The 71,886-nt window shown below is 43.5% G+C and overlaps 2 protein-coding genes across 2 annotated transcripts; one reads left to right on the top strand and one right to left on the bottom strand.

Annotated features, from left to right (window-relative positions):
* Positions 1-15,891: 15,891 nt before the first annotated feature.
* Positions 15,892-23,840, top strand: IL12A (interleukin 12A). Its single transcript, XM_033202913.1, has 7 exons — positions 15,892-16,327; positions 17,326-17,471; positions 20,158-20,271; positions 20,593-20,634; positions 20,710-20,751; positions 20,843-20,986; positions 22,551-23,840. The coding sequence occupies exons 1-7, from the start codon at positions 16,210-16,212 to the stop codon at positions 22,704-22,706; spliced, it is 762 nt and encodes a 253-aa protein (XP_033058804.1). The 5' UTR covers positions 15,892-16,209; the 3' UTR covers positions 22,707-23,840.
* A 10,433-nt stretch (positions 23,841-34,273) lies between these two features.
* On the bottom strand, positions 34,274-68,892 carry LOC117084538. The gene is made up of 4 exons (XM_033213281.1): positions 68,752-68,892; positions 67,231-67,547; positions 38,252-38,354; positions 34,274-34,658 (listed from the first exon to the last, which is right to left on the bottom strand). The coding sequence occupies exons 1-4, from the start codon at positions 68,890-68,892 to the stop codon at positions 34,578-34,580; spliced, it is 642 nt and encodes a 213-aa protein (XP_033069172.1). The 3' UTR covers positions 34,274-34,577.
* Positions 68,893-71,886: the final 2,994 nt, after the last annotated feature.

Below are 71,886 nucleotides of genomic sequence, written 5' to 3'. Positions count from 1 at the left end.
GATAGTCTGACCATGCTACCAAAACAGTCTCGGAGGATCATTTTTACCTTGCAAAACTCTGGGTTCTCTTTAGAGTCCTTTTCATTCCTAAAACCTTTGCTGATCTCCTTCCATCCCCTTTAAAAAACAAACTTATTTATTCAGCACTTACTGTGAGTCAGCAATTGGTGCTAAGTGCTTTATTTAGATTATCTCATTCAGTCTTCATGACACTCTTATCTTTAGCCTTATTCTACCCATTTTACAGATGAGGAAAGATAAATAAAATTCTCCAAGGTTACACAATGAGTAAGGGGACAGTATTGGGCATTCAGGTGTCTTGAAAACTTTTCAATTCTTATATGTTTTCTATGACATTTATTTTTTGCCTTATTCTTGTCCTGTATCTCTGTTGCTCAAAATTTAGGAAATTTTCACTCATTAGTCTTCAAATTTTTTTTCTGAAGTTTACTCCTTCTACTGTCTTTCTGGGACTCTGATGGTATAAATTTAGAATTTTTGGTGTTCTCCCACAGGAGAGAGAGTGCTTCTCCCCTTCCCACCTCTGCCAAGTCCTTTTTTTTGTTGTTCAGATTGGATAATTCCTATTGATCTTTTTTCAAACGTACTGATTCTTTGTTATCTTCATTCTGCTACTCAGACTATCTGAAAAGGTTTTTATTTTGGTTATTGTATTTTTTAGTTTTAAATTTTCCATCTGGTTCTTTTTATATTTTCTATTATTTGCTGAGACTTTTTACCTTTCCATTCATTTAAAGACTGTGCTTATTTTGTGATGCATTTATATAACATTTAAAGGCTATAATTTCAAAATTTTGTCACCTTAGTGTTAGCATCTGTTGTCTATCTTTTCTCATGGAAGTCGACATTTTCCCTGGCACTTTGTACACTAAGCAGTTTTGGATTGTGTTCTTGCCATTCTGAATGTTACATTATGAGACTCAGAGTCTTGTTTAAATCCTATGGAGAATTTTGATATTTTTGTTTTAGCAGGCAACTGACCTAGTTGGGTTCAGATCAAAAGCCTGACCAGTTTCTGTGGGTTATAGTTTTAATGACAGTTCAGTTTACAAAGCCTTTGCAAAGCTACTTGGATCTGTCTCATGTGCCACCCCATCCCATAGTTCTCTTCTCATAGTGTCTGGTATTCTATCTACGGTCAGAGGTACACAAGTGCAGGTCAAGGGTGAGCCCTGGGGTTCAGAAACAACTCTATGGGATGGGCTTTCTGAGCCTTTCTCTCTCCAAGATCTCCCTGATTATCTCCAATTCACTATGGCTTCCCTTTTCATTCTGGGTATTTAGTTACCCTACTCTTCTGTGTACTTCCCAACATATGTTGTATGCATCCCCAACCACAAAATATGCACTCAATATGAAACAGCCAATTTAAGTGCCATCTCTACACCTGGACCAAGAACAGTCAGCAAAGGGATGCCCTGAGCTGACTGGCTTACACCAACTAGGGCACTCCTCAGGGGCTCAGGATGGGTTAACCATTTGACAAAATCTAGGCTCTGTGAAGAACGAGGACATGACTGTTGGGTAGACAACGAGTAGCATCTATGCACTACTTTTTTCCTCCTTTTCTTCCCTAAACCACTAAATGGCATCATCACCCTCCCAATCACTCAGGCTTAAAGCCTCAGAGCTTCTTTTGCGTTTGTGCATTTCATCCCCACTCACACACTGTAAATATCCAGTCCAATGCCGAGCCTAAAAATACCTCCTGATCAAAGCCCCTCTCTTTGATCCTGTCTGTCTAGCCAATCTTTTATTTATGCCTAGTGTTTCTAAACTAAACTTGTGGGAGTGATTTATATCCTACTGCTCAAGGTCATTGCCAAGGTCTGATTTTCACCAAAAAAATTTGTAACATCCGACATAAATGGGTTCAAGCCTGCTCTCTGGTCCTTGCCCTCAGATTCTCCCCTCTAACAGTCAGCTTCCAAAAGCAGAGGGCAACTGGTTATCAAACAAATGAAAGTCCTGAGCATTATAATCAAGGCTTCTCCATATCTACCCTACTTGTCCAAAAGTTGGATCTTTCAGGCCTACCAACAACCTCTAGGAAAGATGGATTTAGTGGAGATCAAGTTCTATAAAAACTCTTGGACAGTAAGATTTGATGAGCTGTACATGTGGAGGTGCTGGGAGGGTGCATGACTATAGAGGGCATGGAAGCTCCATGCCCCACTAAACCTTACCCTATCCATCCCTTCACCTGGCTGTTCACCTGTATCCTTTGTCATATCCTTTATAATAAACCAGTAAATATAATGAAGCATTTCCCTGGGTTCTGTGAGCTGATCCAGCAAATTATGGAACCCAAGGAGCGGGTGATGGGAACCTCAATTTGTAGCCAGTCAGTTTGAAGTAGGGGTGGCCTGGGCTTGTGTTTGGCACCTGGAGTGGGGGCAATCTTATTGGACTCAGCCCTAGACCTGTAGGATCTGACACTGTCTCCAGGTAGATAGCCTCAGAATTGAATTATAGCATACCCAGTTGGCATCTGTTGGAGAATTGCTTGGTTTTGGCAGGGGAGTAGGGGGAATCATAAACGTGGTCCCAGAAGTGTTCTCTGTTGACTGTGGGAGGAAAAAGGAAAACAGTATGTTTTCTTTCCTCTATTGTAAAGTCTTGTAAATAATGTTGCAGTGAACATTCTTGTACATAATCATTGTCCAAATCTCTGATTAATGCCTGAAACTGGAGCCCTAGAAGTGGAATTAGTCGATGAAAATGTATGCTAATTTTACAGAATTTTGATAAGTACTCCAAAACTGCTTTTCAAAAAGGTCGTACTAATTTATATTCTCCTACCCTCAAGCAGCCCTCTCACCCCATTATATTTTAAGAGGGCAGCAAAAATATGCTGGGTTCATATCCCAGCTTTACTATCTTAGGAAAGTTATTTAACCTTGCCAATGTCCAGTTTCCTTGTCTATAATACAGGGGTAGTTATATTATCCATCTCACAGGGTTCCTATGAGAATTTAATAAAGCAATAATGTAAAATTGTCCACATTAACATTATAACATATATAGTCAATAAATGTTAGCAACTGTTACCAGTAACCAGTAATATCAGTCTTCCCCACATCACTCCTGGCCAGGGTAATATTTGGGTGCAAAATCCCCTAAACACAGTTGGAAAAAGTCCCAAGTTTCCCTGTTTAATAAAACTGTTTAATAGCTGAAGTCACTCAACTACTCTATCCACACAAAAGATCTCAGTATTCTAAAAATGATAGCCTGTTTGGTTACCACTGGAAGCAAAAAGGCTCTTCAGAAAGGTGTTTTCTGCCCTCTACATATTATTTTAACAGTGGCATATATTTCTTTATTATTCCAAGAGAAACAAATTTATTTAAGGGGAAATGGCTTCAACCTGGAAAATAAGTTTTTTTTCAGAAAAAGGTGAAGTCCACATAAATAGTTTCATTATTAATCATCATAAGCAGACCTCACAGGCATCAATCTGCCACAGTCTGGTCCTCAGCACCCCAAAAGAGTTCTATGTTATAAGCCTTTTAAAACTGTCCTTGAGAAGTTTAACTAAGAAAAGCCATTCCAATTAATTTGGAAGTCTTTCTGGAATTTTGTGTAAATTCAGTCAATTTTTTGTTTGGTTGTTCCCACAATTTTTGGTTGAGATGATCCCAAGATAAACAGAATCACTTGTAAAAAGCTGTTTGTCAGATGGATGCCCTGAAACAATTGCATGAAATTGGTTTAGCTCTATTTAAATACAAAGTAGATTATTTTATATTGCTTTATGAGCATACATTTGCTTAATCTTTTTATAAACTACATATTTATTAGGCGTGGGAACATTAGTATTCAGCTTCTGGAGAGAAACCACTCAAAACTGTTCAGTGTCCATTGCCTAAAAGGATATTACTACCAGGGGGATAAATATACAGAATTTGTTCTTCTAAACTCTTCGGAGTTTTTTGATATTGGGTAACTTTGTATCTTTAAACACTGGGGCATTTCATGATGTGAAAACAACAGGGGAAATGAAATTGTAGGATATTATAAGTGGTCCTAGCTGCTGCTTTCATCTGGAGTTTCTTCTCTGGGAATCTACTAAATAAAAAAAGCTTCAGTCTGACACTGAATGAAGCATTTGGGAACAGAAAACTGATTCAACAGATTTGCACCCGTCAGAAATACAAATATATCCAGTGTTTTCCTGTCCTATTTTCCTTCTCTTTACTCTAAGTTCAGTGTCATCAGATCTGTAAATTTCCCATGCGGGTCACCAAATTAGCCAAGATATGTGATAATAAACAGTTGGGCTTAGACTGTCTTCTCAGCCAATTTTTTCTGCCTGAAAGGATAAGAAACTAGTCCCGTGAGATGGATTAGGGAAAAATTCTATCTTAGAGTTGCCTAGAACCTGAATAAGAAAAAGGTACTCCTTCCTTCATTCTGCAGTAAGAATCACAGTTTGACAAACAAGGCACAGGCTAGACTTTGCCCCAGACTACCTCTTTGGTCTGTACTATGCAATCCTACATTTTATTTTCACATACGTTTTGCTTAATTCTTGCAGTAACACAGGAAAAGCACTAGGGACAAGTGGTAAAATACAACTTCAGATCTAAGCTCTGGAAATCCAAACATTTTTTGTTGCTGTTTGTTTTTTGTTTTTTTTTAAGACGGAGTCTCACTCTGTCTCCCAGGCTGGAGTGCAGTGGTGTGATCTTTGCTCACGGCAAGCTCCGCATCCCTGGTTCAAGCCATTCTCCTGCTTCAGCCTCCCAAGTAGCTGGGACTACAGGCACCCACCACCATGCTCGGCTAATTTTTTGTATTTTTAATAGAGGCAGGGTTTCACCGTGTTAGCCAGAATGGTTTCGATCTCCTGACCTCGTGATCTGCCCACCTCAGTCTCCCAAAGTGCTAGGATTACAGGCATGAGCCACCGGGCCTGGCCAATCAAAACATTGTATTATGAATCTCCATGTGCCTAGCTCTATGCAAGATGTGCAGGGTACACAAATGAAGAATACTTCCATGGGTTCCTGAAAGATGCTATGGTATAAAGGGCTCTTGTTTTTGTTTGTCATATTTGTCATTGTTTGTTACAGATTTGGAGGGAGAGGGGAAAGAAAGATGCCATCTAGCCTTCTCAACAATAAAAACTTGTTTGAAGGTCTACCTTTCTGTTAAGAAAATAGCTTCAAGACTCAGACCACATGGATTCAAATCCCAGCACTGCTATTTACTAGCGATATGACTTTCAGTGACTGACTTAGAGTCTCTGTTCCTTGGTTTCCTTAGCCATAAAAATGGGGATGATAATTGCAATACCTATGCCACAGGTTATTATTATTATTATTATTATTATTAGTCTATGTCCCTCACAGTCTTAGTCCCTAAGACCCTCACAGATGGACAGTCTATGTCCATCTAGTACAAAGGGCAGTATATTATGTCTGAAAGGAGGATATCATTGGTTGTCATAATCACTCTGAGGGCTCAACTTTGCAACTGGAACTGTGAGCAGACCCAGAGCAGGCCAAGAGTTAGAGAGGCAAAACAAAAAGTGACTGCTAAGAGATTGAGAAATGAAGCAGAGCTAGAGGTAGTCTCATAGTGCTCGGTAAATAAACATTGGAGTTCAGAGTCCACCAAAGCAGAGGGACCATGGTAATCACCTCCTGCTTCTAGCAGGAACTAATAGAATTACATCCTAAAAATAACACTATAAATCAGCCTTCATAAGCATTGCAACTCAGGTTCAAATCAGCTTTTTTCCTGATTGGTTTAAAGTGCTCTGCTTCATTCTGACTGCCTGACAGAAACTAACATCATCGAGAGCCTCTACAGTTTTTCTTATGGAATGTCCAGAATTCAATTTAAAATTACAGGCATACAAAGACAGGAACAAGATATTAAAAAAAAATACACAATAGAAACAGACACACAGATTATCCAGATGCTAAAATTGTTAGATACAGAATATAAAATGACACTGATTAACATGTTTAAGAAAACAGATGACAAATGGAGAATTTCAGCAGGAAACTGAAATCTATGTGTTTTTTTAAAAAGGTGAAAATTATAAAACTGTAAAATACAATAACTGAAATTAAAACTTCAATAAATAAATTTGACAATAGTTTGAACACAGGTGAAGAAAGTATTAGTGACCTAGAAGATGGGTTGGTAGAAAATATCCCTATGGAAGTACCCAAGTATTTTTAAAAAGAAAAAAATATGTAGGCAATACCATAAAAACAGGAAAAGATCTGACGTGTAATTAGAGCTCCAGAAGGGTAGGAAAGTGAAATTGAGTTGGGAGCAATAGGTGTAACATTTGAAGAGGTAATGACAAAGAATTTTCCAAAGCTGAATTAAAGGTATCAAGCTATAGATTCAATAAATGCTACAAATCTCAGGCAGGATAAATACAAAAAAAAAATACACATAGAAATGTAATAAGTAAATTACTAGAGGGGAAAAACAGACAAAAAGAAAATTCTGAAAGCAGTCAGATAATCATTCCAAACAAATTACCTCAAAGAAGCAACAGTAAGACTGACGGCTAACTTCTTAACAGAAACAATGGAAGCCAGAAGGCATTGTGACATCATCTTTAAAGTGATGAAAGAAAATAACTGCCAAACAAAAATATATTTCAAAAACTAAGGCAAAGTAAAAATATTTTCAGACAAACAAAAGGTGAGGGAATTTGTTGTCAGCAGGCTTTTGCTTTTAAATAGTCTAAAGGCATTTGTTCTTGAGGCAGAAGAAACATTATCACTGATGGAAAAGCATATACAAGTGAAATGAGTGAAAAACACTGTTGGGAGGCTGAGGTAGGAAAATCACTTGAGCCCAGGAATTTGAGACCAGACTTGGCAACATAGTGAGATCCTATATCTACAATTTTTTTTTTTACTTATCCAGACATGATGGCACACACCTGTAGTCCCAACTGTCAGGAGGCTAAAGGTGGGAGGATAGCTTGAGCCCAGGAGTTCCAGGCTATAGTGAGCTATGATCATACCATTGCACTCCATCCTGGGTAACAGAGTGAAAAGTCTCTAAAAAGAAAAGGAAAAGAAAAAGAAAAAAAGAGATAAACACTGGAAGCTAAACATGAATAATGACTGTATAAAACAATAAAAATGGCTGTTTGGGCAGTTTAAAAAGCTAGTGCCAGCAGCCTGATTTGCAAGTCTCATGTTGAGAAATTTTCATATCATAAAGAGAAAAAAAAGATGACCTTGACTAGGAATACTCTTTTTTCTTCCACATTAGGAGCCCAAATATCATCATAGTATCACTAACACTCACCAAAGAGGGCATGTGATGAACTCTTGAGGGATTATTTAAAGCCCTGTTAGTCACTGTTTAGAGATCACTGCCATGAAAGGAAACTGGCAGCCTGCTCAGGGCAATGATGCTTGTGTTACAGTGCTCTACCTTCTGTCTCACTGTGTACACAGCATCTCAATAGCTCCTCCCAACAACCCCACCAGGCAGGTGTATTTCTCCCTATTTTATAGAAGTTTAGAAACATTAAGGAAATGACCAAGATCACACAGCTAGAAAGGGATGGAAACTGATTTTAGCCTGAACTGCAAAGCCCATAGTCTTTCCACTTTACAAGGCCACAGGGCAGAAAAATTCTAGCCAGTCAAATTATATTAGTACATATAATAGAGTTAAAATGGTATTCTAAATTTAAATGTGCATAGTACACATGCAGAATACTTACAAAACAGAGTGAGAAGACAAATGGGTGGGTGGGTGGATGGATGGATGGATGGATGGATGGATGGATGGATGGGTGGGTGGGTGGATGGATGGATGGATGGATGGATGGATGGGTGGGTGGATGGATGGATGGGTGGATGGATGGATGGATGAATAGATGGATGGATGAAAATATAGATGAAAAGATGGATGGATAGATAGAGTCAGACACAAAGCCCTTGACTTGAGAGTAGAGAGTTAATCCACTTACAGACTCAATGTTTGATGTTCACATGGTATATCCTGCAAGAATGCTGCTACATAGAGGAAATTCTCTGCTAAAAGCTGTCAGAATGGCTGCAGCAGATGTCTTAGCAGTTAAAATACAAATAAAAACAAAACAAAAATAGATATAATACATTTGTATGGTAAATAATTCAAAAAGTACAGAGCATATTCAATAAAAGTCAGGTTTTCCTCCTACTTCAAAGACTCAATCTACTTCTTTAGAGGCAATGGTCACTACTCTTATAAGCATAGATTTATATCTGTACTACACCTGTATCTACGTGTGTCTGTACATTAATGTACTTTTTCTCTGTACAAATAGAAGCATATTATAACTCGTCTGAACCTTGATTTTGCATGACTTTTCAAGTAATGAAGATTTTTCCTGTCATATATATAAATCTGCCTCAATCTTTTTAATAGTTGCATAATAGTCCCTTGAAAAGATGAGTCATGTTTTATTTAAACAGTTTCCTGCTAATGAGACCTTTGAAGCATTTCAAGTTTTTTGATACTAAAAATGATACTTTTAATGGAAATAAGTCTTTGTGCATACATGCAAATAGTTTTATAGGATAAATTACTAGAAGTAGATTTGCTGAACAAGTGTATGTGCATTTTTAATTTTGATAGCTATTGCCAACTATCCCTCCAAATAGATTTCACTCGATTACACATGTCCACGTACGCTTACACACTTTACAAACTATCAAACTTTTAGCTTTGCAAACTACAGGTTAAAAATTATATCTATTATTTTTATTTGCATTTCTTCAATTATCAGTGCAGCTGAGTATTTTTCATATGTTTATAAGTAACTTGTGTATCTTTTTCTCTGAACAGTCTGTTCATATCCTATGCACAGTTTTGAATTGAATTATTGGCCTTTTTCTTATTGACTTTTGCATTTACATACTGACATTAGGTCTTGGTTTGTTACACGTTCATGTAAATGTTTTTTCTGGGTTATGATTTCTCTTTAAAAGTTGTCTATAATATTCCTAGCAGAAGTGTTTGATTTTTATAGTCAAATTTATCCTTTTTTTTTTCTTTATAATGTCTGGGCATCAGATGATCTTAATTATTCATGAGACTACAATGCCTGGGTGTTGTATCATATTCAGAGAAGTTGTTAAACTGTCTCAAGATGCAGAAAAGTTTGCAAAAGTATTCATAAAATCTTTCTTCTGGAGCATCAATAAGTAATAAATGACACCTTTCTGGATTTTTTTTTCTTGAAGCCTGTTGTCAAGATTTTTGAAGTCTTTCAAAAACAGTATAGATAGCTCACCTATAGACACTGTCTTGTGACTATTTAGGACTCCCCTCCACTGCTATTGAGAAGTTGCCACTTAATATTTCAAAGAGAGCAAAGAAGTAGATTTGGAAGAAACTGTATGTGTGTCTTAATCCAAAATTAATAACCATACTTCACTATCACTCACTGTAGAATGATATCTGATATTGATGACATTCTACCACTTTACAAAATTCTTACCTCTTCACTGTGTAATTGATCTGTATGACAAAACTAGCACAACAAAAGATTACCATCTCCATTTTGCTGATATGAAAATTAGGAAAGGCAGTGGATTGTCCCGGCTTACATAGGTACCAAGTAGCAGAAAGAGGCTAGAACTTAGGTCTTTTGATTGTAGGCCCAAAGTTCCTTTAGTGCTGTAGCCTTTCTGGCTCATCTTACTCGCTATTTCTCCCCCTCCTGCTCAGATATTTCAGCAAAGAAGAAAGAGCTCCACAGAACCAGGCTCCTCAGCATGTAATACTAGGGGCTGGTGTTCAGCAAGGAACACTTAGCTCTGCTTCTTACCCTGACTGGCCACCTTTCAGGATTGAAGCTCAGGACTGGAGCCCAGATTGATGCCATGTGGGCACCAGCTGATTTATGCTCAAGTTGAAAGACATTTACAGACAACAACTGTAGGAAAACTGACAGCAGAGACCTTGCTATTTTATGAAGGAAACTCATGTTTACAGTGCTGACCTACACATGCAAATTTACAGTCTAAACTGATCACAAGCCTCTTTGGGATCTCACTTCATCTGAGGATGAGCTGCCACCCTAAATTATGGCACCAAAGATATAGTCCCAAATCTTCTGCTCAGGGCCTATGACTCTGACCTTGTCTACTTGTCAGGGAGAATAACGATGAAGGCAGGCATACCGAGCTATCTACTCACATCAGCCAGGGTTTCTCTTCCATCACTACTGATATTTTGAATCACAGAATTCTTTGTTTGGGGGGTTGGATGGCGGGTGAGGGGCTATCCTGTGTACTGTAGGATGTTCAGCAGCATTTAGCAACATTCTTCTACCCACTAGATGCCAGTGGCAACCCCCTTCCTCCAATTATGACAACTCAAAATGTCTCCATACATTGCCAAGTGTCCCCTGGAGAGCAAGATCTCCAACAGAGAACCACAGAAATAGACCTTTAATACATGCTGTCAAGTTTTTGCAAAGACCCTTGTCTCTCAGTGATGAAGGATGCCTGACTGACTCATAGCTCAAACCGATGGGAAGGGAATAACTAACAATAAAAGATATCTGAATTCCCAGCACTTTGGGAGGCCGAGGCGGGCGGATCACGAGGTCAGGAGATCGAGACCAGCCTGGGTAACACGGTGAAACCCTGTCTCTACTAAAAATACAATAAAATTAGTCGGATGTGGTGGCAGGTGCTTGTAGTCCCAGCTACTCAGGAGGCTGAGGCAGGAGAATGGCATGAACCCGGGAGGCAGAGCTTGCAGTGAGCCAAGATTGAGCCACTACATTCCAACCTGGGTGACATAGCGAGACTCCGTCTCAAAAAAAAAAAAAAAAAAAAAGAGAAAACTACCTGAATTTGAAGTTTGCAAACAACTACCTTGAGTCACCTGCTTTCAAAGAGTGTCTATCTATCTTTTGAACAAAGGACTTCTGATGAAGAGGATAGAATGGACCCTATTCTTTAATCCATGACATTATTTGTCCTCATCAAATACAAATATCTAAATGTATTTATAAATTTTCATTATCACTAGTCCTCATTCTCATTCCCCTCACTCCCCAGTGGGATCTATCCTAATGTCTTTAACATATATCCTTTTGTTTGTGTCTTTGTATAATGTATACTATTTTGAGTATATCATTCTCATTTAAGTCAATAGAGTTCCACAATCACTTACTCACAATTCTTAAACTTACACAGCTCTGGACACCAGAAGTTTTCTCTTAATTTATTTAACAGCGAAATCTGACTGAAGCAACAAGGGGTTACCTGGGGGTCTTCAGCCACTCAATGGAACTATTCCTACATTTTGCTGCAGAACTATTGTGCTTGATTATGTGATGCCACCTCTTCCTTTTCTAAATTCCAAGTATTTTGAATTCCAAAAACAAATATAAGCCCCCCATTTTTTTCTTTTTCTTTCTTTCCTTTTACTTTTCTTTTAATTGAGACAGGGTCTCACTCTGTTCCCCAGGTTAGATAGAGTGCAGTGGCACAATCATGGCTCACTCAGCCTCGACCTCCCGGGCTCAAGTGATCCTCCCACCTCAGCCTCCTTGGTAGCTGGGACTACAGGCATTGCCACCATGCCTGACTAATTTTTGTATTTTTTGTAGAGATGAGGTCTCCCTATGTTGCCCAGGCTGGTCTCAAACTCCTGGATTCAAGCAATCTACTTTCCTTGGCTTCCCAAAGTGCTTGGATTATAGGCATGAGCCACTGTGCCCAGCCCCGAAGGGTTTTAATTGTCTACTTATACATTAGAGAGGGAGATCTTACTCTGTTTTCCTGTTTTTACTCAGTATTATGTTTTTAATACATATCCATGTTACAGCATGTACACTTAGTCTTTTACTTCTAACTGCTGTAGAATACTCCATGAAGTGGAGCCCTACATTCCGCTCACTCACTCCCCCAGTAATGAGCAGCTACATTGCCTCCAGTTCCCCATCACTACTACAAACAATGACTTCATGAACATCCTCATACATGTTTCTTTGTGGACCTGTATGAGAATCTCCATGGGATATACACCCAGGGTTAACAGCTGGGTCATGGGTGTGAATATACTTAATCTGGCTAAGGAATGCCAGAATACCCTTCAAAACAGCCATGTCAATCTACTGGCATGGTGTGGTATAATAGATCCTGTAGTCCCCCATTTTCCCAACACTTACCAGTATCCAGTGTTCTCCACTTGTCAGTCTAAGAGATGTAAAGAGATATCTCATTCTTGTTTTCATTTGCATTTTCAGATATAACTGAGCCTCCAGGTATGCTCATTAGTCTTTGGGGTTTCTTCTCTTTAAATTGCTTATGCATGAGCTTTACCCATTTTTCACTAGTGTTTCTGTCTTTTTCTTGCTGACTTACAAGAGTTCCTTGTTTTTAGACGTTGAAAAGATTGGTTTTAGACACTGAAAAATATCTTCTCCCAACCTGTCAGCTGTCTGTTCATTTGGTTCATGCATAGCAGAAATGTGTACAACAGAAATCTTAATTTTTATGTAATCCAATTGATCAGTATTTTGCCATATGGTTTGGAGCTTTAGAAGTTTTAAAAAAGTCCTCCCCACTTCTAAGTTTAAAAAAGTCCTTCCCACTTCTAAGTGTCCTAAGATATAAAGGACAAAGATAGTCCTCTATATTTTCTTCTACTACTGTAACAATTTTACTTTTCACATTTGGTCTTTAATTCACTTCCAAATGGATTCACCTTTGTTGTTCTAGATTGGAGTCCAGTTTTATTTTTCATCATACATTATACATGTTCTCTTTTTCAAAAAATTTTTTGTAGGGAGTTTTTGCCTAGGCTGGCCTTGAACTACTTACCTCAAGCAATTCTCCTGCCTTGACCTCCCAAAGTGCTGGGATTACAGGTGTGAGCCATTATGCCCAGTCCTTTGAGTATTTTCTACTAAATATTGCACGTTTTCCTCATTAATCAGGGAATCATATGTATTACCTTATACTTAATACCCAAATATACAAATCTATCTATAATTTCTCTACTCTGTTTCAATGGTCCATACGCCTGATCTGTTGCCAATATCACAACTTAATTTCTATGGCTTTAAATTATGTCTACATGTGATAGGGTTAGTCCCCCTTTTCATTATTCCTTTAGTATTTTAACTTAAGGCCAGGCACAGTGGCTCACACCTGTAGTCTCAGCACTTTGGGAGGCCAAGGTGGGTGGATCACTTGAGCCCAAGAGTTTGAGACCAGCCTAGGCAATAAAACTAGATTCTGTCTCTACAAAATATAAAAATTAAAATTAGCTGGATATGATGGTGTTGCCTGTGGTCCAAGCTACTCAGGAGGCTGAAGTGGGAGGATCACTTTAGCCCAGGAGGTCAAGGCTGCAGTGAGCTGTGACTATGCCACTACTACACTCCAGCCTGGGTGATACAGCAAAACCATGTCTCCCCAAAATTTTTTTTAACTTACTCATAGATTTTGTTATTACATCTGTATTTTAGAGTAGGTTTATTATTACGTTTCTGAGAAAATCTGTTTGTAGCTTGCATTGGAATTACATTGAGCATGTGAATTAATGATAAGAGACTTAAGCTTTCTATATAGAGAAACCTTCCACCCAAGGGTATAGAATTATTTAATTAAATCACACTATATTCTTGACTGAACTTTAAAATTTTTCTCCAAACACTATTCTGCAGTTATCCCAGCTCATGTAATAATCATAATAACTCTATACTGTAGGTACTTTTATTATCATCATTTAACAGATGAGGAAACTGAGCCGAGAGGTAAATAACTTGCCTAAGAACACACAGCAAGTAAGTAGCAGAACCTGGATTAACATAGTTTAGTCCATACTCTTAGCCATTGTATTGCCTCTGTATCTACAGTCAGTTACTTTATAGTTTGGCTGCTTCTATGCATGTCCTCTTGTTTTTATTATATTTTCTGATGGATTGTTGCAGAAATTGGTTGTTTTTTTAAAGTTAGTATGTGTATTGTGTGATGTTGTTAAATTATCTTCTTAGTTCTAATAGTCTATTAATTTTTTCTTTTTGTATATCAACTGTAAAAAGTGACAGTTTTACCTTTTCTTTTCCAATGTTTAAATCTCTCATTTCCTTTTCTTTCCTTATAGTGCTGGCCGAGACCTCCATGACAATGCTACACACTGTAAAGTGGTGATTGTGAGCAAAGACTATCGCTTACAGAAAAATCATGTATTCCTAGAAGAAGGTTTTCGTTTTATCTTAGCTAGAGTACATGGAGCGTATCAAGAAACTGTTTCACAAAAATATAAGTTAGAAACTGTGTCTGGTAGCCAAGAATCCATTTTTAACACTGGCCCTGTGCTCATCTAAGCAATGGAAATTATTTTCCTATAGGAGATGGCCCTTCCAGGGGAGAAACGGCTCAGTTGTGATACACTTATCTTCATCCTGACTTGAAGTACATTTAACTCCACACTAAACCTCTGTAGCCACAACACAGCTCTGCGCCTGTCATTTGCTTCACACAAACTGCTAAACGCAATTGTTTCTGACAATGGATTACTCTGTATCCCCAGGGGAATTCACAGACAGCAGCATTAGAAGGGGCCTTAGAGATCAATCATCTCTCTTACACACACCTAAAACTCCCTACAGCGGTGCTTCATCAGCTTCAAGCAACGGTGCTTCATCAGCTTCGAGAAACGGTGCTTCATCAGCTTCGAGAGTGGATGAGCCAACCAGAAGGCAGCTCCAATTATTAGGCCCTGGGGCCTGGGTATAGTCAGGCCCTTTGGAAGCTCCAAGGCAGAGACCAAACACATCCTCCCATTACCCACGGCTAGGGTGACTAATGCCTGTGGGAAAAACAACTGAACTAAAAAGTCCCACAGGAACCTCAAACCCAGCACATCCTTCTCACCTTCTCCTCCAAAGTCAGTCCTCTTATACAGTAATCCCTGTAAAGCGAGAACAATCTCCATTCCCCATTCTCAGGGCCTTCCTGTCCCTCTCACCTAAGGAGCTACCAAGCCTTGGCCCACAGGCCCTCTGAGAGTCCCTCCTGACCACCCTGTGTTCTCCATACTGAATAAGGACTTGGTCACACCTTGTCAACTCTTCCCTCTGCTCCACTCCTGACCCCTGGATCCATCCTTCACAATGTGGCTGAAGGGATCCTCCCATCGTGCAAATTCTGCCACATCTCCATGCCTAAAACCCAGGAAGACTCCCCACTACTCCCAGCACAGAAGGTACACTCCTTAGTATGGCATCACCTGCCCTCATGGCACGGCCCCATCCAGCTCTCCAGCCTCACAACCTGCAAGGACACCTAGACCCCCACCTCCCTCAACCCTTCATGACTGCGCTTCTGATCCCTGTTTCCCCTGGCTAAACCCTGCGTGCCCTCCCGCTGGAAGCGGTCTAATGCCTACTTGTTTTTAACACTCAGGTTGGGGCCCCAGCTCCCAGGAGTCTTTGCTGACTCCTGGACCCCGTTGCCCCGGCTGAGCGTGGGTTCTTTCTCTAGGTCTTTCCTCCCAGGACTCTGTGCATTCATCCCATCGTTAAACTGGATTCTCTACAAGAGTAATAATTGCATAGTCAGTCAGTTCTCATCCCTTTTCAGGTTTCAGAAAAGACCTGTGAACAAAAGGCATTGAGTCTGATTTAGTGTGGCAATGCCCCAAGAGTCCTGTTCTCCCTGGGTGTCCTGCACCTGGTGCAACGTCGGCCTGGCATCTAGTGAGCCATCTGAAGGAACGATGATGAGTGAATGATTTGCCTACCCCTTCCAGTAGTAGGCTGGAGGTCGTGGTTAGGGCCCATCCCTATGCAGGACATGGAAAGTGGGAGGCACTCCTCTTGCTACGTCGGCAGGGGGCGCTGCACAGCTGCGGGGCGGGGTGGCTGAGACAAGGGGCGTCCGGCTAAGGCCGGGGACCCAGGGTGGTGGGCGGGGTGTCTCGCCCGCCTGTGGACCCCGCGAAGTAACTGCGAACATTTCGCTTTCATTTTGGGCCGAGCTGGAGGCGGCGGGGCCGTCCCGGAACGGCTGCGGCCGGGCACCCCGGGAGTTAATCCGAAAGCGCCGCAAGCCCCGCGGGCAGGCGGGACCGCACGTGTCACCGAAAAGCTGATGTAGAGAGAGACAGAGAAAGAGACAGAAAGCAAGAGACCAGTGTCCCGGGAAAGTCCTGCCGCGCCTCGAGACAATTATAAAAATGTGGCCCCCTGGGTCAGCCTCGCAGCCACCGCCCTCACCTGCCACGGCCACAGATCTGCATCCAGCGGCTCGCCCAGTGTCCCTGCAGTGCCAGCTCAGCATGTGTCCAGCGCGCAGTGAGTACCCAGCCAGCCAGGGCTCTGGTTTGCTCGGGTGCGGAGGGGCGGCTGCTTGGGAAGAGGGGGTGGAAACTCAAGTCTGCCTAAGGAGAGACTGGAACCGCAGCAGCCCTCTCCTGCAAAGAAGAATAAGAATAGGGGTCTCACCATGTGCTAGATAGGGCATGTCTCTTTTCATCTCGAAACAGCCTGATGAGCTATCATTATGCCCACTTCGTAGAGGAGAAACTGGGGCCCAGCGTGGGAGATTTCCTGCCTTCCTGCCTAGGGTCCCTCAGCTACAAACAGAAGGCAGATCCAGATCCTAGCTAGTTCTAAAGTCAGGATTGGCAGGGTGCAATGGTTCACGCCTGTAATCCCAGCACTTTGGGAGACCAAGGCGGGCAGATCACCCGAGGTCAGGAGTTCAAGACCAGCCTGACCAACATGGTGAAACCCCGTCTCTACTAAAAATACACAAATTAGCCGAGTGTGGTGGTGGGTGCCTGTAATCCCATCTACTCGGGAGTCTAAGGCCGGGAAAATTGCTTGAACCCGGAAGTGAAGGTTGCAGTGAGCCTAGATTGTGCGGCTGCACTCCAGCCTGGGCCACAGAGTGAGACTCCGTCTTAAAAAAACAAATAAGTCAGGCTTTCTCACTCTACTGTTTTTAAAACACTGGGTCCCAAGTCTGACTCAGCCACTTCACCACCTGGTCTGGTTTCCCTCATCAAAAACATGAAGGCTTTCTCTGGGTGATTTTTGGGTTCGACACCCTTGTCCAAGCTCATCCCTAAACCCTCATAAGGAGCTGGCTTCTAGTCTTAGAATAGAGTGGCGCTTTGTAATAACTTGAGTCATCTCTCAGATGTTGAGGGAAAAGTGTTGGAAATGGGTGGAGGGAGGTGGGTGCCAAGCAGAAATGGATGGGTGAAGGTGGCCAGAATGGAGGGAAGGTGGTGCAGGCAGGCCATCCAGGCTGAAGTTCCTCCACCTGCTCCTCACTTCCCTTCCAGGCCTCCTCCTTGTGGCCACCCTGGTCCTCCTGGACTACCTCAGTTTGGCCAGAAACCTCTCCGTGGCCACCCCAGGCCCAGAAATGTTCCCATGCCTTCACCACTCCCAAAACCTGCTGAAGGCCGCCAGCAACACGCTCCAGAAGGTGAGCTCTTCCTGTCCTCTCCGCTGTGCACGTGCACCCTCCCTGAGGAAGAGGCCTCTCATCCTACCCTCTGGTACCTGATGGAACTGCAGAGAAATTGTGGAGGTTCATTAGTAGCTGTCAACAGCAGGAGAGGGAACTTTACAAATGGCCCAAGTGTTAAAGACAATTTCCTAGTGAAATTGTGTCTCCAGGGAAAGCAAGAGTAATAATAAATTATAATGATGTTGGTTTTGGCTATGTCTACACAGAGTAAAGTGGATATTTGCAGTGTTCCTGTAGCCTGCCAACAGAGATAGAATTGTGTCAGGTCCACATGGTTTCTCTGCATCACTGATCAAACCCGGAAATAGTTACTTGCATGCATACTCTTTGTTGGGGGGCAGGGGTACAAAGATGAAATAGCCTTGTCCCTCCTGCTGCCCACCAGCTTCTACTTGGTGACACAGTTCCTTCTTAGAGCAACACTTCTCAGGGAGGACTATGACAGTGCACATGCCGCCTTCATTTTCTAGGGAAGAGTTACCTAATTTTATTTACAGCTTCGTTCTTTTAGGTTTCATATTTTAACGTAAAAACCATTGCCGTTAAAAACTGCTCCAGTAGCTATTGCTGCAAAGGCTAAAGGTTAGTGTTTTAAAAGATGTCCTCTGCCTTTTTGATCTCTAGGAAATTTTTCTTGAGTATTTTCTAGCTTGTTGCCTTATGAATATCTTAAAATAAGCTCAATGCCACCAAGCCTTCCAAAAGGGCTCTTTTCCCCTTTCAGTCCTTCATAATGTGCTGTGCATTGCTCCTCACAATTGAATGAATATTCATTAGACAGGGGGCTCAAGTAAGAACTGCTTTGTTTCCTGAAGAAAGGTTCAAAATGGATAACTTGTAGGTGCTCCTATTCATATGGATGTTTTTTGTGCAAAAGCTGACGCCTCTACTCCCAGATACAGTCAAAAGATTATAGAAATCAATTTAATGTTTTGTACATCATTTGTCAAATTTGCTGCAGTAGGAAACAAAGGAGGTAGATGCAAGTGATTCACTGGCCATATCCAGCCCATAGTTTTGTAGAGTTTGGGCTATATGTTTATTTTTTAGTTTGATGCTATTCAAAAACTGAACATTTCAATTGAGATTTCAAATTTCTAGCTTCTCTTGAAAAGACCTGAAGAACAACACTGGACTCACACTTCCAAATCTAACTCTTTAGAACCTGCTCAGAATAGTGGCATTGCCCAGGTCTATTTAAATACCTCTAGGAATAGTGTATTCATTTCTACTGCTGCTGTCACAAATGTAGTGGGTTTAAATGACACAAATTTATTATCTTACAGCTCTAGGCATCAGAAGTCCAAAATGGGTCCTACTGGGCTAAAATCAATGTGTCAGCAGAGCTGTAGCCCTTTCTGGAGGCTCTTGGGGAGAATCTGTTGCCTTGCTTTGTCAGGTCTAAAGGCTGTCCACATTCCTTGACTTGTGGCCCCTTCCATTGTTCATACCAGCAATGTCTGGTTGAGTCTTTCTCATGCTGCTCCCTCTGGACTGACCTTCTACCCGCTTCTACTTTTGAGGACACTGCTTACACTGGATTCACCCAGATACTCCAGGATCATCTCTCTACTCTTAGATCAGCTGCTTAGCAAATTGAATGTCATCTACACTTTCATTCCTCTTTGGCAGGTCACATAGCACATTACCAGGTTCCAGGGATTGGGAGGTGGATGTGTTTGGAGGCGGAGCATTGGTCTAGCTACCACAGAAAGGGATTTTACTACTTGTGTCCAAACTTATTCTGAATTTTCAGGCCTTGCTTCTTGGCTCATGCTGTTACCTCTGTCTGAGATTTCCCTCCTCCATTGACAACATTTTACCCCTCTTAATGCAGGTGTCCCATCTCTAGGAAGCTTCGCTTCCCTTCCTGCCCCTCCTCAGAAGCTTCATGCCCTTTTCACCATGTCTCACCTACTGACGCCTCCTGGTCCATCTGGGCACTTGTCTGTCTCAGCAGCTAAACTTGCAATCCAGAAGGGTATACATGGTCCTCTTCTCTGTCATGTTTTTAGTACCTAATGGAGCGCCTGGCACCCATCAGCCTGTTGAATGGAAAAATGATTGTAATCTTCAATCATACAGTCCTTTACTTCCTAAGATACATTTCATAATTTTACCCAACGGTGCTTTCCAACACACTAAGATAACATCTCTGTGTATGTGTGTGCATGTGTGCACTGCAAATTAAATCTCGCTTGTCTTAAGGGTTTGCATGTTTGTTATATCCATCAAGCTGTGACCTTAAGAGTTCCCCCTTTAGAAGTTATACTTGAAATAGGTATTCATAGAATACAGTCACTTTAGCAAAAGAAGAAACAGTTTTCACCAGAAGCAAGTGTCACAGTGAGGTGTGGAGGCTGGTTAGCACAGGCTGATGACATGATGTATTGTGTTTACATAATGAAAAAATATGTCATCCAGAGAAACATGCCCCAAGCATAGGGAGAGGAGGGTGAGAGACAGAATGTAAGGAATCTGTTTCCTTTTGTGTTATGAAGAACCAGAATTTCCTGCAGGTCAAAGCGACAGAGGTCAAGGACAGCCAGCCGGAGCCTGCCTGGCACCCTGGCGTACCAGCCTTGTGGGGTGCCAGGTGCCTTATCAATGTTATAAACTGTTTCTCTTTCATTTTTCATAGGCCAGACAAATTCTAGAATTTTACCCTTGCACTTCTGAAGAGATTGATCATGAAGATATCACAAAAGATAAAACCAGCACAGTGGAGGCCTGTTTACCATTGGAATTAGTCAAGGTATAGAGGATTTTCCTCCCAAAGCTTGCAGTGTGGTTAAAAGCTGTGCATCAAATCTCACCTGCTTCTAAAAATTCATGTTTCTGGTATCCATCATTTTGGGACTTTAACTGGTCCTACTTCAGAAGTTAGATTTGGGAGAAAAATTATAAAAAAGATGGGTTTTTTGCAATAATATGAATATACTTAACACTTAAAAATAGTTAAGATGGTAAATATTATGATATGTGTTTTTACCATAATAAAAAAAGTTTGACCTGAAAAGTCAGAAAGATTTATACTAAGAATTAATAATTTGATATATGATATTTTTCCCTCTAGAATGAGAGTTGCCTAAATTCCAGAGAGACCTCTTTCACAACTGTAAGTCAAAACATGAAAAGTTTCAGCCTGTATGATGAATTCATATCACTGATGTCTGTTTATTTTTTCTTCTAGAATGGGAGTTGCCTGGCCTCCAGAAAGACCTCTTTTATGATGGTAAGACACACAGCTCTTTCCTCAAATGCAATGAAGGAAATGTTTTTAGCCCATCTCAAAGGATACTTCCCCTTCTTGTCATGTCACCCAGGCCCTGTGCCTTAGTAGTATTTATGAAGACTTGAAGATGTACCAGGTGGAGTTCAAGACCATGAATGCAAAGCTTCTGATGGATCCTAAGAGGCAGATCTTTCTAGATCAAAACATGCTGGGCGTTATTGATGAGCTGATGCAGGTAAGACTTCATTCTATCAGTGAGAGCACCTTTTTCATGCTAAAGATACCTAGCCAGGGTCCTCAATAAAGAGGTATAAAATCAGGTCTTCCTGGATTGGTGGAGGCCTTTCAAAGGCCTGACAGACTTACATTTTCAAGGAGACAGCCTTGAGGGTGCCCCCTATAGGGAGCACAAATGTGAGCAGATGACATTATGAAAAGCAGACTCCAAAGTATTCACTCTGTGGTATCCCCCACACTCTGCAAATGTTTTTATGCATTTTCTTATGTCAGCCTCAAAACAACCATATGGGATCTGCACAAAGGAGGGAACCAAATCTTAGGAGAGTTAAACCACTTATCTGAGGCTCTGCCTCTTAAAATCCTTCAAGAGGATTTCACTACACTTACCTTCTCACTCACCTCTAAAGGCTCCAGGATGTGCTCCAGGTTGTGCATACAAAGGGCCAGCTTGCATATCTGCAAATATTGCTGGGAAAACAAGCAAGATTGGTGCCTGATTATGACCCATTGTGAACCAAAATGTGAACCAAATAAAAGAATGACCTATCATCTGGGGCATCTATAATGTTATTCATAGGCAAGAACTTGCTTTGTAATGTTCTGAATCACCATAACACAGATGCTAATATAAAACAAGTATTTACATAAGCGAGGGTGATTGCTTTGGTGAGTAGGACATGGGATAAAAATATGGTGGCAGAAATCATTGTCTGAAAAGTAATTGATTTACTTTTATTCTTTTCGTGTGTGTGTGTGTGTGTGTGTGTGTGTGTGTGTGTGTATGTGCCAGATTACTTGTTTGAAAGGCAATGAGCTTTATCCAAGTATCAAAGAACGTTACCATCTAGAGAGCTGTAGTTGCTGTTTCATTTTTAGGACCAAGAGTTGGGTGATTTGGGTGCTAGAATCAATTCTACCAGTAACCAGACAACTATTCCCAAGCCACTTAACCCCTCTGTGCCTCAGTTTCCTCTGGTATAAAATGGGGTGACTTTATTCTAGGTTTCTTTTAGACTTTTTGTGAGGAAGATATGAAAGTATTTATTCATCAAGGGTGCAAATTATATTGTGTTATCAAATCAAAGTGCTAAACTTGGGAAATTCATGGCCAGGTTTATCTGACACAAATGGCATGTCTTCAGTAAACAGGCCTGTTACTAATAGCGAGTTCTGATCGATAGCAATCCATCACCTCCCTGTGCTAAACAGAAGTGGGCTTTTTAATGTAACATATACAGAATTAATTAGATATTGCAGCAGATGTCATTTTAAAGAAACTGTTTCTTTCTAAGACACAACTCCCACTGATGATTTTTTTCTAAGTAGTTTTAAGGGTCTTTTCTGAGCTCATTGAAGATGGCTGTGCTTGGAAAATGAGTATTTCTTTTCTCAGGTTCTGCCTGGTAATCTTGCTGAGAGTAGATGTGGGTTGGGTTTAGGAGTGGCATAAGGGACTGAGTTGCAAGCTCTGAGACATGTACTGGCTTCACTCATTTTTATGAATGAATATTTGAATTTTGGAATACGATGTAAGTCACGCTTACTGTTCATTCTCCTAGGCCCTGAATTTCAACAGTGAGACTGTGCCACAAAAATCTTCCCTTGAAGAACCGGATTTTTACAAAACTAAAATCAAGCTCTGCATACTTCTTCATGCTTTCAGAATTCGGGCAGTGACTATTGATAGAGTGATGAGCTATCTGAATGCTTCCTAAAAAGCGAGGTCCCTCCAAACCGTTGTCATTTTTGTAAAAATTTGAAATGAAGAAAGTTTGCTAGGATGTGGATTAAGAACTAGGGAGGGGGAAAGAAGGATGGGACTATTACATCCACATGATACCTCTGATCAAGTATTTTTGACATTTACCATGGATAAATTGCTTTTCAGTTTTCATGAATGAATTGCTAAGAAGGGAAAATGTCCATCCTGAAGGCGTTTTACATTCACTTTAATAGAAGGGCAAGAATTTATAAGCTATTTCTGTACCAAAGTGTTTGTAGAAACAAACATGTAAGCATAATTTATTTTAAATTATTTATTTATATAACTTTGTGATCATGAAATTATCTGAACTAACATATTTATTTATGTTATATTTATTAAATTATCAAGTGGATTTGAAAAATATTTTTTAAGTGTTCTAAAAATAAAATTATTGAATTAAAGTGATTCTCCCATTTTTCTAATGTACTTTTAGTGTTAAAATACACATTGTGGGAAAATTGAAAACTCTGATGAGACTTCAACAAAATTACTCTGGAAAGAATGCCACAATATTCTTCTTCTTCCTTTCCTAGTTCCTTTCATCTCATTTTAAAGGGATCCTAGTAAGACAAGATATGCTTTACTACTAAGACAGCCAAGTGAGTCGTGGTTTTTGAGGATTTATTATTTTTGTTCAACATGAGTCTAAAAGTGTGCTATACATTAGACAAATACATCATAATATTCTTTAACCAGAAAAAAATGTCACTAAGAGGCCTTCTAGCCTAATTATTCTAATTTTTGTGACCCGTTGGGCTCTGAGAGAAAAGTTATCCCTAATTTACAACCAGAAAATCTCTCCATTTGTCTAAAATTGTATAGAACTTTTACCTGAACCACATGGATGATTGCCTTACTTTGGCTTAAGAGATGTGCTCTTAATGAGCTAAATGTTAAATTTCATCTTTCCAATTCTCTAAACCAGGGGTCCCCAATCCCCAGGCCATAGACTGATACTGCTCCGTGGCCTGTTGGGAAGTGGGCCCTACAGCAGGAGGTGAGTGGCAGGTGAGCAAGCATTACCGCCTGAACTCTGCCTCCTCTCAGATCAGTGGCAGCATTAGATTCTCATAGGAGCATGAACCCTATTGTGAACTGCACATGCAAGGGATCTAGGTTGCGTGCTCCTTATAAGAATCTAAGTCATGCCTAATAACCGAGGTGGAACAGTTTTGTCCCAAAACTATCCTTGCCCCCTGCCCCCTGGGTGTGTGGAAAAACTGTCTTCCATAAAACCAGCCCCTGCTGCCAAAAAGGTGGGGACCACTGCTGTAAACCATGTAAATCTTTAGGCTTCATGACTTAGTCCACTTCGTACTGCTATAACAGAATATCTGAGACTGGGCCATTCGTAAAGAACAGGGATTTATTTTTTTACTGCTCTGGAGGTTGGAAAGTCCAGGAACAACGGGCCAGCATCAGTGGCCTTTGTGCCATGTCATCATATGGCAGAAGGTGAGAGAGAGAGAGCAAAGGGGTGCTGAACGTGTCCCTTTATAAGGAACCCACTCCCATGATGACAGCATTAATCCATTCATAAAGGCAGAGTCCTTATTGCCTAATCACCTCGTAAAGGTCTCACATCTTTATTCTGTTACAATGGCAATTAAATTTCAATGTGAGGCTAGTCGCACTGAATCATGCCTCAAATCCCAGCACTTTGGGAGGCCGAGGCAGATGGATCACCTGAGGTCGGGAGTTTGAGAGCAGCCTAGCCAACATAGTGAAACTCCATCTCTATTGAAATACAAAAATTAGCCAGGCATGGTGATGAACATCTGTAATCCCAGCTACTCGGGAGGCTGAGGCAGGAGAATCTCTTGAACCTAGGAGGAGGAGCTTGCAGTGAGCCGAGATCGCACCACTGCACTCCAGCCTGGGCAACAGAGCGAGACTCCGTCTCAAAAAAAGAAAAAGAAAAAAATTCAATGTGAGTTTGGGAGAGGACACACCACATTCAAACCATAGCAATTCACCTGACACAATACAACGCAATGTTAAGGCTTTGATAATCCATTCTTCCTTAATAGAAAAAGGACCTAAAACATAAAATATTTTGAGTGACCCATTTCCTCAGTTACTCCTCCCAACTGAATCCCAATCTTTATCCCTGTAAATGTGTTATCTCCTTCCCAGGTCCTCCTGCATGACAAATTTCTCATTTTTCAGATTCTTGCTCTATTAGACATTTAATAAAATAGAAACCATCAGAAGCTAGATCCCATCACCTATCTCCTTCTCTTGAGTGATTCCTCCACAATCTTGAATGGTCCACAAGTGCTTCACAGACACGGGTTTCTTTCAAGTGTCGAGTCTGGGGTCTCAGCAGCTTTGACAGTGAGGAAAGACGAACGGGCTGTAGAGTTGCGGCCACCCGTTACTTGGAGTGGTGACTACTGGTTGTCTGGGCCCAGAAATCAGGAGGAACAAGCAAACTGTCTCTTCCATGAACTGGGTTTATACACAAGAACATGTGTGTTTCTTCTGTTCTAGAAATTAACATGGGATATGCTTCAAAAACATGATGGGACACAGAAACAGCTTCACGATTCATTCCATTCTTTATTACATGGTTAGTTTTTCACTTTTTTTTTAAGCCTGTGCCTGCAGTTTACAAGTTATGTAATATGCTTGCAACCAAATCATTCTAATGCTCCCCATTGGTTTCCTCTTCTGAAAAAGGAAGGTAATACTAGGACCTACCTCAAAGGATCAGAGAAAGGGTAAAATGGAACAGCTCATGCAAAGGGCTAGTGTTGCACCTGGCACATAGTAAGTCCACAATAAATGTAAGCACATTTTGAAGTGTATTACTAGTCTTTGGGCTAGGGACCTGTACCAAATTGGTTACCTCCTCTTTGCTGCTATTTCCTCATTGATGAAATTCAGAAAACTGTGGGACCCAATTAACTGTGTTATTGTGAAGATTACATGACACAACACAGTGCTAGCACCTAGTTATTACTCAACATAAATTTGTTAAAGCTCTCACAAGACATCAGAAAACCCACTGATGCGCTGTTCCCCCACACGGCACTCAGCATATTAAGTGTGGTCAGCATAAGCAGCTGCCTGGCGTGAAGTATGAGGGCAAAAGGCAGGGTCTCTGCCTTCCAAGAACAAAGGGTGGCGAGCACAGTAACTTTTTTTGGGGGGGGGGACCAAGTTTCATTTGTCACCCAGACCAGAGTGCAGTGACGTGATCTCGCCTCACTGCAACCTCCATCCCCTAGGTTCAAGCGATTCTCCTGCCTCCACCTCCTGAGTAGCTGGGATGACAGGCACCCGCCACATGCCTAGATAATTTTTATATTTTTAGAGACGGGGTTTCACCATGTTGGCTAAGCTGGTCTCAAACTCCTGGCCTCAGGTGATCCACCCACCTCAGCCTCCCAAAGTGCTGGGATTACGGTGTGAGCCACTGAGCCTAGCCAGGAGTAAAGTAACTTATCAAAACCAAGGACTCCCCGCTCAAAAAAAATACTCCCCAGTCAATTGGAGATTCGTTTGATTAGCAAACTACTTTATTCAAAAGAAACTAAACCTTGAAAGTGTATCTAACACCTCAGAATGGCTACATCAGAGAATTAACATGAAAAATACTGAGTTGTCAGCTGCCCCATTGAAGGTCCAGGACTTTGATGAGACAGAACAGCTCTAGGACATGGTCTGGCCAGACATCCAAAGGTGAGTATTGAAAAACTCAAGAGATGTAAAAGACCCTTAGACACCCAAAGGAGGATAAGAAACTACAGACAAAAAGAAAAGAACACCAGCTTTGTTGGGGACCAGCACCCACAGCCATCATAAGTCCTCTTCCCCACGTCACACTGGGCCATTTGGTTATTATCCTTATTTGAGGACTAAACATTTTGGGCCAGGCGCGGTGGCTCACACCTGTAATCCCAGCACTCTGGGAGGCCAAGGCGGGCAGATTACGAGGTCAAGAGATCAAGACTATCCTGGCCAACATGATGAAACCCCGTCTCTACTAAAAATACAAAAATTAGTTGGGCATGGTGGTGTGTGCCTGTAGTCCCAGCTACTCAGGAGGCTGAGGCAGGAGAATTGCTTGAACCCAGGAGGTGGAGGTTTCAGTGAGCCGATATCGTACCACTGCACTCCAGTCTGGTGACAGAGTGAGATTCCGTCTAAAAAAAAATAAAAAATTAAAAAACACTTTTGGTTCTGGAAGCATAATTCGGCTTCCTAGTTCAAAGCAAATTGCATTACAATATGATAAGTAAGAAAAAAATCTGGCCTCATTTTCCAAAAATTGAATTAATGTACTTGAAATATTTTATTTAAAAAAGTGAAGTAGGATGTGTATAAACGTTGTGAAATGTATGTGGTGAGAACAAGCACAAAAACTTTAGTTATACTTATGGATCTTTCAATTTTACATTAAAATATGAGTATGAATTAAATCTATGTAATATCAAAAACAGTATATTTATGGACTCTGTTTTAGACAAAAAAAAAAGTAGTAGCAACTGCTCAATTGTGCTTCCTATATGCCAGGCATGTTCCTAAGAGTTTACCATAAATAAACATAATCATCCTAATAACCCTTTTTATGGATGTGGAAAGTGAAGAAGATTATTTAAGTTGGCCGGGCGTAGTGGCTCACGCCTGTAAACCCAGCACTTTGGAAGGCCGAGACAGAGGATTGCTTGAGCCCAGGAGTTCAAGATCAGCCTGGGCAACATGGCAAAATCCCCATCTTTACAAAAAATAAAAATAATAAACAATAAGATTATGTCAGCTCACATCATTAACATCTTAAGTGGTGGGGTCTCAGCCTGTGCCAGCAGCTACGCTCATGTTAAAGTCACTGTAAGTCAAGGGAACACGTTTCCCACAACCGTATAAATATCATCCCAATTATTTATGTATCTCCCCTCTCCCTCTTGCTAAACTGTGAGAACTTCAAATTTAGGCAATGTAGTATTACCCACATATTTATGTTCCCAGCCCCAGGAACTTAAAAATGATACAGAGACAAAGGGAATGTTCATGAGCCCCCATGATTCTCATGTCTTTTCCTAATCTAGATAGAAATAAAGAAGTCTCAACTGGGTGCAGCGGCTCATGCCTGAAATCCCAGCACTTTGGGAGGCCGAGGCGGGCAGATCACCTGAGGTCAGGAGTTTGAGACCAGCCTGGCCAACATGGTGAAACGCTGTCTCTACTAAAAGTACAAAAAGTAGCTGTGTGTGGTGGTGTGCACCTGTAGTCCCAGCTACTCAGGAGGCTGAGGCAGAGAATTGCTTGAACCCAGGAGGCAGAGGTTGCAGTGAGCTGAGATCATGCCACTGCACTCCAGCCTGGGTGACAGAGCAAGACTTCACCTCAGAATAAAGAAATAAATAAATAAGAATAAAATTAAAAAGAGAAGTCTCTAGTCTTTGAAAGAAACTTATTCACAATTACGAAAACAAAGAGTTAAAAATTGAAAATGCATATGCTTACTTAGTTCAAAATAATTATACATGTTCATAATGGAGAAAAATCTGAATTCATAAACCTTTTGATTTAGTTAACATAATTTAAATGCCTATGGTCTGAGTATATGCCTATGCTTCAGAAACAATGTGCCAATAAATATACCACACCTATGAACGGGAAAGTGTTTTACTTCCCATTAGGTTGCAGATGTCTTAGAAACACACTCCTGCACCACAGCTTCAAGAACTCCAAATAATGACCTGATCTGGTTTCCAAGCTGCCCTGCCAGGAACAAGTCAGAGGCCCTGCAGGGCTCCTCGGTAAGCCGTTGAAATCCCTTTCCCTTCAATGACCCCACCACAGCAGCTCCACTTTTGAATATTTTCAGGTAAGATTTCCTTTCACAAAAGGTTTTCATGGGTAAGGAAAAATGAAAACTTGCTGAATTACTGTAAGCCCCTCTCTGCAGTTGTTTTTATAACGGAACCACCTGTTGATTCCCAGGCTTGCTCGAAAAGAAAACACTGCTATGAATGCGTAGAGCATCTTCCTTTCTGAAAAGGAAACTTGTGCTAGAGGTTAGAGCAAACAGCAAGAATGGGATTGCAAAGAATAAAGGTGGCTGACTAACTCTAGACTTCCTAACCGAAGACTTACATCAGGATTGGGACAAATTAGGTCTAAATCTACAGTGGGCTCCAGGGTGGAAATGGAGGTCTCAGTTAAGAAGCAGGAGAAAGCTCAAAACTCAGAGCCTGGAATTCAACCCCAGGGCCTCCGCGTTAGCATCAGTGGCTGCAGAGCCATCATCAGGACTTCTCAAACCCTGGCATGCAGGCAGAGAGGCTGAGAACACCTGTCACCTAAAAACACATGATTCTAGCAGTGAATCCCTGGGATCAAGCTCTTCAGCAAGCCGTGTGCTGGTTCACCCCAAGGAGGACTTCCAGAAAACGGGCAGTGGGCTAGGTTGACTGTTGGAAACCACCAGTCTCATGGGAACACATTAAAAATTCAGCAACTGCTGTGTTCTCTTCAGAGAACGGAGTGAAGCGTGCTTTCTCATGAAAAAGCAGCAGGAGGAAACTTTTCCCCTAAAGGAATACAGCAAAAGGACCAAACGAGAACCATTATGAGCAGAAAAATCCCTGGTCAAGAGAAATGCACAGATGAGGAAGTAATAGGAATCTGCCTGGTTTTAAATAAAAAGACATCTTCCCATCCTTGGAAGGGAGGAAACCATAATTATTCCTGTGGCGAAAGGACTGTGGGGACAATGCAGGTTGTCCTGAACCTGCGTGAACACCTGGTGAACTAGTTTACCCTGCCTGGCACTCACTTAGCCTGGGCCCAGGAGCCAGAGAGCTGGGATCAAAACCAACTGTTGCCAAAGAGCCAAAGGAATGACAACCAAGGAATAGGATGCTTTAAAACAGGACATGTTAGTAAATAATACAAAGAAGAGCAGTGTCAAAAAGCAGATTTCCTTTTCTTCCCATCATCCAGGATTTATGAATTTATGGATCCAATAATGTAAAATATATCCAGAATATTAATCACCCACCACACTCATGATGCTGAGGTAGTGACAATATCTACACAGACCAAAAACCTATTTCACCAACTAACAAGAGCCAACGAGACCCATTATTTCCTGAGGCACGTCTTTTTCAAGAAAAGAAGATTATTCCCTTGGTTCTGTGAAAGCTATCTCTGAGTAGCACTCTTCCCCACGAAAAGTAAATGACTCCACCGTGAAAGTCCCAGAAAAGTAGTGTTTGGCCAGCTGAACTTCTCCAGGGGATGAGGAGCTCACATTTCAGCTTGCATCCCAGATTGCTAGGTGGGAGAGAATTGCATTTGTTTCTAATCTCTTGAGGCTTCAGCACCCCAAGACTAGAGAGCAGAAAACCTCAGTGGTCCTCCAGGCAAAGTGGGTCTGGGGGTTCAGAATGCTCGCTCACCATGTCTGAAAAGCATGCAGACAGATCATAATGCTTTGACTTCTGATATAACCTTCTGGGGTGTTTACATACTTTTTTTTTTTGGAGACAGAGCCTCGCTCTGTCGTCAGTTTGGAGTGCGGTGGCATGATATAGACTCACTGCAACCTCCGACTCCCTGGTTCAAGCGATTCTCCTACCTCAGCCTCCTGAGTAGCTGGGATTACAGGCACGCACCACCATGCCCAGCTAATTTTTGTATTTTTAGTAGAGACGGGGTTTTACCACATTGGCCAGGATGGTCTTGATCTCCTGACCTCGTGGTCTGCCTGCCTCAGGCTCCCAAAGTGCTAGGATTATAGGCATGAGCCACCGCGCCTGGCCAGGAATAAAAAATCTAAATCGAATGTTAAAACCTCTCTCTGAATTACTGAGGATTCTTAGAAAAAAACACTATATTTGTTGTGGTAACAACATATAATAATCAAAGTCTTGAATTGATTTGAGCTCAATTATAACAATGTGCTACATCCATACACACACACAGAAAGAGAAGTGGTTGAAAACCAAGACAAGGAACCCTGTGGTTTTCCGGATCAAGACCAGGAACCACCTCCTCCAGCCCTCCCTGAGCTCTGCTTTCTCCCTTCCCCTCTTTGCCGGTTGAACATTGCTGGCGCCACCCAGTGGCCCCCATGACCCCTGCTTCAATGACACAGACGGCCCAGAAGGCTCAATGCTACCAGCCCTGTCTTAAGTACCAGGGTGACATGACCGCTCCCTTACTGAGCCAGACCACCTGCCTGGATCTTGACATGCATGGTCTCCTTTCATTCTCACCACAGCCCAGGACATAGGAGGGTCCCATTTCACAGATGGGAACAGAGAGGCTTCAAGTTAGGTTGAGACTTTGCTTACAGTCCCAAAGCTAGGGCAGCACTGGGACTAGGCTTCCAACCCTTCCTCTGACTCAGCTGCACACACCATCCTTACTAAGAGGAGAGCAGCCCCTTGCTTGTTTTTGCAGTTGCATTAACTCCCTGAACCCAAGCTTATAAATAACCAAGCAACATGTTCTATAGCTATTTCCAAAGACACAGCTTGATTCCAAACAAATAACTAGGTTGATTTTCTGCTCACCTTCCATCACATCTTAGACTTCAAGAAAGATGATGTCTTTCAAGCACTTACATAAATTCTGGGCTGTGGCAAGCCTCTGATCATTTTCTTGCCACTTCTTCAGCATCCTAAACTTGCAGATGGTAACATCTTCTGCCCTCTCCCAGATATCATCAGTTTTGATAACCTCCAGCTCCAGATTGGTAGTGGCAGGTTTTTTGTTTTGTTTTATTTGCAATAGCACGGTCTCGGCTCACTGCAACCTCTGCCTCCCGGGTTCAAGCGATTCTCCTTCCTCAACCTCACGAGTAGCTGGGATTACAGGTGCCCACCACCATGCCCAGCTAATTTTTGTATTTTTAGTAGAGACAGGGTTTCACCATACTGGCCAGGCTGGTCTCGAACTCCTGACCTTATGATCCGCCCACCTCAGCCTCCTAAAGTGCTGGGATTACAGAAGGGAGCCACCGCGCCCGGCTGGCAGTGGCAGTTTTTACCCCCTCTTTCCTCAGGTCACCAGCAAAGGTAATCAACTGAGTAACTGTTAAGGGAATTTAGTCGTTGCTTCATCTAAACACAGATGATGAATTCAAGAGTTCCTCTGAACACTTCAATCATTAAGAGATACTTACAATGGAAATATACTCTCCTTATTTAAAAAAAAATGTAGCATTGTTACTTTAATCACTTTTAAAATAGATTTAAATGCTCCCCAATCACTGTTTTCCAACCAATCTTAAGGACTAAACGGTACTATTTCATATAATATTACAGTGTTAGAGTATAATGTTCATTCACAGTGATAATTCCAATAATAAGACTGTTTTGAAGGCAGCACAACTTAGGTTGGAATTTTGAAAAATTCAGACACCAAAAATAATTCAAGTGGCTTAAAAAGAAATACAGCTTTGGTCTTACCCATCTGTCTTTATCAGAATGTTAGCAGCACATTGAGACATTTAGTGACCTCAGTGACCACTAAAGAGAAAAGCAAGAGATCTGAATTCTCATCTCCATTATGCCATTTCCTGGTTTTAGGGAGAAATACACATTAAAAAAAAAAACCTCATGGGATGGTATATCTGTTTTGTATCTGATTTGTAATAGCTGCTAATTTCTTAGGAAGTGTCATACACTTAGGAGGTGTGATTTTTGTGAAATACACATTTGGTCTTCCTTATCTTTTTCTGGCATAAAACTCCTGAAATCCGTAGACTCTAAGGAGTGTTTGCAGTGTATATGCTAATTATATACCAAAATTACATATTAGCATATAAAGGATTGTATGCTAATTATTAGATAGAATACATAATATAGCCTGTAACTATAGATGTAATTATATATTATTATAATTAAATAACATAATAATGTATGCTATATAATTAGCATATAAACCTTTATATGTTAATGAGGTGACTGGTAGCTGAGGGCCCCTGGATAACTTCAGGATGGCAGCAGGTCACAGTAAAAACCAAGGCTGGATTAGAAGGTTAGGATTTTCAGCTCCACCCCATGCAGAGAGGGAGGAGGGGCTGAAAATTGACTTGATCACCAATGGCCAGTAATGAAATCAATCATGCCTACAAATTAAAGCTTCTACAAAACCAAAAGGACTGGGTTCAGAGAAGTTCCAGGTTTGCAAATACATCCACATGCAGGGAGTGTGTGCACCCCAACTCCACAGGGACAGGAGCTCCAGTGCTGGGACCATTCCAGATAGCTCCCTAAGTATCTTGTCATCTGGCTGTTCATCTGTATCCTTTATTATACATCTAACTAATAAACCAGTAAATGTAAGTAAAGTGCTGCCCTGAGCTCTGTGAGCCACTGTAACAAATTAATCGAACCCCTGGGGAGAGTCTTGGGAGCCCCAATTTGTAGCCGGTGGATCAGAAGTTCTGGCAGTTCAGTCTTATAACTGGCTCTGAAGTGGGGGACAGTCTTGTGGGACTGAGCCCATAACCTGTGGGATCTGACAGTATCTCCAGAGAGCTAGTGTCAGAATTGAGTTGAATTAGAGGACACCCAGCTGGTGGGCACTGCAGAATCTGCAGAAAAATTGCTTGCTTGGTTGGCATGTGAGGAGTGAGGAGTAGCGTGTGATGAGTGAGGGTAGGAAAAAACACTTTGGTTTGGTTTTTGTACTCTATCTCCTATATCATGTAGGAGGGCATATATGTCTACCAACTCAAATCATTGGCCCCATAAAAATATTAGCCCTCTCATTGAGCTAGTTTTCCTACTTTCACCTTTTTAAAGTGGTCGTGCTATAGTACAGCACAGTTGACTGCCGCAGAGTTTCAGTTAAGGACCCTCCAGGCGTTTCAAATACTGGCGGTAAAGCTAGAAAGAGGTGAGAAGTGACAGGAATCCTTCCCACTCTCCCACTAGGATGCAACACCCAAGCTCATCTTCACCACCTACTTTTTTTTTTTTTGAGATGGAGTCTCGCTCTGTTGCCCAAGCTGGAGTGCAGTGGTGCAATCTCGACCCACTGTAAGCTCCACCTCCTGGGTTCACACCATTCTCCTGCCGTAGCCTCCTGAGTAGCTGGGACTACAGGCATCCGCCACCAAGCCCAGCTAATTTTTGTATTTTTGGTAGAGATGGGTTTTCACCACATTAACCAGGGTGATCTCAATCTCCTGACCCCAGTGATTCGCCCACCTCTGCCTCCCAAAGTGCTGGGATTACACGCCTGAGACACCATGCCCAGCCCCACCATCCACTTATTAACTTGCATTTAACATGTCTACTTGGACTCTTCCCCACTCCACAGGTTTCCTCTCTGACCACTTTCTAGATTGAAAAATGGGCTCCAAGGGATGGCTCTGCCATCTAGTGGCTTCCCGATGTCTGGCAGATTGCTCCCAGTTTTCTAAATCTCTGCCCCATGAAAGTTGCCCAGAGAGCCTATGAAAAACCTAAGTTCTCAGGGCCATCTCAAAACCTGTATCAGATTCTAAACCCAACTTATTAACAAGATCTCAAAGTGACTCTGTTAGGGTTGAGGCCTGACCATCTTTTATTAAAGCAGTACAGTGAAATACTGAATAAGAAACTACCAGGAAAGTGGCTTGATATCTCACAGAACATTGCAAAAAATACACAAAGAAAGCAAATCTATTAATTTGTTGATTTTGATAACACATTGTCATCACCAAAAAGGTTGGAAAGCCTTCATCTTTCCAAGCTGGATGTGGCTCCAGAAAGGCTGATCCAGCAGCATGGGCATTGGATGAATGTCAATGGGGAGGCCAGGGAAAATGAGAATTCCATCAGAGGGAAGGAGCAGAAGAGGGGGATCAAACTCAGTTAATCTTGTTACTAGCAGTTGCCACTTGTGCTGCTTTTTGAAAGGGTTCAATTCTGATCATATTGAACTCAGTCACCTGTCAAGTTGTAAGAACAATCAATTAGAAAAAGTGGTATGAGATTTGAACTAATGAAATCAATTTGCGAAAACATGCAAAACTCTAGGGTCTTGGCAATCTCTCTAAATTTCCAATATGAGTTTGAGGTCGGGCACGGTGGCTCACACCTGTAATCTTAGCATTTTGGGAGGCCGAGGTGGGCAGATTACCTGAGGTAAGGAGTTCGAGACTAGCCTGGCCAACATGGTGAAACCCCATCTCTACTAAAAGTACAAAAAATTAGCCGGGCGTGGTGGCGGGCACCTCTGTAATCCCAGCTCCTGGGGAAACTGAGGCAGCAGAATCTCTTGAACCCGCGAGGCGGAGGTTGCAGTGATCACACCATTGCAGATCACACCATTGCACCCCAGCCTGGGCAACAAGAGTGAAATTCTGTTTAAAAAGAAAAACCTATAATTACTGTAAATAAAACACTGCTATACTGCTATCAAAGGTATATGGAGAAGGAAGTATAAAAATAAACACTTTATTTTGAGTACCAAGTAAATAATAAGAAAGAATGAATAAGACCAACTATTTGATAGCACAACAAGGTAACCACAGTCAATAATAACTTAATGGTACATGTTAAAGTAACTTGAAGAATGTAATTGGACTGTTTGTAACTCGATGGATAAATGCTTGAGGGGAAGGACACCCCATTCTCCATGAGGTGCTTGTTTCACATTGCATTTCTGTATCATAACATCTCATGTATCCCATAAATACATACACCTACTATGTACCAAAAAAATTAAATTTTGTTTTTTTTTGAGATGTGGTCTTTCTCCGTCGCCAGGCTGGAGTGCAGTGGAGCAATCTTGGCTCATTGCAACATGCGCCTCTTGGGTTCAAGACATTCTCCTGCCTCAGCCTCCCAAGTAGCTGCGACTACAGATGCGCGCCACCACGCCCAGCTAATTTTTATATTTTTAGTAGAGACGGGGTTTCACCATGTTGGCCAGGATGGTCTAGATCTCTTGACCTCGTGATCCGCCTGCCTCAGCCTCCCAAAGTGCTGGGATTACAGGCGTGAACCACTGCACCTGGCCACAAAATTAAATATTAAAAAAACACTTTTACTTTAAATGTATTCATAGAAATTCCAGCAAAAAAAAAAAAATCTACAATATCATTCAGCACATTGGAAAACACAGTACTGCGGAAGATCCCTCTGGACACTAACTTTATTGTGATGCAATACGACATTCCTCATTTGAAATGCAGCCCCCTTTCTGACGGGTGCTGCATCTCACGCAGCGCTTCCGCCGTGCGCTTTAGTGAAGATGCCTTAATAGTGATGCATAGTCTCAATTAGATATTGCCTTAGGCCTGAAAAAAGAGCAGAGACCAGAAGCATCTTACAATGCAAAATATTATTAAAATAGATTCTAAACAAATAAACCAGAGGTGGTATAAAGCAGTTTTTTAAACAGCCAAGAAAGTCAGTATAGAAGAATATCTGTTATTCTGGTTGCTACCAGTTAAATATCTCTATTACTGTGGCATCTGCAGTGATGAAAAAGTAGTCACATCTTTCAGGTTCATTTATTTGAAGATGGCAATGAATACCATGAAGAACAACCCAATTCCTGACATACAGAGTCCAAACGACCTCTTTACAGGGCTGTAATTTTAGCTTTTAATAAACTGGCCTGTGTTAAACTGGCTAATTGAATGGGATAGCATCTAGAGCAAAAGTCAGCCACATCCATAGGAGAGGCTTATGCTTAAACTGAGAATTCCAAACATGACTGAGCTCCAAAACAGTTTTCTTTTGAGAGACAAAGACATGATAGGAGACAGACATCAATGGATGACCTGTGCACAGCACTCATTCTGTGTCAGCATTGGTTGTTACCACATCATCTGTCCACATATAACCTGATGGATATAATAGAAACAAGTTGAGAAACGATTCAAAAGTTATTTAAGTGATAAGTAGATGTACAGAAAACAGATCCATGATATCCCGATGTCATTACATTTATGGAGCAAAATAAAAATTCCACATGACAGAAGAAATAGAATTTCTTGTAGGCAACATATAGTTTTTTAAGAGAGAGAAGAAATGAAAGAGTTGGTTAAAACTCCTTTAATGTTCAACTACTAAAATCATTTGTTTTCTTTCTTGCTCTTTCTTTTTTCTTTGTTTCTTTCTTTCTTTCTTTCTTCTTTCTTTCTTCTTTTCTTTTGAGACAGGATCTCACTCTGTCATTCAGGCTGGAGTGCACTGACACCATCATGGCTCACTGCAGCCATCATGGCTAACGACAGCCTTGACCTCCCAGGCTGAAGCTATCCTCCCACCTCAGCCTCCCAAGCAGCTGAGACCACAGGCACATGCCACCATGCCTGGCTAATTTTTAAATATTTTTATAGAAATGGGGTCTCGCCCAGGTGCGGTGGCTCATGCCTATAATCCCAGCACTTTCGGAGGCTGAGGCAGGCAGATCACGAGGTCAGGAGTTGAGACCAGCCTAACCAACATGGTGAAACCCTGTCTCTACTAAAAATACAAAAAAAATTAGCCAGGCGTGGTGGTGCAAGCCTATAATCCCAGCTACTCAGGAGGCTGAGGCAGGAGAATGGCTTGAACCTGGGAGGCGGAGGTTGCAGTGAGTGGAGATAGCACCACTGCACTCCAGCCTGGGCAACAGAGAGAGACTCCGTTTCAAAAAAAAAAAAAAAGAAAGAAAGAAAAAGAAAAAAAGAAATGGGGTCTCACTTTGTTACCCAGGTTGGTATCAAGCTCCTGGCACCAAGGATCCACCCACTTCTACCTCCAAAAGCATTGGGATTACATGAGCCACCATGCCTGGCCTGTGTGCTTTTCAGAATATCATAGTCAACACTGAATTGTGTGTGATGCTGACAAAGAGGTGACGTATCATAACTGAAAATGTAAAAGATGCAGAAATAATATCTACTGCAAACTTGTATCAATGGCAGAAGAAACCTCAGTATCATTTGTAGATGATGACACTAAGACCCTGAACTCCCACATGGAGCCAATGATTTTCAGTGGTCTCACTTCCATCCCATTGCTACTGCACCTCTTTAGGTTTGAAAACGTGTTTATTATACATGTGTCTGTTATTCTAAAAAACTTCCTTGAAATAGAATAAGAAATCAAACTCAAAACAGCTGCAGAAGATGGAGGGGATCTGGTGTTTTTCTCCATCTCCTTCTCCCAGAGGAGGTCCCCACGACCTGTAGCTCTCTCCAGCTTCTCCCAGGAGAGAGGAGGATATTAAAGGAGTGGTTGCAAAAGGGCTCCCCAGCACCAACATTAAACAGGGGAAAGGCGGTCCCATGCCAACACGGTAATCATACACAGCAGGAGCAAGCCGGTAAAGACCAAGCAGGCAGGGTCTGGCAAAGCAGTCGGGCCATCAGGCAGGGTGCAGATCCACCCCCATGATACAGAAGAGACGCTGTCACAAGACCCCACATTCACATGAAGACAGCTGAGATGCAGACTTCTGCCCCTTTGAACCAAACCAAGCAAAGCCAAACCAAACCCACTCCCGGCTGAGCACGCCCACTGTCTGAAGCAGCCCCACACTCACCGTGAGCCCCACTGAGCTCCAGGGATTTGGGCTGCGGGTGTCTGTGGAACTCCAGCAGGCACCTCTGCTCCAGCAGCTGGGGCTTTGCTTCACTTCATCAACTCTTCAAATGTGATAGAGATGAGACAATTATTATATTTGCTTTCTCGCCCTTCTCTACCCTCAGCTCCACCCACCCCACCCTGAAAACTAGAGTTTTTACTGAAGATAAAACTTAATATTCTTTGTTTTCTACCCATACGATTTCCTCAGAATCCATTTTGATCAAATGCAACCAGTGGATAAATTAAAATCCACTGGTTGCACCAGATACATTTCAATATAACTTCCCAATTTTAAACCTTTACTATCAACAAATTCAATTTTCTTTAGAAAAGGAGATATTTAAAATTTTACTTAGACAGGGCACAGTGGCTCATACCTATAATCTGAGGGGATTTGGAAGGTCAAAACGAGTACATTCCTTGAGCCCAGGAGTTCAAGACCAGCTTGGGCAAAATAGTGAGACTCCATGTCTAAAAATATATATATATTTTAATTAGACAGGCAAGGTGGCACAGGCCTGTGGTCCCAGCTACACAGGAGGCTGAGGTTAGAAGGATCGTTTGGGAAGTTGAGGCTGTAGTAAGCCATGATCACGGTATTGCACTTCAACCTAGGTGACAGAGCAAGGCTCTGTCTTGAGAAAAAGTGTATTAATTAATAAAATACAATATCAATATACGATATAATGACAGTTTAGAGGGTCAGTGATTGCTTGGGTGGTAACTGAAACCATGACCTGGGACATCTCACTTTCAAGTCACACACGTGCTTTTCTTTTGCTTCCAGTCCCTCCTTCCTCCACCCTGGTTTTCTACCTCATTGAGGCTTCCAGTCCCTAAACTCTGTTTTTCTAAAGACTTATTTTTCAGCTCTCTCTGTTTCAGTATTTCATGTTATCAAACTGCAACACATGCTTACCACCTACTGACCATGGTTTCATTGGAGCTTTCCAACCTCCTCATAATTTTTGCTTGCTTGAATCACTCTCCAACCTGGAACTGGAGAACATTTACAAAACCAAGCTAATAGTTTAGCTGTCTCCCCTCCATGAATACCACCTTCCCCCAGAAAACCCTCTTATCAGTATATTATGGACAGAGAACCTCAGAGGAGCTACTCCATTTGCCCAAGTCCTCCCCTAGGAAGGGGTGGAACCGGAATTTGAACCCCACTACATGCACTGGCCCTTGCCTCCCACCTCCTCGGCTCCTCTCCAGGTTCGACAGCAAGTCTGGTGGAAATACAGGAACAAAGGACTTAACTGCACTGGGCATTGCCATCGCCACTTGATTGCCTTAACCTGACTCCTCTCTCATTCCATTCCTAGTCCTAGAAACTTTGAAAGGATCACCTGAGTCTCTGACAATCACCAGGGCTGATAGAGTTCAGAAAATGCCCTCCCATGATGCCACTTCTGCAAAATCCTCCAAAACTGCTTCTTTGGAATAAACTACAAGGTTAGCAAACAATGGTTTTCTCAGAAATAGAGTTATAAAATGTGAGAACACAATACACTATTTTGAAACATTGAAAATACCATATCTGGCCCGACATGGTGGCTCACTCCTGTAATCCTAGCACTTTGGGAAGCCAAGGCGGGCAGATCACTTGAGGTCAGGAGTTCGAGACCAGCCTGGCCAATAAGGTGAGACCCTGTCTCTACTAAAAATACAAAAATTAGCCAAGCATAGTGGCGCATACTTGTAGTCCCAGCTATTCGGGAGGCTGAGACAGGAGAATCGCTTGAACCCAGGAGGTGGAGGTTGCAGTGAACCAAGATTGTGCCATTGCACTCCAGCCTGGGCATCACAGTACGACTCTGTCAAAAAAAAAAAGAAGAGAGAGAGAGAGAGAAAAGAGAAAGAAAGAAAGAGAGAGAGAGAGAAGAAAGAAAGAAAGAAAGAAAGAAAGAAAGAAAGAAAGAAAGAGAGAGAGAGAGAAGAAAGAAAGAAAGAGAGAGAGAGAGAGAAAGAGAGAAAGAAAGAGAAAGGAAGTAAGGAAGGAAGGAAGGAAGGAAGGAAGGAAGGAAAGAAGGAAGGAAGCCTACCATATCTAAGGATATACATCTCTGCTGCTAATTCAAGTTGGTTTTTAGAATATGTGTTTCTGGGCCAGGCGTGGTGACTTACGCCTGTAATCCCAGCATTTTGGGAGGCTGAAGCTGGCAGATCACTTGAGGTCAGGAGTTTGAGACCAGCCTGGCCAGCACAGTGAAACTCCATTTCTACTAAACATACAAAAATAAGCCAGGCATGGTGGTGCATGCCTGTAATCCCAGCTACTCAGGAGGCTGAGGCAGAAGAATCACTTGAACCCAGGAGGTGGAGGTTGCAGTAAGCCAAGATCGTGCCACTGCACTCCAGCCTAGGCCACAGAGCAAGACTGTGTCTCAAAAAAAAAAAAAAAAAAAAAAAAAAAGAATGTGTATTTCTAGGGTAATTACAGCTTCTGATTCACTCATCACTCTGTATTTATTTCCATTCTAAAATAAATTCTTGCAAACAAGAGGCTTCTCCATTGTCATTAATTTCTTAGGTGAGATCTTTGAAATATCCTACAAGTAGAAACAGACTCTGGTTTTGAAATTTGCCAGGAATAACTGTCAGAACTGTAAGAGTCCAAGCAGTGCATGTGGCACCTTACAATTATCTTCACATTATTCTAGAAAGCCACAGCAATGAAATAACTTTCACAGAGTCCAAAGAGACATGCCACAGAGGCCAAGGCACCTGTCATCTGACTTTAAGCTCCTGGATCTCCAAACCTCTTCCTGCACAAACTCCAAAAGAACACGGTACCCCATGTGGCACCAGCAACCTTCTTCTAAAAGATTTCAGAAAATTAAATAAGCACTAGCATCATATCTGTAAGCTAACTACATGCCCTTCATGCAAATACAATCTAACTTTATTTTTTTGAGGCAGCATCTCCATCTGTCACCTTGGCTGGAGTGATGTGGCTCACTGCAGCCTCAGCTTCCTGGGCTCAAGCTATCCTCTCTCTTCAGCCTCCCAAATTGTTGGGACTACAGGCGCACGCCACCACACCCAGCTAATTTTTAATTTTTTATAGAGACAGGGTCTTGCTAATTGCCCAGGCTGGTCTTGAACTCCTGGGCTCAAGCAATCCTCCCACCTTGGCCTCCCAAATTTCTGGGATTACAGGCATAAACCACCACACTCAACCCTCAATCTAACTTTTCTACTCTACAGGCTTCCGTTCTACTCAGTTACTTTCTACTTAGCACTTTAGATGTTTTTATCCTCATTTTTACAACTATCCCTTGATATTTTCTATGTATTGTTCAAAGGCCATATAGAGGTTAACGTAACCATTCATCCAGGCTCCCTTGATAAAGCTGAACTTTAAATTTAGCTTTTCTGAATTTCTGAAAGCTAAGTCCAAGAAATCTTCTACATAGGAATAAAATAATCAACCCAAGAAGAAAGGTGTAAAGCATCAGCCAGGAAGGACATCCAGCCTTTCCCAAGTCATTGTCGCTGTTGTTCCTGGGGGAACCTCCCTCCACATTAGCTGAATATGGTCAGCTATTCTAGCTTCCCAGGAAGTGTGCATGAGGCCTTTCTAACTAACCTAACGTACTTGTTAAAAACATAAACTCATTAAATATACTACTTATTCTGAATTTGTGTTAATTACTCAAACTATAGCTCATTAATAAAGACAGTTTATTATAGACCTAATCCTTATTTTTCAACTGCTGTCAACCCCACATTTCAAATCTGAAAGTGTGATGTGTAGTCACCATTGCATCTGTCTACTTTGCTACGTTCAGTTCACCCTCCACGTCTACCCTTATTCTAACTGGACTTATAATAGGCACAGATGAGAAAGGAGATTCAATGACCTCCATGCTGAATTACACAAAAGTTTAGAAAAATGGTTTAAACATTGCAGCTTTGTTCTATATTCTAGGAATCTCGTTCCATTATGAATATCCAAACAACCTCCCCTCAGGCCATAATGCTTTGCACCTAACAGCTGCTTAAATATATATATTTGTGCAACAAAACCCAAAATGAACCCAATTTTCATTTTTTTCCTTCCTTCCTTTCTTTCTTTCTTTCTTTCTTTCTTTCTTTCTTTCTTTCTTTCTTTCTTTCTTTCTTTCTTTTGAGACAGAGTCTCACTCTGTCACCCAGGATGAAGTGCAGTGGCACAATCTCAGCTTACTGCAGCCTCTTCCTCCCGGGTTCAAGCAATTCTTGTGCCTCAGCCTCCCAGGTAGCTGGGACTAGAGGTGCACACCACCACTCCTGGCTAATTTTTGTATTTTTAGTAGAGAAGAGGTTTCACCATTTTGTCCAGGCTGGTCTTGAAATCCTGACCTCAGGTGATGCGCCTGCCTCGGCCTCCCAAAGTGCTAGGATTATAGGCATGAGCCACTGCGCCTCACCCCAATTTTCTAAATCTAAAAAATTGCTCTGAAATTAGCTAACCTGTCTTATTTGAGGAGCTCTTAACCAAGGGGAAACCTCAAGTCACTCTACACTTGACCCTGAGATCTCACATGGCTCCCTAGTATATTGTAGAGCAGTTGCTTCTCAAACTCTGATGTGAATAAGAGTTGCCTTGGAATTCTGCCTGCTGCAGGTTCCAGTGCTGCGGGGCTGGAGTGGGGCTGAGATTTTACATCTTAACAAGCTGCTCTCAGTTGATGCTGATCCTCATGGTACCTTGGTTTCCAGACCCCATTTTAAGTAGCAAGCCTGAAGAAAATAGATGGCCTAGGTTATATATGGGGGAGTCCTCTCCATGGTCAGGCCTGGTGCCAGCACCCACACCAATTCTGGACAGCTCTTTCCCATTTGTTATCTTCTTTTCACTTGTGGAAAAAACCTGGTACTGTGGATCTGAGGATGCAGCACACAATCCTCTGCAAGAAAGCTCCAAATTAGACCCCCCCAGTGGAAGAAAATTTAAATAAACAGAGACAGGACCCCCCTCAGTGTGAAGTTATGTTTAACCACAAAGTCTTAGACATTTATTATTCATTTTCACTGACTTTACTTTGAGGAAGGACTCATTATTGGTTGCTCTGTACGTGTTAAAAGTCAAGGATGAGGCCAGATACAGTGGTTTACGCCTGTAATCCCAGCACTTTGGGAGGTGGAGGCAGGTGGATCACGAGGTCAGGAATTCAAGACCAGCCTGGCCAACATGATGAAACCTTGTCTCTACTAAAAATACAAAAATTAGCCAGGCATGATGGCAGGTGCCTGTAATCCCAGCTATTCGGGAGGCTGGGGGAGGAGAATCACTTGAATCCAGGAGGCAGAGGTTGCAGTGAGCCGAAACCACACCATTACATTCCAGCCTGGGCAACAGAGCAAGAGTCTGCCTCAAAAAATAAAAAATAAAAAAAAGTCAAAGATGGGTAATGATGAATGACTTTGCACAGAATCAAGGGCTCATAATGGCACACTGTTTCTTTGTTTACAATACCAGGACCCAGAGGAAAAAGAGAGCTCATGTGCCATTTGGCATGGGCTACACAGTGATCCACAGTACCTTCTAATGTGGACACAGAACTTTTAACCTGTGAGACTTTGACATGATGCTAGAATCATGGTCTGTTAAAATATGAAGCTAAATTGGTGTTACAGGCGTTGTATGGGTTGCATACATGTTGGCATGCACACACACACAATGCACACACTATTAAACTTTTGGCAAACAACCACTTTTGACCCACGCAGAGAGAATTTGGAAACTGAAAGGAGGCAAGAAAGGGTGAGTCACAGTTAACATCAATCGAAGGTCCAGTGTCAAGCCAGGCTTAACAACAAAGTCTACATATTTGGCTCCAGGACAAAACATGATACTTAATCTCAACTTCTTTTCTGTTGACCTCAAATAAAGTTTTCAGTTTCTGAACAGTGGAATACTCTCTCCGAGTCTACTAGTCTTTGTTGGACAAATAAGATTACATGTTTAGTTCTAATTTTTCTTTTCTTTTCTTTTCTTTTTTTTTCTTTCTGAGATGGAGTTTCACTCTTGTTGCCCAGGTTGGAGTGCAATGGTGCCATCTTGGCTCGCTGCAACCTCCACCTCCCAGGTTCAAGCGATTCTCCTGCCTCAATCTCCTGAGTAGTTGGGACTACAGGCACACGCCACCATGCCCAGCTAGTTTTTGTATTTTTTGTAGAGATGGGGTTTTGCCATGTTGACCAGGCTGGTCTCAAACACCTGATGATCCACCTGCCTCAGCCTCCCAAAGTGTTGGGATTACAGGCATGAGTCACTGCGCACAGCCTAGTTCTAAATTTTACATAGAAGAAGACGTCTTCCAATTATTATGGGTTTTTATTTCACTCAAAAACACTAAGAGGACAGGTGCGGTGGCTCACGCCTGTAATCCCAGAACTTTTGGAGGCTGAGGCGGGCGGGGCACTTGAGGCCAGGAGTTTGAGACCAGCCCGGCCAACATGGTGAAACCCCGTCTCTACTAAAAATACAAAAATTAGCCAGGCATGGTGGTGCACACCTGTAATCCCAGTTACTTGGGAGGCTGAGGCAGGAGAATGCTTGAATCTGGGAGGCGGAGGTTGCAGTGAGCCAAGATCATGCCACTGCACTCCAGCCTGGGGGGGGGGGGGGGAAGGGTGGGGGGGGGAGAGAGAGAGAGAGAGAGAGAGAGAGAAAGGAAGGAAGAGAACTCAATAGCACTCTGTCAGAGCATCATTACCCAAGGGAACAATCAAAGTGATTACATAAGATGTGTGAACGTGACTTATGCGCCTTTGTTTTTCTCCCACTAGAGTTAGTTTTATGTAAAAACTTAAATGATCAAAGATATTAAGTATCCTGTATTCACAATTACTTACAAAAACTATGCCCAGGAAAGGAGCCCAGTGATCACTTGTTCACTGTGTGTGTCTGGGAAAAAGTACATAGATAATATAGAAGTACTATATCAATAAATGCTTTCTTTTTTTTTTTTTTTTTTTTTTGAAATGCAGTCTCGTTCTGTCGCCCAGGCTGGAGTGCAATGGCATAATCTTGGCTCACTGCAAGCTCTGCCTCTCCGGTTCACGCCATCCTCCTGCCTCAGCCTCCCGAGTAGCTGGGATTACAGGTGCCCGCCACCACGCCCAGCTAATTTTTTGTATTTTTAGTAGAGACAGGGTTTCACCATACTGGCCAGGCTGGTCTCCATCTCCTGACCTGACCCGCCCGCCTCAGCCTCCCAAAGTACTGGGATTACAAGCATAAGTCACCGTGCCCAGCCAACAAATGCTTTCTTAAAGCAATTTACAGAATCCTATTTTATAGTAAAAATGCATTTTCAGCAGTCCAGTGTTCACAGTGAGATTGGATTTTATTAAATTATATATGATAGAAAAAAAGTTACTTATATGTATAAAGTCAAATAAACGTGATTGGCATTTTTAAACAAAATTTTAAAAATAAATGTATACAATATGCCCAGATTACATAATTCAAAAAGTGCATGCCACTCAACAATGCTGGCACTTCAAAGACTATTTTGGAAAATGTAAGGTTGCACCTGTGTGACAGCGATCTGTGGGCAAGGCTTTATCCTCCCACTCTTCGGCTGTGAAAGATGTTGTCACTTGTGTATTGGCACAAATCCATCCTGGGTCCACCCACCTCAGGCTTTACAGCCAAGGGCAACTTTAAATAAACATTTACACATCCCAAGTGGTCAATTCAATGACACCCCTCACAGGTCCAATGCATGACAATGCTGTTGAGTGTGCCTCTTCATTTCAGTGCACTGCCTTCAGGCAGGTAAGTGTTTTATTATCTTTTTCCAGAACTGCAACCACTCCTGCTCTCTCATCACCCTTCAGCACAATTCTCCTGTCCTCTCACCAGGAGCACATGGGAGAATGGGAGGAATTACAGAAAACAGGAAGGCAAGCTCACTGCTTCACAAAAACTTCCTTGGTGGAAGCCTCTCCCAGTTCCCTTCTGCGGAAACAATGAAGGTCTGAGGACATGGGGTCATCATCAATCTCTCCATTACAGTCACTCATCTCGGAGACCAGCATTGCAACCGGAGGGCAGCTGCTCCCATTCGAGAGTCATCTGGGGTGACCAGGACCCCAGAACTCTGCTAGAGTCTCACAGTGCTCACGATGACACTTGGCTACCATCAGCCCTCCAGCTCCTTATGCGGTTCAGAAACACATGTTTGGAAGTAAGAAAGGCACTAGGAGGGGCATGGTGGCTCACGCTTGTAATCCCAACACTTTGGGAGGCTAAGGCGGGTGGATCACGAGGTCAGGAGTTTGGTGAAACCCGGTTGTCAGGCCTCTGAGCCCAAGCCAAGCCATCGCATCCCCTGTGACTTGCACATATACGCCCAGATGGCCTGAAGTAACGGAAGAATCACAAAAGAAGTGAAAATGCCCTGCCCCGACTTAACTGATGACATTCCACCACAAAAGAAGTGAAAATGGCCGGTCCTCGCCTGAGGCTCATGACACCCGTCTGTACTAAAAATGCAAAAATTAGCTGGGTGTGGGGTCCGGCACCTGTAGTCCCAGCTACTCAGGAGGTTGAGGCAGGAAAATCACTTGAATCCGGGAGGCAGAGGTTGCAGTAAACCAAGATTATGCCACTGCCCTCCAGTCTGGGCAACAGGGCAAGATTTTGTCTCAAAAAAAAAAAAAAAAAAGAAAGAAAGAAAAGAAAGACAGACACTGACACCTGGTCATGTGACTTTAAAAGGGAACTATTCTGAGAGTCTCTGTCTCACAGGAACTTCTTTCAGTGTGGCCATGGCCCTCTAGGATCTCATTGCCCTTTCCTCTGTCTCTTCCCAGCCTCCCCGCACTTGCTGTCCTCCAGCCACTCCTTGCCATTTCTTTTTGAAGGCACGCTCCTGCCTCAGGGCCTTTGCACTTACCGTCTTCCCCCAGAAATAGCCCTGTGGCTCACTCCCTCATATCCTCTGTTATCTGCTCAGAGGCTGCTCTGTCAGAGAGACTCTCCTGACACAGCCACTCTCCCCTTTTCTTTCTTTCAGGGAATGGGCCCCTCCTGGCATCCTGCACATTTTAGCATTTATTTCCTGTCTCTCCCCACTAGAATGCAAGCTGCGGGGGAACTGTACCCCTGGGGCCTGGTAAGTGCTCAATGACCACTTTTTCAAGGACCACATTTCCATAATATTAAAATGTATTGTGAAAGGGAACAGCAGTGAATTCCTGTTGTCTGCACTGGCCATGTGTTACATGAGCATGTGCCTCTACGTGTGTAATTGAGTCTCTCTGTGCCTCACTTTCCTTATCTGTTAAATGGGAGTTACAATATTATCACCTCCACAAAGTTATAGAAATTAAATCACAGGTGCGGATTGTGCCTGGCAGGCAGCAAGCACTCGGTGAGTGTTAGCTATCTGCTATTAACTATTATTTTGCTATGGAGATGGGTGGGGACCATGTAAAAATGCAAGGCTTCAAAAGTAGACAACAACCCTCTGACTTGGGGTTCACACCTGATGTGTCACAAGATGGGCTTTGGACCTTCCAGATCTGAGCCACCTTTGGGAGGGTCGCCTGAAGAGAAGCTAGGCACTCCTGCTCAGCATGATTGGCAAGGTCCTTATGCCAGCACTAGTGCCCAGAAGGTGCAGGCAGTTCCAGCTGTTGCCACAACTGCTGCCTAGACTATTGGCCTATCAGGACAGTGTTGGGAGACCAGGGGTTGCACGAGAACCAGCTTTTAAAAACAGCATTGAAGATAAAATGGCAAATAAAGACTAAAAGTTTTCAGAATCCTTGTCTCAGAAGGTTCTAGGCTGATCTGAAGGTTCTAAAACACAGACACGAGTCTTTTCTTGCTTGAAATTATCCTGTTTTTCACTTTCCTTGCCAACTAGAAGTTATTTTATTTGCCATATAACTACTTTTCCAATGCTGTCTAAAACCATGCTTGTAATTAATACATTTGGAAACAATAATTAATGTGATGGCTATATCAATTTAAAATAAAAATAAAGGTTTCTATGTAATTTCTGTAATTAAGGAAATTAATATCTTACTTAACAGACTCACTTCCAGAACTGCTGTCATAACTGTTGTCCTCTCTTAAATGAAAACAAAGGTCAGGAAATGCACACACTGAATAAAGAGTAGAAATGATTTATTTTAAAAAATCATACATTTTGTAAAACAGATCCAAACTCAATTTCTTTTCTAAATTTTCACTGAGTCCACAACCAGTCTGTTTCACATCAAAGGAGCTTGTTCTTCTTTGAAAATGGATAACAGAAAATTTAATTGTTTGAATTTGAGCTCAAATCACAAGTCTGGCTTTAATACTAATTCGTTTTGTGTCACCCAAGTCCTACCCAGCCTTGACTCGGCCCTGCTCCTCCAGTCTTACCCCTCTACCCGCACATCTAGAAGGCTCACATGCACCACTTCAATAATACAACCTTGCAGAAAGCTGGAGTGGGAATGCCATTTCTCCACTGGCCTTCTCATTCTTCTCTGTCATCCCACCTCCCACTGCTAATGCCCGAGGCCCCACTGCCCACTCCCAGCCTCCTTTCCATGTTGAGAACCCAGGGAGGGCATCTAACCTACTCCCCAATCTGCAAGTCTAATCTCCACCTCCAGAAGCACCCGACATCTCTCCTACTCGATCTCACAGGTGCGCCCATGCACAGGCCTGCCCAGCACAAGCGCATGGCCTCACTCCCACGCCGCCTTCTTTCCCTGACACAGCCTCACCCTCCACTCAGGCTCAGGATTAAATAAGGAAATATAGGGAAAGATATGAGCCCTATTCTCAAATATTTCCCTCCCTCCATATAACTATAGACAACCAAAACCAAGGATCGGCAATTGTTACATGGAGGAAGGAGAAAGATTTGAACTAACAAAGAGAACAATAATAATAGCAGCTAATAGCAGCATATTTTTTCTTTTTTGAGACAAGATCTCACTATGTTGCCCAGGCTGAACTCAAAGAACTCCTAGGCTCAAGAGATCCTCCTGACTTAGCCTCAGAAGTAGCTGGAACTACAGGTAGGCAAAGTGCACACGGCTAGTAGCAGATTTTTGTGAGTGCCCACTATGTGCTAGGCACTGTCCATATATCCTCATTTACATATATGACTAATATGCATATATTTATGTGAGTCTACATAAGCACAAGCACTTCACATATATCTCAATAATGGGGGTGGGGCTCAACTAACGAGCTGAAGGCTTTAAGAGCAAAAATTGAGGTTTTAGAGGGAAGGAATTCTGCCTCGACTTTAGCATCAATTCTTGCCCACTTCCTGCCTGTCCTGCACATTTCAGACTTGCCAGTCCCCACAATCACACAGGCCAATTCCTTGAAATGAATCTTTTCTATATTTTCCATATAAATGCATATGTTTCTCTACAGAACCCTGATACATACAGGGGAAATCTGGAAATGGATTATCTGCAGCAGCAGGAGGAAGAGGAAGAGAGGCACAAGTGGCCCTGTGATGGTTAATATTACGTGTTGGCTTGACTGGCGTACAGTGCCTGACCCCTGCCAGGCACCAGGAAGCTTCAGGGAGAACATGCGCTTGCTCAGTTAATGAGGTCAAGTCCTCTAAGCCCCTCTGCCCTGCACCAGGTAAAAGATCAGAACAGGACACTGGGAAGGGTCCAGAGAAGCATCTCCACCTGACTCCCCAGGGGGCAAGGTGGACTGGAGGTAGGTGACAAGGTTTGGCTCCCGAACTGGCACTGGCCAAAAACAAATAGACCAGCAGGGCCAAGCGACATGGCAGAAGACCAGGTGGGGGACTCGGTCACCACTTTCAAACATTCCCAAAGTCATAGTAAGCATCAAGAGACCACTTACTAGGGTCTCACTGCTAAGAGTAAAAAGAGATTGTGTATGCAAATAATTAGAAAAATCAGAAATAACTAATGTTTAAACAAAACCTAAAACTGCAATACTTCAAGACCTTTGGGCTCATAGTCTGCCTGACACATAGGAAGTGGACAGGATGGCTCAGAGCATGCCGAGGACCTCACCTGACCTCCTGCAAGCCAGTTCTTCTCAGGACAAAGTGGACTTTTCCACAAGTTGACCATTAGCAATATTATAACAAACTGCACTTCAACTGTCTTGCACAAATTATCACAGCTCCACACCAATGCAGTCTTAAAATGAGACTGGCCAGTGGCTCACGCCTGTCATCCCAGCACTTTGGGAGGCTGAGGTGGGCGGATCACCTGAGGTTGGGAGTTCAAGACCAGCCTGACCAAAATGGAGAAACCCCATCTCTACTAAAAATACAAAATTAGCCGAGCATGGTGGTGCATGCCTGTAATCCCAGCTACTCAGGAGGCGGAGGCAGAAGAATCGCTTGAGCCCAGGAAGCAGAGGTTGCAGTGAGACAAGATCATGCCATTGCACTCCAGCCTGGGCAACAAGAGTAAAACTCCGTCTCAAAAAAAAAAAAAAGAGAGAGAGAGAAAGGCATCCTACATCAACATTTCCAAGATGTGTACCCTTTTGATCTGGCAATTCTGCCTAGAAGTTCATCTGAGGAAGTGGCCAGGAGAGCACAAATACACACATTCACAGATGCTCATCACAGTGTCACTTTAAGGACTTAAACAGAAACTCTGTGAATTATAAGATCATTGAAGAGCTGTGACTTTAACCTCTCCACCTTACCTCCTCCCTAGATTCCTCTAGGAACAGAAAAATACAGGTTCCTCAAGAATTATTAGAATACATACATAAAACTTACGGACACGGAAGATGCTCACTTCATATGAGGTATGCACCATGGCCCCATTGTAGAGCCTTCTTTCATTTTAAACAGCATTACTGGCCGGGCACAGTAGCTCATACCTGTAATCCCAGCACTTTGGGAGGCCAAGGCAGGTGGATCACGAGGTCAGGAGATGGAGACCATCCTGGTTAACACCGTGAAACCCTGTCTCTACTAAAAATACAAAAAAATTAGCCGGGTGTGGTGGCGGGTGCATGTAGTCCCAGCTACTCAGGAGGCTGAGGCAGGAGAATGGTGTGAACTCGGGAGGCGGAGCTTGCAGTGAGCCAAGATCCCACCACTGCACTCCAGCCTGGGTGACAGAGCAAGACTCTGTCTCAAAAAAAAAAAAAAAAAAAAAAAATACAAAAAGTTAGCCGGGCGTGGTGGTGCATGCCTGTAATCCCAGCTACTGGGGAGGCTGAGGCAGGAGAATTGCTTGAACCTGGGAGGTAGAGGTTGCAGTGAGCGGAAATGGCACCATTGCACTCCAGCCTGGGCAAGAAGAATGAAACTACATCTCAAACAATACTACTACTACTACTAATAATAAATAAATAAACAGCATTACTGCGGCTGGCCACACAGGAACCTGGAAGAGTCTACAGCATTGTTAGGTGCTCATTATCTATGGGCAGAAGAAATACATGTGATCTTTCTTTTCTTCTTACATTATTCCACATTTCCTGAACTTCTGCAAATCATATAAATAACTTAGAAACCACAATAAACAAAGTTATTGTTGTGCATCTGCAGGTGTCTCCTAAATGTTATAAGCCCTAAGATTACCCATAAGGGTAACAGAGTACTGAGAGGCTTCAATATCATCAAATTCATAAATACATCAAACAATATATTTATGAATAGACGTATTTCCAAAACAGCCTCCCTCACCTTTTCTAGAACTAAGATTTTGATCTATAAAGACTTACTTCTCCATTGCCTTCAATTAGACCAACCTGCAGAAAAGAATAATAATCATAAGTACAATATCTAGAAGAACTGCAAGGCAAAGGTTAGCAAAATCATCCTTGTCAAACATTTCTATAAAATATCAGAAGCAGATACATGACTGACATGCAAACTCCACCAACAACCAGAAGAACGCCTAAGTCTTTGGAGCAGTGCTGAAACTGTGGTTACTTCCAGTTACCAAAATACCACAGTCTTCCAGAAAATGGTGGAGAATCCATTAAACATCAAGAAAGTTTTCATAACAGAGGAAAATTTTCAAAAATAGAATGTTAAATGAAAAGTACCATAGGTTTATAATATAGAATATGAACACATAGGCAAGCATCCTAAGAAGGAATCTTAGAGGAACTGTCAGCCTTATCTGGCATCTCCAGAAATGCCAGCCAAGACCTTCCATTATCTCCCTATTCTAAGGGAAATGTTAGTTCCCAGGAGCAGGGCTCTTCCACGGATCCACAACCCAAGAGGACGCCTCAGAGGCGCAAGCTCTGGGAACACCAGGTGGCAGCTACAACCCAGGAGTGTACTTGAGTGCAGTGCACTTGAACACTCCAAGTCAACTGTGGAAACTGTGGAAGGCTCCTTAGCTCAGGCAGTGGGATTGGAGACAAGAATGGGTTTATTGACTTCACAGAGTATAAAACAACCAATTCCAATACACTCAAACACACTCTTTCATAAAAGAAACTAAAGTAACAAATTCAGACCCCATGATGAGACCCCAGATAAATGTTAGGGGTCACCAGCAGTGAAAGGAACTGGCAACAAGTCAGGTGGCCAAGACTGAGCCTGAGAAGGCCACTGAGCAGTTTTCTGGACTTTCTGAAAACTCCATGTTCCTATAAAATATGAGAAAAACAAGAGCTGCCTGTGAGCTCTTGACTATCGCAGGATCACACCCAGTTTGGGCTAGAAAGACCCCCATGAGGGATCCACCACAGCGAAACCAGTTTAACTGCCCTTTACTGAGCCTCTCTGTGCTCCAGGCGCTGCCCCATCCCTCCCACCAGACCTGATGGGAAGCGGGTTAAGGTGGTTTCATGTTGACCATGTGTCCACCGGCTACGCAGACCAATGGCAAGTTGGCACACCAGGTCAGGCACTTGGATGGGTGCCCAAAAGTCTCAAGATCTGACCTTGGAGAGACCAGGTCTAGGAGGCTGCCGGGAAGTCTCCATCACACTGGCCTCAGTCGAGTCACAGGAATGCAGGCTCTGCCATGCCCAGGAGCCTGAGACGCAACTTCAAGGACAACCAGAGCCAGAACACTTGGCCTCACATGGAAGGTGCCTCCTAACCACCACAATTAACGTAGCACCAGCACACGGAGATTAGGTGAGAGTGGGCTCTGGTGCAAAGGTAACAGTTCTGGGGACCTGTAAGCCAGACACTGACCAAAGGTGGATGTGACCTGCTGGATAAGGGCAGCGGGAAAAGCCGGAAGGAAAGGCCACAAGATTAAGAGCAGGTAGTAAGACCAGGTGAGTGAGACCTGGTGGGTGAAGCTAGATGGATAGAGCACCAGGTTAAGATGAGGTGGTTAAAGCAAAGTGGGCAAGGTCAGGAGAGTAAGACTGGGTGAGTATGACTAAGGGGCAGATAAGGCTAAGTAGGAACTCTAGGTTAAGGTAATGTGGTTGGCCAAAAGCTAATGCCAGGTAAGGCCAAATCACTAAGACCAAGAGATCAAAACCGGGTGGATAATACCAGGTGGGTAAGCACAGTGGGTAAGACCATGAGGTTAAGACCAGGTGAGTAACACCAGGTGGTTAATAGAAATAGGCTGGTAAGGCAAGGAGGTTAAGGCCTGGTGAGTAAGAACAGGTAAGTAAGACCAGGGGGACAAGTCAGGAAGCTATGGCCAGATCGGTAAAACCAGAAGGTTAAGGCCACTAGTTGGGTAAGGACCAGCAGGTACAACCAGAAGTGGAAAGCTAAGTCTGAAGGCCAGATGTAAAGGTCAGGTGTGTAAAGTATGATGACTAAGACCAGGTAAGTAAACTAGGAGGATAATGTAAGTCAGTGAAACCATGCAAATACGGCCAGTAGGGAAAGCCCGATCTGTGTAGTGAGAGTCAGAGATCACACTTTAGAGCCAGAAGGTTGGGCTCAGATTTTAGTTTCATCTTTTCCTAGATGACTACTTGAGCAAGTAGAGTAGCTTCTCAGAGGTTCTTTGTCCATCACATAGTGATAAGGCCGGGTGCAGTGCCTTATACCTGTAATCGCATGCTTTGGGAGGCCAAGGTGAGCAGATCATTTGAGCCCAAAAGTTTGAGACCAACCTGAGCAACATAGCAAAACTCCATCTCTAACAACAACCACCACCCCATAGTGATAATGTGTCCAGAATTGGTGGGTTCTCGGTCTCGCTGACTTGAGGAATGAAGCTGCAGACCCTCGCGGTGAGTGTGACACTTCTTAAAGATGGTGTGTCCGTAGATTGTTCCTTCAGATGTTCAGATGTGTCCGCAGTTTTTTTACTTCTGGTGGGTTCGTGGTCTCGCTGACTTCAGGAGTGAAGCTGCAGACCTTAGCGGTGAGAGTTACAGCTCTTAAAGGCGGCACATCTGGAGTTGTTCATTCCTCCCCGTGGGTTCGTGGTCTCATTGGCTTCAGGAGTGAAGCTACAGACTTTTATGATGATTGTTACAGCTCATAAAGGTGGCATGGACCCAAAGAATGACCAGCAGCAAAATGTATTATGAAAAGAGAAAGAACAAACCGTGCACAACATAGAAGGGGACCCAACCGGGATGCGGTCCCCTGACTACGACAACCTGCTTTTATTCCCTTATCTGACCCCACCCACATCCTGCTGATTGGTCCGTTTTGCAGAGAGCTGATTGGTCTATTTTACCGAGAGCTAATTGGCCCATTTTGACAGAGTGCTGACTGGTGCCTTTACAATCCCTGAGCTAGACACAGAGTGCTAGACAGAAAAGTTCTCCAAGTCCCCACTAGGTTAGTTAGATACAGAGTACTGATTGGTGTATTTACAAACCTTGAGCTAGACACAGGGTGCTGATTGGTGTATTTACAATCCCTTAGCTAGACATAAAGGTTCTCCAACTCCCTACTAGACTCTGGAGCCTAGCTGGCTTCACCTAGTGGATCCCGCACGGGGGCTGCAAGTGGAGCTGCCTGCCAGTCCCGCACCATGCACCCGCACTCTTCAGCCCCTGGGCAGTCGATCAGACTGGGTGCCAGCGCAGGGGGCAGCACTCCTCAGGGAGGCTCAGGCATGGTGGGCTGCAGGTCGGGAGCCCTGCTCTGCTGGGAGGCAGCTGAGGCCCAGCAAGAATTCAAGCACAGAGCTGGCAGGCCGGACTGCTGGGCGACCCAGAGCACCCTCTGCAGCTGCTGGCCTGGGTGCTAAGCCCCTCACTGCCCAGGGCCAGCAGCGGCTGCCAGCCACTCTGAGTGCAGGGCCTGCCAAGCCTGCGCCCACCTGGAACTCATGCTGGCCTGCAAGCGTCCCGCACAGCTCCGGTTCTTGCCCACACCTCCCTCTGGGCCTTGCCCAGCTCAGAGAGGGGCTCCCACAGTGCCCTGGTGGGCTGCAGGGCTCCTCAAGCACCTCCAGGGTGGATGCCGAGGCCGAGCAGGCACCAAGAGTGAGGGCTGCTAGCATGTTGTCACCTCTCAATAAGAGGGTTTGTTAGGGAAATATGTTATTTAATTAGGAGAGGCAGTTAAACCACTAGCTTAGTTCTGTAAATGCTGAGTCAATTCCAGATTGGAGAATGATTTAGGCAAAGATGGTGAGGAGATTAGAAAGCTCTTAGGCAATGGTTGTCGATGGTAAGTAAGCTCATGTCCCAGTTTGAAACATGAAGCACTGTGAAACTATGAGAGGACAGAAAAATAAGACTTCGGAAAAATGGAGGTGAGGGGCTAGAAGCCTCAATGAAGCAGTAAAACAGGGTCTGGAGGGCGGGGCTGGTAGCAAAAGAAAAGAAGATGTGCGATTCCAGATGAGGATTCCCAAGGTCGAAGTTTCAGTTACCACTCAAGCAATCTAACCCTTCTAATTGTCATCATTTTATATCTTGATATTGTATATTATGAATTAATACAACTTTTTAATTTAAAAAGTTTTCTTTTACTTATTTTTGTTGTTGTTGTTGAGACGGAGTCTCGCTCTGTCGCCCAGGCTGGAGTGCAGTGGCCAGATCTCAGCTCACTGCAAGCTCCGCCTCCCAGGTTCAGGCCATTCTCCTGCCTCAGCCTCCTGAGTAGCTGGGACTACAGGCGCCCGCCACCTCGCCCGGCTAGTTTTTTGCATTTTTTTAGTAGAGACGGGGTTTCACTGTGTTAGCCAGGATGGTCTTGATCTCCTGACCTCGTGATCCGCCTGTCTCGGCCTCCCAAAGTGCTGGGATTACTGGCTTGAGCCACCGCGCCCGGCCTAAAAGTTTTCTTAAAGGAAACTGATATTAATGATTCACTTTTAAAATTATGAAGTTTGCCAGGTGCAGTGGCTCACACCTGTAATCCTAGCACATTGGGAGACAGAGGCAGCAGGATGGCTTCACACCAAGATTCAGGAATAGCCTGGGCCCCCTAGCAAGACCTCCATCTCTACAAAAAATAAAAATTAGCCTGGTGTGGTGGTGTGTACCTGTAGCCAGCTACTTGGAAGGCTGAAGCAGGAGGATCTCTTGGGCCCAGGAGTTTAAGGCTGCAGTAAGCTATGATTGCACCACTGCACTCCAGCCTGGGCAACAGAGTGAGACCATGTCTCAAAAACTAACAACATAAAATAGTTATATTGAAGTGTATCCAGAGAAACCAGTGGAATTTAAATTACTTTTGGTTGAAATGGATTCTGAGGAAATTATATGGACAGAAAACTGAGATAATGTAAGTTGTATCTTGAATAAGAACTCTGATTTTGGCTGGGCATGGTCACTTACACTTGTAATCTCAGAACTTTGGGAGGCTGAGGCAGGAGGATCACTTGAGCCCAGGGGTTCAAGGCCAGCCTGGGCAACATAGAGAGACCCCCATCTCTAAAAAAATTTTTAAATAAATAAATAAACTCTAATTTGTGGGGTGGGGTGGGTAGAGCTGGGGACAGAGGAGTAAAAATCATAATTGTTCCATCACTCTAACATTTAAAGATTTGACTAAGCAAAACAAAAGCCCCAGCTGCTGGAGCAGAGGTGCCAGCTCTGGTTCCACAGGCACCCACAGCCCGAATCCCTGGAGGTCAGTGAGGTGCACAGCTAGTGTGGGAACACTTCAAATAGTCCGTGTGCTCAGCCAGGAGTGGAACCGGTTTGGTTTGTCTGTTTTAGCGGTACAGAAGCTTGATTGATGTGATTTCTGCATCCTTTACATTTTGGATCATATTTCACGTTTTTCCCAGTAAGTAACACACACAGCCCAGTGGTGGTTATCATATCATTCTGAAAAGCATCACAAGGGGCTAAGCAGCTGGTCATCAAAGGAGTTTTAACCCACTCTTCTCTTTCTTCTGTCCTCCAGATTTGTTTGTTTGTTTGTTTTTTGGAGATGGAGTCTTGCTCTGTCGCCCAGGCTGGAGTGCAGTGGTGTGATCTTGACTCACTGCAACTTCCGTCTCCCGGGTTCAAGCAATTCTCCGGCCTTAACCTCCTGAGTAGCTGGGACTACAGGCATGTGCCAACACGCCCGGCTAATTTCTTGTATTTTAGTAGAGACGGAGTTTCACCATGTTGCTTAGGCTGGTCTTGAACTCCTGAGCTCAGGCAATCTGCCCACCTCGGCCTCCCAGTGTTAGGATTACAGGCGTGAGCCACCGAGCCCAGCCCCCATTTTGTTTTTGTTTTTGGAGACAGAGTCTTACTCTGTCACCCAGGCTGGAGTATAGTGGCACAATCTTAGTTGACTGCAACCTCCGCCTCCCTGGTTCAAGCGATTCTTATGCCTCAGCTTCTCAAGTAGCTGGGATTACTGGCTCGCGCCCCAACTCCCAGCTAATTTTTGTATTTGTAGTAGAGATGGGGTTTCACCATGTTGGCCAGGCAGGTCTCGAACTCCTGGCCTCAAGTGATCCACCCACCTCAGCCTCCTAAGTTCCGGTATTACAGATATGAGCCACCGTGCCCAGCCTCTGTCCTCCAGAATTTTTATTTTGCTGCATAAATGTAATGATATCAGGGGTCTGTTAGGTATTCCATACATCTAGTTATCTGAATAACTTTTGAATCATTTTTTAAACTTGTTTCTGTGGTATTCATCAGGTTATATGTGGACAGATGATCTGGTAAGTACTGATAATGATGCAGAAGGAGTGCTCTGCACCAGTCATCCATTGATGACAGTTTTCCAAGACACAGAATTATGATCATTACAGATCATTATTTCCCATCGTGTCTTTATCTTTCAAAAGGAAATGGTTTTTGATTCTCAGTTGTTTTGGAAATCAGCCTTTCCTATGGATGTGACTGATTTTTGCTCTCGATATTTTACTCTTCAATTAGCCACTTTAAAACAGGCCTGTAATTCCAGCACTTTGTGAGGCTGAGGCAGATCACCTGAGGTCAGGAGTTCGAAACCAGCCTGACCAACATGGAGAAACCCCGGCTCTAATAAAAATACAAAATTAGCTGGGCATGGTGGCGCATGCCTGTAATCCCAGCTACTTGGGAGGCTAAGGCAGGAGAATTGCTTGAACCCGGGGGGGTGGAAGTTGCAGTGAGCCAAGATGGTACCACTGCACTCCAGCCTGGGCAACAAGAGCAAAACTCCATCTCAAAAACAAAACAAACAACACCCCCCACCCAAAAAAAAAAAAAAAACAGGCCTATTTATTCGAGCTAAAATTTCTGATCCATAAAGAGTCCTAGTTGGGACATTGTGTTATTTTTATTTTTATTTTTATTTTTGAGACGGAGTCTCACTCTGTTGCCAGGCTGTAGTGCAGTGGCGTGACCTCGGTTCACTGCAACCTCCCCCTTCAGGGTTCAAGTGATTCTTCTGCCTCAGCCTCCCGAGTAGCTGAGACTACAGGCGCCTGCCACCACACCCAGCTAATTATTGTATTTTTAGTAGAGATGGGGTTTCACCACGTTGGCCAGGATAGTCTCGATCTCTTAACCTCGTGATCCACCTGCTTCGGCCTCCCAAAGTGCTGGGATTACAGGCGTAAGACACTGTGCCCGGCCTTAGAATCTTCTTCAATAATTATCAGCACTGTAAGATGTTTCTGGTCTCCACTCTTTTTTCAGGCCTACACCAGTGGCTAATTGAGGCCATGCATCACTATTAAGGTGTCTTCACCAAAAGGAACTATGGAAGTTCTGCATGAAACATAGAAACCTGTTAGAAAAGGAGCTAAATTTCAAACAGAGAATGTGGTGTTCAGTCACAGAGAAGTGTCCAGAAGGAACTCCTGAAGTACTCTTTTCCAAAGTACAGAATGATATAGAAAATTGTTTTAGGTGGAATTCCTGAAAATAAATTTTTAAATGTTTCTTTTTTGACTTCCTTTTCATATGGCAAATTATACCAATGTTCCATTTATATTAGTTATGAATTTGAAAAAATATTGAGGAAATCACATTTCACCTGGCATATGAGTATGGGAAAAGTCATGACAATGGAAGGCAAATGACTTAAGTTTGGGGAACATTTTACTGAGAAGATATATTGGAAAGCAAGTTAAAATCCCAAACTCAGCCACGTGCAGTGGCTCACGCTTGTGTCCCAGCACTTTGGAAAGCTGAGGCAGGAGGATTGTTTGAGCCCAGGAGTTCAAGACCAGCGTGGGCAACACAGGGAGACCTCTGTCTATACAAAAATAAATAAATACTAATTAATTAGCCAGGCATAGTGGCACACACTTGTGGTCCCAGCCACTCGGGAACTTCAGCCCAGGAGTTCAAGGCTGCAGTGAACCATGACCATGCCACTGCACTCCAGCCTGGGCAACAGAGTGAGTGCCTGTCCCTTAAGAGAAAAAAAGATAGATTCAAAATCTGATAACAGTAGGTTTGGGGATGGCCCTGAGGTCTTGGGCTTTTCTTTTCTCTTTTTTTTCTTTCTCTTTGTAGGGAGTCTTGCTCTGTCGCCAGGCTGGAATGCAATGGCGCAATCTCAGCTCACTGCAACCTCTGCCTCCCAGGTTCAAGCGATTCTCCTGCCTCAGGCTCCTGAGTAGCTGGGATTACAGGCACCTGCCACCACACCCAGTTAATTTTTTTTTTTTTTGTATTTTTAGTAGAGACGGGGTTTTGCCATGTTGGCCAGGCTGGTCTTGAACTCCTGACCTCAGGTGATCCACCCGCCTCGGTCTTCCAAAGTGCTGGGATTACAGGCCTGAGCCACTGTGCCCGGCCATATCTTGGATTTTTCATAGGCTCCCTGGGCATCTTTCATAGTGTGGACATTTGAAAGCCAGGAGCAATCTGCCATACATCAGGAAGCCACTAGGTGGCAGGGGCCATCCCTTGGAGCCCATTCTTCAGTATAGAAAGTGGTCAGAGAGGAAACCTGTGAAGTAGGGAAGAGTCCAAGCACACATGTTAAATGCACTTTAATAAATAGTTGCTGCAGATGAAAGAGCGAGAAGAGTTTCTTTCACTTCTTGCTCCCCTCCAGTATTTGAAATAATTCAAGGATCCTTAACTAAAACTCTGCAACCAGGGAGCTGTGCTACCCTGTAGCACAACCAGCTAAAAACGAGCTCAATGATAGGGCTAGTATTTACATGGGGTCAATGGCTTTTATTGGCAGACATTTTATTGGCATATGTGCCCTTTTGTGCAATACAGGAGACAGAGAGGAAAAACCCAAACCAAAGATTTTATTTTTTCTTCTCCTTTTTTTTTTTGCTCTCACTCAATCAACACAGAATACTTCTGTGACCAAATGTGGGGAAGGTTTACCCCAGACACCAAACAATCCATTTTCCAGCAGATTCTCCAGTGGACACTAGCTGGATGTCCTCTAAGTCGACTCAATTTTGACACTCCCTACCTAAAGACAGTGTTAGAGCTCACAGGTTCAGGACTAGTCTCCCAAAACTGACCCCAACTTCAGATACCAGTTGCAGATCTGAGCCTCTAGAACTTCTGAGCCACCAGCTACAAATTAAGGTTACCAGATGCCCCTTCCTAGGTTCAATTAATTTGCTGGAGCAGTTCACAAGAACTCAGGGAAGCACATTTACCAGTTTATTAATAAAGAATATAATAAAGCTTCACCTGACTAGCCTAAAAAATAAAGAATATGATAAAGGATACAGACAAAGAGATCCATGGGATGAAGTTGGCAAGGCTCCCGATCCTAGGAGCTTGTCCCCATGGAGTTGGGGTACACCACCCTCCCAGCATGTACATGTATTCACCAACCCAGGTCTCCAAACCCAGTCCTTTTGAATTTTTTTTTCTTTTTTTTTGACAGAGTCTTGCTCTGTGACCAGGCTGGAGTGCAGTGGCACGATCTCAGCTCACTGCAACCTCCACTTCCCGGATTCAACTGATTCTCCTGCCTCAGCCTCCCAAGTGGCTGGGACTACAGGCTGCACCACCAATCCCAGCTAACTTTTATATTTTTAGTAGAGACAGAGTTTTACCATGTTGGCCAGGATGGTCTGGATCTCTTGATCTAGTGATCCACCCACCCTGGCCTCCCAAAGTGCTGGGATTACTGGTGTGAGCCACCACACCCAGCCTCCTTTTGAATTTCTATGGAAGCTTCCATTTGTAGGCATGATTGATTATATCATTAGCCATTAATGATCAACTCAATTTTCAGCCCCCCTTCCCTCCCTGGAGGTTGGGGGCTGGGGCTGAAAATCTTAACCCTCTAATCAGACCTTGATTTTTCCCACAACGAGCTCCCACCCTGAGGCTATCTAGAGGCCCTCAGCCTCCAGTCACCTCATTAGCACAGAAGATTCCAAGGACTGAAGGACATACGTGTCCGGAAAAGGAAGACCAAATACATATTTCACAATATCACATCGTCCAAGTGTATGACCCTGTACCTAAGAGATAACACATGTTAAAATCAGATACGAAACAGATAGTACCATCCCATGACTTTTCTGTGGAATGTGCTTTTCCTCCAAATGCCAGGAAATGGCGTAACAGAGACTAAAATTCAGAGTGCTTGCTGTTCTGTTTAGTGGCTCCTAAGGTGGTATCAGTGTGTAGAGCTAATATTTTGATAAAGACAGGTGGGCAAGGGCACTATTTGAGATACATGGGATTGTTGGTGCCTGATTTTGTTTTATTCCAACCTAACTAGTTCTGCCTTGTAAAATACTCATTACCTGAATTACCACTGTGAATATTACACTCTAACAATTTATTATTATACAAATATTATCCTTCAGTTTTTGAAATAGTTTAGAAAGCAGTGATATTGGGGGCACTTAAATATATTTTAAAAGTGGTTAGGCTAGGCGCTGTGGCTCACGCCTGTAATCCCAGCACTTTGGGAGGCCAAGGCGGGTGGATCACCTGAGGTCAGGAGTTCGAGACCAGCCTGCCCAACATGATCGAACACCGTCTCTACTAAAAATGCAAAAATTAGCTGGGCGTGGTGGTGCATGCCTGTAATCACAGCTACTCAGGAGGCTGAGGCAGGAGAATCGCTTGAACCCGGGAGGCAGAGGTTACAGTGAGCCATGATCATGGCACTGCACTCCAGAGCGAGACCCCATCTAAAAAAAAAAAAGTAAATAAATGTGGTTACAGTAACCAATCATGGTGTACTTTTTTATTTTATTTTATTTTATTTATTATTATTATTATTATTTTTGAGACAGAGTCTCACTCTTGTCATCTAGGCTGGAGTTCAACGACGCAATCTTGGCTCACTGCAACCTCCGCCTCCCAGGTTTAAGTGATTCTTGTGCCTCAGCCTCCTGAGTAGCTAGGATTACAGGCACTTGCCACCACACCCAGCTAATTTTTTATATTTTTAGTAGAGATGGGGTTTCATCATGTTGGCCAGGCTGGTCTTGATCTCCTGACCTCAGGTGATCTGCCCGTCTCAGCCTCCCAAAGTCCTGGGATTATAGGCATGAGCCACCACCCCTAGCCTATTTATTTATTTTTTGAGACAGTCTTGCTCTGTTAGCCAGGCTGGAGTGCAGTGGTGCAATCTTGGCTCACTGCAACCTCTGCCTCCCAGGTTCAAGTGATTCTCCTGCCTCAGCCTCCCAAGTAGCCGGGATTACAGGCATGCACCATCAGGCCCAGCTAATTTTTGTATTTTTAGTAGAGATGGAGTTTCACCATGTTGGTCAGGTTGGTCTCAAACTCCTGATCTCAGGTGATCTTTTTTAAGTAAGAAGATATTTTCTTTTCTTTTTTTTTTTTTTTTGAGACGGAGTCTCGCTGTGTCCCTCAGGCTGGAGTGCAGTGGCGCGATCTCGGCTCACTGCAAGCTCCGCCTCCCGGGTTCCCGCCATTCTCCCGCCTCAGCCTCCGAGTAGCTGGGACTACAGGCGCCCGCCACTGCGCCCGGCTAGTTTTTTGTATTTTTTAGTAGAGACGGGGTTTCACCGTGTTAGCCAGGATGGTCTCGATCTCCTGACCTCGTGATCCGCCCGCCTCGGCCTCCCAAAGTGCTGGGATTACAGGCTTGAGCGATATTTTCATTATACATGTCTATAAGTGACTGAAGTGGTCAGAGGAGATACTGAATTCCTCATTTACTTTTAGATGAAGCAAAGACTAACACCCTGCCCTCCCACCCAAATAGATACTAAGTTGAATATTCTTTCTGGGAACCTGGAGAAAAAGTGGATAAAAATCACTACTGCCAGGTCAGGCATAGTCACGCCTATAATCCCAGCACTTTGGGAGGCCAAGGTGGGCGGATCACGAGGTCAGGAGATTGAGACGACCCTGGCTAACACAGTGAAACCCCGTTTCTATTAAAAATACAAAAACTTAGCCAGGCATGCTGGCGGATGCCTGTAGTCCCAGCTACTTGGGAGGCTGAGGTAGGAGAATGGCATGAACCCGGGAGGCAGAGCTTGCAGTAGCCAAGATCGCGCCACTGCACTCCAGCCTGGGCGACAGAGCGAGACTCTGTCTCAAAAAGAAAAAAAATAAAATCACTACTGCCAATGTGGCACTGTAGATTAGCAATACTGATGATATCCAATGGAGGACAACAGATGTTATCATGTGCAAGTTTAGGATGCTGAAGAAGTGACAAGAAAAGGATCAGAGCCTTGCCACAACACAGAATTTATGTAAGTACTTGAAAGACATCATCTCTCTTGAAGTCCAAGATGTGCTGGAAGGTGAGCAGGAAATAAACTTAGTCATTTTATTTGGAATCAAGCTGTGTCTTTTGGGAATAACAAATGCATAGTACAGAATGTGTTGCTTGGTTATTTATAAGCTTTGGTTCAGAGAGTTAATGCAAATGAACAGTAAGCAAGGGGTTGCCATCCTCTTAGTAAGGATGGTGTGTGCAGCTGAGTCAGAGGAAGGGTTGGAAGCCCAGTCCCAGTGCTGGCTAGCTTTGGGAGTGTAAGCAAAGTCTCAACCTAACTTGAAGCCTCTCTGTTCCCATCTGTGAAATGGGTACAAACCCCCCATGATCTGGGCTGTGGTGAGAATAAAAGGAGGCCATGCACGTCAAGATCCAGGCGGTTGTCAGGCTCAGTAAGGGAGCAGTCATGTCACTCTGGTACTTGAGACCGGGCTGGTAACATTAAGCCTTCTGGGCCCTCTGGGGCACTGAAGCATGGATCATGGGGACCACTGGGTGGCGCCAGAGATGCTCAACAGGCAAAGAGGGGACGGGAGAAAGCAGAGCCCAGGCAGGGCTGGAGCGAGTGGATCCTGGTCTTGATCCAGAAAACCACAGGGTTCCTTGTCTTGGTTTTCAACCACTTCCTTCTGTGTGTGTGTGTATGGATGTAGAACACTGTTATAACCAAGCTCAAAACAATGCAAAACTTTGATTATATATGTTGTTACCATGGTTAACAAATGTATTCTTCTGTCTGAGAATCCTCAGTAGTACAGAGAGAGGTTTTGCACTTAGAATTCTATTTAGACTTTTTATTCCTTGAAGCATGTAAAAGTACATAAACACCCCAAAAGGTTATATCAGAAGTCAAAGCATTATGATCTCTCTGGATGCTTTTCAGACATGGTGGGCGAGCGTTCTGAACACTCGCCCCTGGCCAGCTTTGCCTGGAGAGCTACTGAGATTTTCTACCATCTAGTCTTGGGATGCTGAAGCCTCAAGAGGTTAGGAATGAATGCAATTCTCACCCATCTGGCAATGTTGGTATGCAAACCTTGGTTGCTTTGGTTGGTATGAGACCACCGCATCCTACTGGAGAAGTTATTTTCTTGTCTTTCACCAGGGAATCATTTACTCTTGTAGTGGGGGAGGAATGCTACTGAGAAAGAGCTTTCAAAGAACCAAGGAAAAACTTCCTTCTCTTCTTCTTCTTCTCCTTCTTCTTCTTCTTTTTCTTTTAGTAGAGACAGGGTTTTTGCCCTCCAGGTTGCAGCACAGTGGCAAATTATACTCACTGTACCCTGGAACTCCTGGGCTCAAGGAGTCCTCAAGTCTCCCAAGCAGCTAGGAGTACAGGTGCATGTCACTTCTTAAAGGAGACTTGCCACAGAGAACAATGGGCCACACTGGCTTTTGTTAATTGGTGAAATGATTTTGTTGGTCCATATAGATACTGCTACTCTATGGAGCAACAAAACCATTTCACCAATTAAATTAACCACCCAGCATCATGCATGTGGTGATTAACAACTTGGATATATTTTGCTTAAGCTATTTTAAGAATTCCTAAATTATGGATAAAGTGAAGAAAAATAAACCTGCCTTTTGATACTGCTCATGTATCCTCTTTGTATCATTATTTACTTACAAGCCTTTTTTTTTTTTTTTTGAGACAGAGTCTTGCTCTGTTCCCCCAGGCTGGAGTGCAGTGGTGTGATCTTGGCTCACTGCAACCCCCGCCTCCTGGGTTCAAGCGATTCTCCTGCCTCAGCCTCCCTAGTAGCTAGGATTACAGGCATGTGCCACCAAGTCTGGCTAATTTTTGTATTTTTAGTAGAGAAGGGGTTTCGCCATGTTGGCCAGGCTGGTCTCGAGCTCCTGACCTCAGGTGATCTGCCTACCTTGGCCTCCCAAAATGTTGGGATTACAGGTGTGAACCACTGCGCCCAGCCACAAGTCATATTTTAAAGCATCTTGTTCCTTAGTTGTAATTCCCTTGGCTTTTAGCAACAGTTGGTTTTGACCCCAGCTCCCTGGTGCTTGGACCTCCAGATCCACCCTGGAGCCTACATGTGGATTTACATCTAATATGTTACAATCCTGATGTAAATCACCAGGAGGAAGACTGGTGTTAGCCATCCTTACTCTGCGCAATGCTATTCTTGCTGTTGCTTTTACCTCTGGCAGGAGTTTCCTTTTCACAAGGGAGAAGGCTCTATGCATTTATAGCAGTGTTTTATTTTCCAGCAAGCTTAGAAATCTACAAGATGGCTCCGCTGCTTATAAAAACCGCTGCAGAGAAGGGCTTGGACTAGTTTTAGAGTGTTAAATTTCTCCTTAGCCATGGAAGTCACTTGTGAAAGGAAATCTTACCTGGAACCTGCGTTAGAGAAGCATTCAAAAGTAGGGATGCTCTGGTGGGGCCATTGATGGGAGAGGATTTTGAGGGGTTACTGAGGATCCCTGTGGGGTCCCTGACCTGCTCCTGGCAGGGTAGCTTGGAAACCAGCAGATGAGGTGACTACTTGAGTCTCTTGAAGCTGTGGTCCAGGAGTGTGTTTCTAAGACATTTGCAACCTAATGGGAAGTAAACCACTTTCCCATCAGCTGTGGTATGTTTTGTTGGCACATTGTTTCTGAAGGGTAATAACCACATAATCCCAAGCCAAAGATATTTAAATTATTTTAAATCAAGAGGCTTGTGAATTTTGGATTTCCCTCATTACAAGCATGTATAATTATTTTAAGCCAAACAGACATGTGATATTTCACTTTTTACCTTTTTTTTTTTTTTTTTTTTGGTATTTGGGAATCATTTTCTTTTCAAAGACTAAGGACTTTCTTGTTTATTCCTAGATTAGAAACAGAGCCGGGGATGTGGGGGTACTGAAAGGGCATAGCCTGTCCTTTTGGCGGGACCGTGGGACCCAGCCGCCCTTTCTCCTCCGTGGCTCCCCAGCCAGGAGGCTGCGCTTACCTGCTCCGCGCGACCTCTGCGGCGTGGGGGCTCTTAGCTCTGTCGCTGCAGGTGGTGCTTGTGCTGCGAATGGCTGCGGGAGGGGCTCGCGTGCCCAGCGCTGCACCGCGAGGCGACCAACCGCTGACATGTGGGGCGACTGGATGGACAGGAAGACTCGGCGCGCTTTTGTAGCCGCCAGTAGGGGCAGCCTGGGCTCCCTGAACCAAGCGCGCGTGGGCGGCGGCCCTGTCCTGGTGCACTGACCGGCCAGCGCGCAGCCTGATGAGAGCACTTGTGAGCCTTGGGATCGCCTGGGCTGCTTCTTGGCGCTCTGCCTAGGGGGAACCGGCTTGGTGACAGCAGGGCCGGAGCTTCTCTGAAGTGGAAGGGTGCTAGGCTTTGAATGGCTTTCCCTCAAAACTCATGCGAAAATTCAATCCGTATTAGAGGTGTAGCCTTCAGGAGGTGAGTAGGCTGGAGGGTTCAGCTCTTGTGAATGTCTGAGTGTTCTTGTAAAAGAGCTTGAGGGAGGGAGTTTTGTTCTTGTGTGCTTCTGCTCTCTGCCACCTGAGGAGACTTCACCTTGAGCTTGGACTTCCCAGACTTCAGAAGCTGTGAGAAATAAATTCCTGGTTTGTTGTTGTTGTTTTGTTTTTTACAAATTACCCAGTCTTGGGTGCTTTGTTATTACAGCACACAAAGACTGAGACAAAGGGCCAGCACCATTCTGGACAGGACAAGAGAGCTCCTGTCACCCCGATTGGAGATGGACACTCCTGCAGCTGGACTTTTCTCATTTGGGGACCACACGGTGCACAGGCATTCCCTGGTTCACTTCCTGGGATCTGTAAATCCCCTGAAATACTATGCCAGGTTTTACGTCTAAATGCAAGTGCCTGGAATGAGGGACAAAAGTTTTTATCCAATTCAACATCTGTGACACCCCCCACTGCCCACTTTCCACCTCCACCCCTACCCGCCAACCCGCCCCCCCCCCCCCCCCCCCCCCCGCCAAACCTGTAAATATGATGGATTAAACCATAGTACCCAAACTTGGCTGCACACTAATCACCCAGGGAGTTTTTAAAAGCTGGAAGCCCCTAGTGGAAGCCCAGATCACTTAACTCAGTGGGATGGGACCCCAGCCATTAGTGTTTTAAAAGATTCACGGGTGATTCCATTACATAGGAAAGAGTTGGCACCACTGCCCTCACTGAACACTATGTGCTTTTACGTTTTTTTCAGCTAGATTGTTCGCTTCTCTGCCTTTTTCGTGAGGTGATGGGTGTCGCAGTATCTAGCCCAGCTCGGAGACACACACTACATATTTGCTGCATGAAGGAGGCAAAGGCAGAGCACAAGATAGGTCATCTAACTTGCAGGCCCCTCTTTGTGGTGTCTAAAATTCTTGCTGGGCTGAAATACCACTGACTTCATGGAAATGGCTTCATGTAATGTTTGAAGCTAACAAAATGAGTCATTACTCCCTGATGGGACATCTGTCTTTTAGCCTCTCCAGAATGCACCTGCCTGCGTTACTGTGGTTGAGAGGTCTGGGATGGCATTTGGGTATACACCATTAGAGTCATAACCCCTGTGGTTCCAACACCTGTGAGTCCAGCACCGGGATGAATACCGTATATTCTGAAATAGATCTGGCCTGGCACTATCCTGGGCCATGTTCTCCTGTTGAACATGAACAAAAACAATTTCCCACAGCACCATTAGACAAAACTCCTCCGACCAGGATGGATCTAGACCAGAATAAGACCACTGCAACATCATATCTGAAAACAGACAAAGTATAAACATTGTTCAAGCCACAAAAAAACACACATGTACACACAAATATAGCAGTTGTCTTGGCTGATAGAACTGGCTGCTGCTTCATTGCCAGTTATAGCTTTTATTTTGAGACAGAGTCTCACTCTGTCACCCAGGCTGGGGTGCAGTGGTACAATGACTTACTGCAACCTCAGCTTTCTGGGCTCAAGCAATCCTCCTACCCCAGCCTCCTGAGTAGCTGGGATCACAGCACATGCCATGACACCTGGCTAATTTTTAAAAAATTTTTTTTGTGGAGACAGAGTCTCGCCACATTGCCCAGGCTGGTCTCAAACTCCTGGGCTCAAGCAATTCTCCCACCTCAGCCTGCCAAAGTGCTGAGATTATAGATGTGGGCCACCACACTCAGCCCCAATTACAGCTTCAGACTTGGAGTAGTCTGCTTTCCCTATGGGTAAGATTTAAGATGATACACATTCATAAAATTACCCCAGTTTCCTGACCCTATCCAACCCAGAGAAAAGCTATGCTTTCTTCAATTTCTCCCAAAGCAGCTAACCAAAGCCCAAATCCTTTAATAACATTTTCTAACATCCTCTCACTGAGACACCCCCAGGATTTCCCATTGTTTGCATTTTTCCTCTTTGCAATGAGAGTTAAACCCAACTTTCTTAACTATAGATGTGTTCCTAGTGGTTTCTGGCTGGAGAGCATCAACAAATTATATTATTTATACATCCCAATAACAGTGCAAGAAAAATATTACACCCCCCTTCCCACATGAGCTAACTGAGGTTCTTTTAAATTACATAGCTCACACAGGGCTGCTGGGTTTTAGGTGAAGAGCTAGGGTTCATTTTCACATAGTTTTGTTGTACGACAAGCTAGCATTTTGCTTACTTACATGAACTTTAACTGCTAAGTGGAGTTCCAACCCAGCACTGCCCTTTTCTGGCTGTAGGAACTTGAGGAAATCCTGTAACATTTCTCAACTTCCTCACCTAAAAAAAAAAAGGTGTTATCAAAATGCCAGGAGTGGCCGGGCGCGGTGGCTCAAGCCTGTAATCCCAGCACTTTGGGAGGCCGAGACGGGCGGATCACGAGGTCAGGAGATCGAGACCATCCTGGCTAACACGGTGAAACCCCGTCTCTATTAAAAAAAAAAAAAAACTACAAAAAACTAGCCGGGCGAGGTGGCGGCGCCTGTAGTCCCAGCTACTGGGGAGGCTGAGGCAGGAGAATGGCATGAACCTGGGAGGCGGAGCTTGCAGTGAGCTGAGATCCGGCCACAGCACTCCAGCCTGGGTGACAGAGCGAGACTCTGTCTCAAAAAAAAAAAAAAGAAAGAAACAAAATGCCAGGAGTTTGATCTAGGTACAATTAATTGCTCACTGCACAGGAAGCCAATCACTGAGACAGTGATAATTGCTGGGTGGGGAAGAAGGCTTAATCACGTGCTGCAGCTGTGATCTGGCCAACTAAAATCAGGAATTTATATAACAGGGAAGAAATGTAACTACATATAGGAAAATAGGAATTGGGGAGGGGTAAGGAAGAGGAGTTGGTCAAGAAGAAGCAGGTGACCGGTTAGGCAATCATGACAAGTGAGGGGTCTGGCTTCTCATTGTCCAGATGTGATGATCTGGTAAGTATCAGTTCCTTGATACTGTTACCGTGCTGAAGCGTCTTGACTGAGTCATCCAGGTTCTTGGCGTTTTGAACGAAGAATTGAACGTATCACACATACAAAGCAACACAAGATTGAAGCAACAAAAGCACAGATTTATTGAAATGAAAGTGCACTCCACAGAGTAGCAGCAGATTTGAGCAAGTGGCTCAAGAGGACCAGTTACAGAATTTTCTGTGATTAAATACCCTCTAGAGGTTTCCCATTGGTTACTTGGTTATACCCTATGTAAACGAATACTTGACCCACCACCAGTCTGATTGGTAGAGGGAGGTGACCAATCAGAGGTACTTTCAATTTTTCATCTGCAATGCAGTGGAATGGGGACAGGGAGGGGCAGAGTGTAAAGGGAGTAGCTTCTGATCTTTTCGATACTTGAACATGGAGAGGTGGGGTTTTCCTTTTGATTCAGTTCTAGGAAGTCAGCCTGAATCGGCCTTACATCCCCTGTTTCCAGACCCTGTTCTCCTGTCTCATTACTATCTGGGAAAGCTGACAGTTGAAAACCTGAGAAAGGAACTCAGACAAGACAAATGTTAACTTTCTCAAGTTTTAAGAGTGGGAGGGTCAATTTCTATGTTTATTCAGAAGAAACCATAAACATCAGTTCTCTAAGACAAGTAGGCTGATTTCAAAAGGAAAGGGGATAACATTCCAATCTCAAGAATCTTAGTATGGACATAATAAGAAAAACCCACCAAACCTGTTGATCACAGAGCTATGCCCCCTGTAGAAATGTAAAATGTGAGATGAGAAAGGTAAGCAGCAGAGCCACCAAGCAGTACCCAGCCCATCTGCACTACTTCACTCCAGCTGAGTCTTGCTGATTTGTATTTGGCTGGTATGGTGGGTCATTGCAGATGTAAACCTGACTGGGCTAAGGGATACCCAGATAACTGGTGGCACATTATTTCTGGGTATGTCTGTGAGGGTATTTCAAGAAGAGATTGGCATTTGAATCAGTGAACTGAGTAAGTAAGCTCTGACCTCACCAATGTGGGCAGGCACCATCCAAATGGGCTGAGGGCCTGGATAGAACACAAAGGCAGAGGAAGGGAGAATTTTCTCTCTCTGTTGCAGCTGGGACAACACCCTTCCTCTTCTGCCCTCGGACATCAGAACTCCAGGTTCTCAGGCCTTCATACTCAGACTGAGTCACACAACCTGCTTCCCTGGTTCTCTTGTAGACAATATATTTTAGG

Source organism: Trachypithecus francoisi, unplaced genomic scaffold (assembly GCF_009764315.1).
Source record: "Trachypithecus francoisi isolate TF-2019V2 unplaced genomic scaffold, Tfra_2.0 Lachesis_group0, whole genome shotgun sequence".
NCBI lineage: Eukaryota > Metazoa > Chordata > Mammalia > Primates > Cercopithecidae > Trachypithecus > Trachypithecus francoisi.
This window is presented reverse-complemented; position numbering and strand designations above follow the sequence as displayed.

Excerpts from the sequence above, each read along its gene's own strand:
- IL12A (XM_033202913.1), top strand. The coding sequence starts at position 16,210 with ATGTGGCCCCCTGGGTCAGCCTCGCAGCCACCGCCCTCACCTGCCACG. Across the intron at positions 16,328-17,325 it reads CAGCATGTGTCCAGCGCGCA|GCCTCCTCCTTGTGGCCACC; the intron begins GTGAGTACCCAG and ends CTTCCCTTCCAG. Across the intron at positions 20,272-20,592 it reads TACCATTGGAATTAGTCAAG|AATGAGAGTTGCCTAAATTC; the intron begins GTATAGAGGATT and ends TTTTCCCTCTAG.
- LOC117084538 (XM_033213281.1), bottom strand. The coding sequence starts at position 68,892 with ATGGCCCAGGATAGTGCCAGGCCAGATCTATTTCAGAATATACGGTAT. Across the intron at positions 38,355-67,230 it reads GCAGAGGTCGCGCGGAGCAG|AGTTGATGAAGTGAAGCAAA; the intron begins GTAAGCGCAGCC and ends TCACATTTGAAG. Across the intron at positions 34,659-38,251 it reads GGAGCTCAGTGGGGCTCACG|GTGACTGAGTTCAATATGAT; the intron begins GTGAGTGTGGGG and ends ACAACTTGACAG.